A 65,831-nucleotide genomic window follows, 5' to 3' on the forward strand; every position below is an offset into this window, starting at 1 on the left:
TGTGTGTGAGTGTGTGCAAGTGTGTACGAGTGTGTGTGCGAGTGTGTGCCAGTGTGTGCATACGAGTGTGTGCAAGTGAGTGCGAGTGTGTACGAGTGTGTGTGCGTGTGTGTGCAAGTGTGTGCGAGTGCGTGCGGGTGTGTGTGTGAGTGTGTGCGAGTGTGTGCGAGTGTGTGTGTGCGCGATTGTGTATGAGTGAGTGTGTGCGAGTGTGTGTCAAAGTGTGTACGAGTGTGTGCGAGTGTGTGCGAGTGTGTGTGCGAGAGTGTGTGAGTGTGTGCGAGTGTGTGCAAATGTGCGCGAGTGTGCACGAGTGAGTGGGTGTGTGTGTGTGTGAGTGTGTGTGCGAGTGTGTGCATTTGAGTGTGTGCGAGTGTGTGCGAGTGTGTGTGCGAGTTTGTTTGAGTGTGTGCAAGTGTGTGCGAGTGTGTGTGCGAGTGCGTATGAGTGTGTGCGAGTGTGTGTGCGTGTGTGTGCGAGTGTGTGTGATTGTGTGCGAGTGTGAGTGAGCTTGTAGGACTGTATGTGCGAGTGTTTGCGAGTGTGTGCGAGTATGTTCGAGTGTGTGTGAGTGTGTGCGAGTGTGTGTGCGAGTGTGTGCGAGTGTGTGTGCGAGAGTGTGCGAGTGTGTGCGAGTGTGTGCAAATGTGCGTGAGTGTGCACGAGTGAGTGGGTGTGAGTGTGTGCGAGTGTGTGTGCGAGTGTGTGCGTGTGAGTGTGTGCGAGCGTGTGTGAGTGTGTGTGCGAGTGTGTGTGCGTGTGAATGTGTGCGAGTGTGTGCAAGTGTGTGTGAGTGTGTGCGAGTGTGTGTGTGCGAGTGTGTGTGAGTGTGTGCGAGCGTGTGTACGAGTGTGTGTGTGCGATTGTGTATAAGTGTGTGCGAGTGTGTGTGTGAGTGTGTGTGCGAGTGTGTGTGAATGTGTGCGATTGTGTGTAGGGCTGTATGTGCGAGTGTGTGCGAGGGTGTATGAGTGTGTGTGCGAGTGTGTGTGCGAGTGTGTGTGCGAGTGTGTTTGAGTGTGTGCAAGTGTGTGCGAGTGTGTGCGTGTGAGTTTGTGCGAGTGTGTGCAAGTGTGTGTGAGTGTGTGCGAGTGTGTGTGCGCGAGTGTGTGTGAGTGTGTGTGCGAGTGTGTGTGCGAGTGTGTTTGAGTGTGTGCAAGTGAGTGCGAGTGTGTGCGTGTGAGTTTGTGCGAGTGTGTGCAAGTGTGTGTGAGTGTGTGCGAGTGTGTGTGCGCGAGTGTGTGTGAGTGTGTGCGAGTGTGTGCGAGTGTGTGTACGAGTGTGTGTGTGCGATTGTGTATAAGTGTGTGCGAGTGTGTGTGCGAGTGTGTGTGCGAGTGTGTTTGAGTGTGTGCAAGTGTGTGCGAGTATGTGTGTGAGTGCGTACGAGTGTGTGCGAGTGTGTGTGTGTGTGTGTGCGAGTGTTTGTGATTGTGTGCGAGTGTGAGTGAGCTTGTAGGACTGTATGTGCGATTGTTTGTGAGTGTGTGCGAGTGTGTTCGAGTGTGTGAGTGTGTGTGAGTGTGTGCGAGTGTGTGTGCGAGTGTGTGCGATTGTGTGTGCGAGAGTGTGCGAGTGTGTGCAAATGTGCGCGAGTGTGCACGAGTGAGTGGGTGTGTGTGTGTGCGAGTGTGTGTGCGAGTGTGTGCGTTTGAGTGTGTGCGAGCGTGTGCGAGTGTGTGCAAATGTGCGCGAGTGTGCACGAGTGAGTGGGTGTGTGTGTGTGCGAGTGTGTGTGCGAGTGTGTGCGTTTGAGTGTGTGCGAGCGTGTGCGAGTGTGTGTGAGTGTATGTGCGAGTGTGTGTGCGTGTGAATGTGTGCGAGTGTGTGCGAGTGTGTGCGAGTGTGTGTGTGCGAGTGTGTGTGAGTGTGTGCGAGTGTGTGTACGAGTGTGTGTGTGCGATTGTGTATAAGTGTGTGCGAGTGTGTGTGTGAGTGTGTGTGCGAGTGTGTGTGAATGTGTGCGATTGTGTGTAGGGCTGTATGTGCGAGTGTGTGCAAGGGTGTATGAGTGTGTGTGCGAGTGTGTGTGCGAGTGTGTGTGCGAGTGTGTTTGAGTGTGTGCGAGTGTGTGTGCGTGTGTGTGCGAGTGTGTGTGATTGTGTGCGAGTGTGAGTGAGCTTGTAGGACTGTATGTGCGAGTGTTTGCGAGTGTGTGCGAGTAAGTTCGAGTGTGTGTGAGTGTGTGCGAGTGTGTGTGCGAGTGTGTGCGAGTGTGTGTGCGAGAGTGTGCGAGTGTGTGCAAATGTGCGCGAGTGTGCACGAGTGAGTGGGTGTGAGTGTGTGCGAGTGTGTGTGCGAGTGTGTGCGTGTGAGTGTGTGCGAGCGTGTGTGAGTGTGTGTGCGAGTGTGTGTGCGTGTGTGTGCGAGTGTGTGTGCGAGAGTGTGCGAGTGTGTGCGAGTGTGTGCAAATGTGCGCGAGTGTGCACGAGTGAGTGGGTGTGAGTGTGTGTGAGTGTGTGTGCGAGTGTGTGCGTGTGAGTGTGTGCGAGCATGTGCGAGTGTGTGCGAGTGTGTGCGAGTGTGTTTGCGAGTGTGTTTGAGTGTGTGCAAGTGTGTGCGAGTGTGTGTGCGAGTGCGTATGAGTGTGTGCGAGTGTGTGTGCGTGTGTGTGCGAGTGTGTGTGATTGTGTGTGAGTGTGAGTGAGCTTGTAGGACTGTATGTGCGAGTGTATGCGAGTGTGTGCGAGTATGTTCGAGTGTGTGAGTGTGTGTGAGTGTGTGCGAGTGTGTGTGCGAGTGTGTGCGAGTGTGTGTGTGAGAGTGTGCGAGTGTGTGCGAGTGTGTGCAAATGTGCGCGAGTGTGCACGAGTGAGTGGGTGTGAGTGTGTGCGAGTGTGTGTGCGAGAATGTGCGAGTGTGTGCGAGTGTGTGCAAGTGTGTGCGAGTGTGTGTGCGAGTGAGTGGGTGTGAGTGTGTGTGAGTGTGTGTGCGAGTGTGTGCGTGTGAGTGTGTGCGAGCATGTGCGAGTGTGTGTGAGTGTGTGCGAGTGTGTGTGCGAGTGTGTGCGAGTGTGTGTGCGAGTGTGTTTGAGTGTGTGCAAGTGTGTGCGAGTGTGTGTGCGAGTGCGTATGAGTGTGTGCGAGTGTGTGTGCGTGTGTGTGCGAGTGTGTGTGATTGTGTGTGAGTGTGAGTGAGCTTGTAGGACTGTATGTGCGAGTGTATGCGAGTGTGTGCGAGTATGTTCGAGTGTGTGAGTGTGTGTGAGTGTGTGCGAGTGTGTGCGAGTGTGTGTGCGAGAGTGTGCGAGTGTGTGCGAGTGTGTGCAAATGTGCGTGAGTGTGCACGAGTGAGTGGGTGTGAGTGTGTGCGAGTGTGTGTGCGAGAGTGTGCGAGTGTGTGCGAGTGTGTGCAAGTGTGAGCGAGTGTGTTTGCGAGTGTGTGTGCGAGTGTGTTTGAGTGTGTGCACTTGTGTGCGAGTGTGTGTGCGAGTGCATACCAGTGTGTGCGAGTGTGTGTGCGAGTGTGTGTGATTGTGTGCGAGTGTGAGTGAGCTTGTAGGACTGTATGTGCGAGTGTTTGCGAGTGTGTGTGAGTGTGTTTGAGTGTGTGAGTGTGTGTGAGTGTGTGCGAGTGTGTGTGTGAGTGTGTGCAAGTGTGTGTGCGAGAGTGTGCGAGTGTGTGCAAATGTGCCTGAGTGTGCGTGAGTGTGCACGAGTGAGTGGGTGTGAGTGTGTGCGAGTGTGTGTGCGAGTGTGTGCGTGTGAGTGTGTGCGAGCGTGTGCGGGTGTGTGTGAGTGTGTGCGAGTGTGTGTGCGAGTGTGTGCGAGTGTGTGCGCAAGTGTGTGTGCAAGTGTGTTTGAGTGTGTGCAAGTGTGTGCGAGTGTGTGTGCGAGTACGTATGAGTGTGTGCGAGTGTGTGTGCATTTGTGTGCGAGTGTGTGTGATTGTGTGCGAGTGTGAGTGAGCTTGTAGGACTGTATGTGCGAGTGTTTGTGAGTGTGTGCGAGTGTGTGCAAGTGTGTGTGAGTGTGTGCGAGTGTGTGTGCGCGAGTGTGTGTGCGAGTGTGTGCGAGTGTGTGCGAGTGTGTGCGAGTGTGTGTACGAGTGTGTGTGTGCGATCATGTATAAGTGTGTGCGAGTGTGTGTGTGAGTATGTGTGTGAGTGTGTGTGTGCGAGTTTGCTCGATTGTGTGTGAGTGTGTGTGAGTGAGTGTGTACGAGTGTGTGTGAATGCGTGCAATTGTGTGTAGGGCTGTATGTGCGAGTGTGTATGAGTGTGTGTGCAAGTGTGTGCAAGTGTTTGTGCTAGTGTGTGCCAGTGTGTGCGTACGAGTTTGTGCAAGTGAGTGCGAGTGTGTGCGTGTGAGTGTGTGCGTGCGAGTGTGTGTGCGCGAGTGTGTGTGAGTGTGTGCGAGTGTGTGCGAGTGTGTGTACGAGTGTGTGTGTGCGATTGTGTATAAGTGTGTGCGAGTGTGTGTGCGAGTGTGTGTGCGAGTGTGTGTGCGAGTGTGTTTGAGTGTGTGCAAGTGTGTGCGAGTATGTGTGTGAGTGCGTACGAGTGTGTGCGAGTGTGTGTGCGTGTGTGTGTGAGTGTGTGTGATTGTGTGCGAGTGTGAGTGAGCTTGTAGGACTGTATGTGCGATTGTTTGTGAGTGTGTGCGAGTGTGTTCGAGTGTGTGAGTGTGTGTGAGTGTGTGCGAGTGTGTGTGCGAGAGTGTGCGAGTGTGTGCAAATGTGCGCGAGTGTGCACGAGTGAGTGGGTGTGTGTGCGAGTGTGTGTGCGAGTGTGTGCGTTTGAGTGTGTGCGAGCATGTGCGAGTGTGTGCGAGTGCGTGCAAATGTGCGCGAGTGTGCACGAGTGAGTGGGTGTGTGTGTGTGCGAGTGTGTGTGCGAGTGTGTGCATTTGAGTGTGTGCGAGCGTGTGCGAGTGTGTGTGAGTGTATGTGCGAGTGTGTGTGCGTGTGAATGTGTGCGAGTGTGTGCGAGTGTGTGCGACTGTGTGTGTGCGAGTGTGTGTGAGTGTGTGCGAGTGTGTGCGAGTGTGTGCGAGTGTGTGTACGAGTGTGTGTGTGTGATTGTGTATAAGTGTGTGCGATTGTGTGTGTGAGTGTGTTTGAGTGTGTGCAAGTGTGTGCGAGTATGTGTGTGAGTGCGTACGAGTGTGTGCGAGTGTGTGTGCGTGTGTGTGCGAGTGTGTGTGATTGTGTGCGAGTGTGAGTGAGCTTGTAGGACTGTATGTGCGATTGTTTGTGAGTGTGTGCGAGTGTGTTCTAGTGTGTGAGTGTGTGTGAGTGAGTGCGAGTGTGTGTGCGAGTGTGTGCGAGTGTGTGTGCGAGAGTGTGTGAGTGTGTGCGAGTGTGTGCAAATGTGTGCGAGTGTGCACGAGTGAGTGGGTGTGTGTGAGTGAGTGCGAGTGTGTGTGTGAGTGTATGTGCGAGTGTGTGTGCATGTGAATGTGTGCGAGTGTGTGCGAGTGTGTGCGAGTGTGTGTGTGCGAGTGTGTGTGAGTGTGTGCGAGTGTGTGCGAGTGTGTGCGAGTGTGTGCGAGTGTGTGTACGAGTATGTGTGTGCGATTGTGTATAAGTGTGTGCGAGTGTGTGTGTGAGTGTGTGTGTGAGTGTGTGTGTGCGAGTTTGCTCGATTGTGTGTGAGTGTGTGTGAGTGAGTGTGTACGAGTGTGTGCGAGTGTGTGCGAGTGTGTGTGTGAATGTGTGCGATTGTGTGTAGGGCTGTATGTGCGAGTGTGTGCGAGTGTGTATGAGTGTGTGTGCGAGTGTGTGCGAGTGTGTGCGAGTGTGTGCGAGTGTGTGTGCGTGCGAGTGTGTGCGTGCGAGTGTGTGCGACTGTGTGTGTGAGTGTGTGCAAGTGTGTACGAGTGTGTGTGCGAGTGTGTGCCAGTGTGTGCATACGAGTGTGTGCAAGTGAGTGCGAGTGTGTACGAGTGTGTGTGCGTGTGTGTGCAAGTGTGTGCGAGTGCGTGCGGGTGTGTGTGTGAGTGTGTGCGAGTGTGTGCGAGTGTGTGTGTGCGCGATTGTGTATGAGTGAGTGTGTGCGAGTGTGTGTCAAAGTGTGTACGAGTGTGTGCGAGTGTGTGCGAGTGTGTGTGCGAGAGTGTGTGAGTGTGTGCGAGTGTGTGCAAATGTGCGCGAGTGTGCACGAGTGAGTGGGTGTGTGTGTGTGTGAGTGTGTGTGCGAGTGTGTGCATTTGAGTGTGTGCGAGTGTGTGCGAGTGTGTGTGCGAGTTTGTTTGAGTGTGTGCAAGTGTGTGCGAGTGTGTGTGCGAGTGCGTATGAGTGTGTGCGAGTGTGTGTGCGTGTGTGTGCGAGTGTGTGTGATTGTGTGCGAGTGTGAGTGAGCTTGTAGGACTGTATGTGCGAGTGTTTGCGAGTGTGTGCGAGTATGTTCGAGTGTGTGTGAGTGTGTGCGAGTGTGTGTGCGAGTGTGTGCGAGTGTGTGTGCGAGAGTGTGCGAGTGTGTGCGAGTGTGTGCAAATGTGCGTGAGTGTGCACGAGTGAGTGGGTGTGAGTGTGTGCGAGTGTGTGTGCGAGTGTGTGCGTGTGAGTGTGTGCGAGCGTGTGTGAGTGTGTGTGCGAGTGTGTGTGCGTGTGAATGTGTGCGAGTGTGTGCAAGTGTGTGTGAGTGTGTGCGAGTGTGTGTGTGCGAGTGTGTGTGAGTGTGTGCGAGCGTGTGTACGAGTGTGTGTGTGCGATTGTGTATAAGTGTGTGCGAGTGTGTGTGTGAGTGTGTGTGCGAGTGTGTGTGAATGTGTGCGATTGTGTGTAGGGCTGTATGTGCGAGTGTGTGCGAGGGTGTATGAGTGTGTGTGCGAGTGTGTGTGCGAGTGTGTGTGCGAGTGTGTTTGAGTGTGTGCAAGTGTGTGCGAGTGTGTGCGTGTGAGTTTGTGCGAGTGTGTGCAAGTGTGTGTGAGTGTGTGCGAGTGTGTGTGCGCGAGTGTGTGTGAGTGTGTGTGCGAGTGTGTGTGCGAGTGTGTTTGAGTGTGTGCAAGTGAGTGCGAGTGTGTGCGTGTGAGTTTGTGCGAGTGTGTGCAAGTGTGTGTGAGTGTGTGCGAGTGTGTGTGCGCGAGTGTGTGTGAGTGTGTGCGAGTGTGTGCGAGTGTGTGTACGAGTGTGTGTGTGCGATTGTGTATAAGTGTGTGCGAGTGTGTGTGCGAGTGTGTGTGCGAGTGTGTTTGAGTGTGTGCAAGTGTGTGCGAGTATGTGTGTGAGTGCGTACGAGTGTGTGCGAGTGTGTGTGTGTGTGTGCGAGTGTTTGTGATTGTGTGCGAGTGTGAGTGAGCTTGTAGGACTGTATGTGCGATTGTTTGTGAGTGTGTGCGAGTGTGTTCGAGTGTGTGAGTGTGTGTGAGTGTGTGCGAGTGTGTGTGCGAGTGTGTGCGATTGTGTGTGCGAGAGTGTGCGAGTGTGTGCAAATGTGCGCGAGTGTGCACGAGTGAGTGGGTGTGTGTGTGTGCGAGTGTGTGTGCGAGTGTGTGCGTTTGAGTGTGTGCGAGCGTGTGCGAGTGTGTGCAAATGTGCGCGAGTGTGCACGAGTGAGTGGGTGTGTGTGTGTGCGAGTGTGTGTGCGAGTGTGTGCGTTTGAGTGTGTGCGAGCGTGTGCGAGTGTGTGTGAGTGTATGTGCGAGTGTGTGTGCGTGTGAATGTGTGCGAGTGTGTGCGAGTGTGTGCGAGTGTGTGTGTGCGAGTGTGTGTGAGTGTGTGCGAGTGTGTGTACGAGTGTGTGTGTGCGATTGTGTATAAGTGTGTGCGAGTGTGTGTGTGAGTGTGTGTGCGAGTGTGTGTGAATGTGTGCGATTGTGTGTAGGGCTGTATGTGCGAGTGTGTGCAAGGGTGTATGAGTGTGTGTGCGAGTGTGTGTGCGAGTGTGTGTGCGAGTGTGTTTGAGTGTGTGCGAGTGTGTGTGCGTGTGTGTGCGAGTGTGTGTGATTGTGTGCGAGTGTGAGTGAGCTTGTAGGACTGTATGTGCGAGTGTTTGCGAGTGTGTGCGAGTAAGTTCGAGTGTGTGTGAGTGTGTGCGAGTGTGTGTGCGAGTGTGTGCGAGTGTGTGTGCGAGAGTGTGCGAGTGTGTGCAAATGTGCGCGAGTGTGCACGAGTGAGTGGGTGTGAGTGTGTGCGAGTGTGTGTGCGAGTGTGTGCGTGTGAGTGTGTGCGAGCGTGTGTGAGTGTGTGTGCGAGTGTGTGTGCGTGTGAATGTGTGCGAGTGTGTGCAAGTGTGTGTGAGTGTGTGCGAGTGTGTGTGAGTGTGTGCGAGTGTGTGTACGAGTGTGTGTGTGCGATTGTGTGCGAGTGTGTGTGCGAGAGTGTGCGAGTGTGTGCGAGTGTGTGCAAATGTGCGCGAGTGTGCATGAGTGAGTGGGTGTGAGTGTGTGCGAGTGTGTGCGTGCGTGTTTGTGCGAGTGTGTGTGCGAGTGTGTACGAGTGTGTATGAGTGTGTATGCGTGTGTGTGCAAGTGTGTGTGAGTGCGTGCGAGTGAGTGTGAGTGTGTGCAAATGTGTGCGAGCGTGTGCGAGTGTGTGCGAGTGTGTGTGAGTGTGCACGAGTGTGAGTGAGTGTGTGTGAGTCTGTGTGAGTGTGTGCTTGCGAGTGTGTGCTAGTGTGCGTGAGTGTGTGAGTGTGTGTGAGTGTGCGCGAGTGTGTGCGTGTGAGTAAGTGAGTGTGTGTGTGAGTGTGTGCGAGTGTGTGTGAGTGTGTACGACTCTGTGTGCGAGTGTGTGCGTGTGTGTGCGAGTGTATATGAGTGTATGTGCGAGTGTGTGTGCGAGTGTGTGTGCGAGTGTGTTTGAGTGTGTGTGAGTGTGTACGACTCTGTGTGCGAGTGTGTGCGTGTGTGTGCGAGTGTGTGTGCGTGTGTGTGCGAGTGTGTGTGCGAGAGTGTGCGAGTGTGTGCGAGTGTGTGCAAATGTGCGCGAGTGTGCACGAGTGAGTGGGTGTGAGTGTGTGTGAGTGTGTGTGCGAGTGTGTGCGTGTGAGTGTGTGCGAGCATGTGCGAGTGTGTGTGAGTGTGTGCGAGTGTGTGTGCGAGTGTGTGCGAGTGTGTGTGCGAGTGTGTTTGAGTGTGTGCAAGTGTGTGCGAGTGTGTGTGCGAGTGCGTATGAGTGTGTGCGAGTGTGTGTGCGTGTGTGTGCGAGTGTGTGTGATTGTGTGTGAGTGTGAGTGAGCTTGTAGGACTGTATGTGCGAGTGTATGCGAGTGTGTGCGAGTATGTTCGAGTGTGTGAGTGTGTGTGAGTGTGTGCGAGTGTGTGTGCGAGTGTGTGCGAGTGTGTGTGCGAGAGTGTGCGAGTGTGTGCGAGTGTGTGCAAATGTGCGCGAGTGTGCACGAGTGAGTGGGTGTGAGTGTGTGCGAGTGTGTGTGCGAGAGTGTGCGAGTGTGTGCGAGTGTGTGCAAGTGTGTGCGAGTGTGTTTGCGAGTGTGTGTGCGAGTGTGTTTGAGTGTGTGCACTTGTGTGCGAGTGTGTGTGCGAGTGCATACCAGTGTGTGCGAGTGTGTGTGCGAGTGTGTGTGATTGTGTGCGAGTGTGAGTGAGCTTGTAGGACTGTATGTGCGAGTGTTTGCGAGTGTGTGTGAGTGTGTTTGAGTGTGTGAGTGTGTGTGAGTGTGTGCGAGTGTGTGTGTGAGTGTGTGCAAGTGTGTGTGCGAGAGTGTGCGAGTGTGTGCAAATGTGCGTGAGTGTGCACGAGTGAGTGGGTGTGAGTGTGTGCGAGTGTGTGTGCGAGTGTGTGCGTGTGAGTGTGTGTGAGCGTGTGCGGGTGTGTGTGAGTGTGTGCGAGTGTGTGTGCGAGTGTGTGCGAGTGTGTGCGCAAGTGTGTGTGCAAGTGTGTTTGAGTGTGTGCAAGTGTGTGCGAGTGTGTGTGCGAGTACGTATGAGTGTGTGCGAGTGTGTGTGCATTTGTGTGCGAGTGTGTGTGATTGTGTGCGAGTGTGAGTGAGCTTGTAGGACTGTATGTGCGAGTGTTTGTGAGTGTGTGCGAGTGTGTGCAAGTGTGTGTGAGTGTGTGCGAGTGTGTGTGCGCGAGTGTGTGTGCGAGTGTGTGCGAGTGTGTGCGAGTGTGTGCGAGTGTGTGTACGAGTGTGTGTGTGCGATCATGTATAAGTGTGTGCGAGTGTGTGTGTGAGTATGTGTGTGAGTGTGTGTGTGCGAGTTTGCTCGATTGTGTGTGAGTGTGTGTGAGTGAGTGTGTACGAGTGTGTGTGAATGCGTGCAATTGTGTGTAGGGCTGTATGTGCGAGTGTGTATGAGTGTGTGTGCAAGTGTGTGCAAGTGTTTGTGCTAGTGTGTGCCAGTGTGTGCGTACGAGTTTGTGCAAGTGAGTGCGAGTGTGTGCGTGTGAGTGTGTGCGTGCGAGTGTGTGTGCGCGAGTGTGTGTGAGTGTGTGCGAGTGTGTGCGAGTGTGTGTACGAGTGTGTGTGTGCGATTGTGTATAAGTGTGTGCGAGTGTGTGTGCGAGTGTGTGTGCGAGTGTGTGTGCGAGTGTGTTTGAGTGTGTGCAAGTGTGTGCGAGTATGTGTGTGAGTGCGTACGAGTGTGTGCGAGTGTGTGTGCGAGTGTGTGTGATTGTGTGCGAGTGTGAGTGAGCTTGTAGGACTGTATGTGCGATTGTTTGTGAGTGTGTGCGAGTGTGTTCGAGTGTGTGAGTGTGTGTGAGTGTGTGCGAGTGTGTGTGCGAGTGTGTGCGAGTGTGTGTGCGAGAGTGTGCGAGTGTGTGCAAATGTGCGCGAGTGTGCACGAGTGAGTGGGTGTGTGTGCGAGTGTGTGTGCGAGTGTGTGCGTTTGAGTGTGTGCGAGCATGTGCGAGTGTGTGCGAGTGCGTGCAAATGTGCGCGAGTGTGCACGAGTGAGTGGGTGTGTGTGTGTGCGAGTGTGTGTGCGAGTGTGTGCGTTTGAGTGTGTGCGAGCGTGTGCGAGTGTGTGTGAGTGTATGTGCGAGTGTGTGTGCGTGTGAATGTGTGCGAGTGTGTGCGAGTGTGTGCGACTGTGTGTGTGCGAGTGTGTGTGAGTGTGTGCGAGTGTGTGCGAGTGTGTGCGAGTGTGTGTACGAGTGTGTGTGTGCAATTGTGTATAAGTGTGTGCGATTGTGTGTGTGAGTGTGTTTGAGTGTGTGCAAGTGTGTGCGAGTATGTGTGTGAGTGCGTACGAGTGTGTGCGAGTGTGTGTGCGTGTGTGTGCGAGTGTGTGTGATTGTGTGCGAGTGTGAGTGAGCTTGTAGGACTGTATGTGCGATTGTTTGTGAGTGTGTGCGAGTGTGTTCGAGTGTGTGAGTGTGTGTGAGTGAGTGCGAGTGTGTGTGCGAGTGTGTGCGAGTGTGTGTGCGAGAGTGTGTGAGTGTGTGCGAGTGTGTGCAAATGTGTGCGAGTGTGCACGAGTGAGTGGGTGTGTGTGAGTGAGTGCGAGTGTGTGTGTGAGTGTATGTGCGAGTGTGTGTGCATGTGAATGTGTGCGAGTGTGTGCGAGTGTGTGCGAGTGTGTGTGTGCGAGTGTGTGTGAGTGTGTGCGAGTGTGTGCGTGTGTGTGCGAGTGTGTGCGAGTGTGTGTACGAGTATGTGTGTGCGATTGTGTATAAGTGTGTGCGAGTGTGTGTGTGAGTGTGTGTGTGAGTGTGTGTGTGCGAGTTTGCTCGATTGTGTGTGAGTGTGTGTGAGTGAGTGTGTACGAGTGTGTGCGAGTGTGTGCGAGTGTGTGTGTGAATGTGTGCGATTGTGTGTAGGGCTGTATGTGCGAGTGTGTGCGAGTGTGTATGAGTGTGTGTGCGAGTGTGTGCAAGTGTGTGCGAGTGTGTGCGAGTGTGTGTGCATGCGAGTGTGTGCGTGCGAGTGTGTGCGACTGTGTGTGTGAGTGTGTGCAAGTGTGTACGAGTGTGTGTGCGAGTGTGTGCCAGTGTGTGCATACGAGTGTGTGCAAGTGAGTGCGAGTGTGTACGAGTGTGTGTGCGTGTGTGTGCAAGTGTGTGCGAGTGCGTGCGGGTGTGTGTGCGAGTGTGTGCGAGTGTGTGCGAGTGTGTGTGTGCGATTGTGTATGAGTGAGTGTGTGCGAGTGTGTGTCAAAGTGTGTACGAGTGTGTGCGAGTGTGTGTGAGTGTGTGTGCGAGAGTGTGTGAGTGTGTGCGAGTGTGTGCAAATGTGCGCGAGTGTGCACGAGTGAGTGTGTGTGTGTGTGTGAGTGTGTGTGCGAGTGTGTGCATTTGAGTGTGTGCGAGTGTGTGCGAGTGTGTGTTTGAGTGTGTGCAAGTGTGTGCGAGTGTGTGTGCGAGTGCGTATGAGTGTGTGCGAGTGTGTGTGCGTGTGTGTGCGAGTGTGTGTGATTGTGTGCGAGTGTGAGTGAGCTTGTAGGACTGTATGTGCGAGTGTTTGCGAGTGTGTGCGAGTATGTTTGAGTGTGTGTGAGTGTGTGCGAGTGTGTGTGCGAGTGTGTGCGAGTGTGTGTGCGAGAGTGTGCGAGTGTGTGCGAGTGTGTGCAAATGTGCGTGAGTGTGCACGAGTGAGTGGGTGTGAGTGTGTGCGAGTGTGTGTGCGAGTGTGTGCGTGTGAGTGTGTGCGAGCGTGTGTGAGTGTGTGTGCGAGTGTGTGTGCGTGTGAATGTGTGCGAGTGTGTGCAAGTGTGTGTGAGTGTGTGCGAGTGTGTGTGTGCGAGTGTGTGTGAGTGTGTGCGAGCGTGTGTACGAGTGTGTGTGTGCGATTGTGTATAAGTGTGTGCGAGTGTGTGTGTGAGTGTGTGTGCGAGTGTGTGTGAATGTGTGCGATTGTGTGTAGGGCTGTATGTGCGGGTGTGTGCGAGGGTGTATGAGTGTGTGTGCGAGTGTGTGTGCGAGTGTGTGTGCGAGTGTGTTTGAGTGTGTGCAAGTGTGTGCGAGTGTGTGTGCGAGTGCGTATGAGTGTGTGCGAGTGTGTGTGCGTGTGTGTGCGAGTGTGTGTGATTGTGTGCGAGTGTGAGTGAGCTTGTAGGACTGTATGTGCGAGTGTTTGCGAGTGTGTGCGAGTATGTTCGAGTGTGTGAGTGTGTGTAAGTGTGTGCGAGTGTGTGTGCGAGTGTGTGCGAGTGTGTGTGCGAGAGTGTGCGAGTGTGTGCGAGTGTGTGCAAATGTGCACGAGTGTGCACGAGTGAGTGGGTGTGAGTGTGTGCGAGTGTGTGTGCGAGAGTGTGCGAGTGTGTGCGAGTGTGTGCAAGTGTGTGCGAGTGTGTTTGCGAGTGTGTGTGCGAGTGTGTTTGAGTGTGTGCAAGTGTGTGCGAGTGTGTGTGCGAGTGCATACCAGTGTGTGCGAGTGTGTGTGCGTGTGTGTGCGAGTGTGTGTGATTGTGTGCGAGTGTGAGTGAGCTTGTAGGACTGTATGTGCGAGTGTTTGCTAGTGTGTGAGTGTGTTTGAGTGTGTGAGTGTGTGTGAGTATGTGCGAGTGTGTGTGCGAGTGTGTGCGAGTGTGTGTGCGAGAGTGTGCGAGTGTGTGCAAATGTGCCCGAGTGTGCGTGAGTGTGCACGAGTGAGTGGGTGTGAGTGTGTGCGAGTGTGTGTGCGAGTGTGTGCGTGTGAGTGTGTGCGAGCGTGTGCGGGTGTGTGTGAGTGTGTGCGAGTGTGTGTACGAGTGTGTGCGAGTGTGTGCGCAAGTGTGTGTGCAAGTGTGTTTGAGTGTGTGCAAGTGTGTGCGAGTGTGTGTGTGAGTGCGTATGAGTGTGTGCGAGTGTGTGTGCATGTGTGTGCGAGTGTGTGTGATTGTGTGCGAGTGTGAGTGAGCTTGTAGGACTGTATGTGCGAGTGTTTGTGAGTGTGTGCGAGTGTGTGAAAGTGTGTGTGAGTGTGTGCGAGTGTGTGTGCGCGAGTGTGTGTGAGTGTGTGCGAGTGTGTGCGAGTTTGTGCGAGTTTGTGTACGAGTGTGTGTGTGCGATTGTGTATAAGTGTGTGCGAGTGTGTGTGTGAGTATGTGTGTGAGTGTGTGTGTGCGAGTTTCCTCGATTGTGTGTGAGTGTGTGTGAGTGAATGTGTACGAGTGTGTGTGAATGCGTGCAATTGTGTGTATGGCTGTATGTGCGAGTGTGTATGAGTGTGTGTGCGAGTGTGTGCAAGTGTGTGCGAGTGTGTGTGCTAGTGTGTGCCAGTGTGTGCGTACGAGTGTGTGCAAGTGAGTGCGAGTGTGTGCGTGTGAGTTTGTGCGAGTGTGTGCAAGTGTGTGTGAGTGTGTGCGAGTGTGTGTGCGCGAGTGTGTGTGAGTGTGTGCGAGTGTGTGCGAGTGTGTGTACGAGTGTGTGTGTGCGATTGTGTATAAGTGTGTGCGAGTGTGTGTGCGAGTGTGTGTGCGAGTGTGTTTGAGTGTGTGCAAGTGTGTGCGAGTATGTGTGTGAGTGCGTACGAGTGTGTGCGAGTGTGTGTGTGTGCGAGTGTTTGTGATTGTGTGCGAGTGTGAGTGAGCTTGTAGGACTGTATGTGCGATTGTTTGTGAGTGTGTGCGAGTGTGTTCGAGTGTGTGAGTGTGTGTGAGTGTGTGCGAGTGTGTGTGCGAGTGTGTGCGAGTGTGTGTGCGAGAGTGTGCGAGTGTGTGCAAATGTGCGCGAGTGTGCACGAGTGAGTGGGTGTGTGTGTGCGAGTGTGTGTGCGAGTGTGTGCGTTTGAGTGTGTGCGAGCGTGTGCGAGTGTGTGCAAATGTGCGCGAGTGTGCACGAGTGAGTGGGTGTGTGTGTGTGCGAGTGTGTGTGCGAGTGTGTGCGTTTGAGTGTGTGCGAGCGTGTGCGAGTGTGTGTGAGTATATGTGCGAGTGTGTGTGCGTGTGAATGTGTGCGAGTGTGTGTGTGCGAGTGTGTGTGTGCGAGTGTGTGTGAGTGTGTGCGAGTGTGTGTACGAGTGTGTGTGTGCGAGTGTGTGTGATTGTGTGCGAGTGTGAGTGAGCTTGTAGGACTGTATGTGCGAGTGTTTGTGAGTGTGTGCGAGTGTGTGAAAGTGTGTGTGAGTGTGTGCGAGTGTGTGTGCGCGAGTGTGTGTGAGTGTGTGCGAGTGTGTGCGAGTTTGTGCGAGTTTGTGTACGAGTGTGTGTGTGCGATTGTGTATAAGTGTGTGCGAGTGTGTGTGTGAGTATGTGTGTGAGTGTGTGTGTGCGAGTTTCCTCGATTGTGTGTGAGTGTGTGTGAGTGAATGTGTACGAGTGTGTGTGAATGCGTGCAATTGTGTGTATGGCTGTATGTGCGAGTGTGTATGAGTGTGTGTGCGAGTGTGTGCAAGTGTGTGCGAGTGTGTGTGCTAGTGTGTGCCAGTGTGTGCGTACGAGTGTGTGCAAGTGAGTGCGAGTGTGTGCGTGTGAGTTTGTGCGAGTGTGTGCAAGTGTGTGTGAGTGTGTGTGCGTGTGTGTGCGAGTGTGTGCGAGTGTGTGTGCGAGAGTGTGCGAGTGTGTGCGAGTGTGTGAAAATGTGCGCGAGTGTGCACGAGTGAGTGGGTGTGAGTGTGTGCGAGTGTGTGTGCGAGTGTGTGCGTGTGAGTGTGTGCGAGCGTGTGTGAGTGTGTGTGCGAGTGTGTGTGCGTGTGAATGTGTGCGAGTGTGTGCAAGTGTGTGTGAGTGTGTGTGAGTGTGTGTGTGCGAGTGTGTGTGAGTGTGTGCGAGTGTGTGTACGAGTGTGTGTGTGCGATTGTGTATAAGTGTGTGCGAGTGTGTGTGTGAGTGTGTGTGCGAGTGTGTGTGAATGTGTGCGATTGTGTGTAGGGCTGTATGTGCGAGTGTGTGCGAGGGTGTATGAGTGTGTGTGCGAGTGTGTGTGCGAGTGTGTTTGAGTGTGTGCAAGTGTGTGCGAGTGTGTGTGCGAGTGCTTATGAGTGTGTGCGAGTGTGTGTGCGTGTGTGTGCGAGTGTGTGTGATTGTGTGCGAGTGAGCTTGTAGGACTGTATGTGCGAGTGTTTGCGAGTGTGTGCAAATGTGCGCGAGTGTGCACGAGTGAGTGGGTGTGAGTGTGTGCGAGTGTGTGTGCGAGTGTGTGCGTGTGAGTGTGTGCGAGCGTGTGTGAGTGTGTGTGCGAGTGTGTGTGCGTGTGAATGTGTGCGAGTGTGTGCAAGTGTGTGTGAGTGTGTGCGAGTGTGTGTGTGCGAGTGTGTGTGAGTGTGTGCGAGCGTGTGTACGAGTGTGTGTGTGCGATTGTGTATAAGTGTGTGCGAGTGTGTGTGTGAGTGTGTGTGCGAGTGTGTGTGAATGTGTGCGATTGTGTGTAGGGCTGTATGTGCGAGTGTGTGCGAGGGTGTATGAGTGTGTGTGCGAGTGTGTGTGCGAGTGTGTGTGCGAGTGTGTTTGAGTGTGTGCAAGTGTGTGCGAGTGTGTGTGCGAGTGCGTATGAGTGTGTGCGAGTGTGTGTGCGTGTGTGTGCGACTGTGTGTGATTGTGTGCGAGTGTGAGTGAGCTTGTAGGACTGTATGTGCGAGAGTGTGCGAGTGTGTGCGAGTGTGTGCAAATGTGCACGAGTGTGCACGAGTGAGTGGGTGTGAGTGTGTGCGAGTGTGTGTGCGAGAGTGTGCGAGTGTGTGCGAGTGTGTGCAAGTGTGTGCGAGTGTGTTTGCGAGTGTGTGTGCGAGTGTGTTTGAGTGTGTGCAAGTGTGTGCGAGTGTGTGTGCGAGTGCATACCAGTGTGTGCGAGTGTGTGTGCGTGTGTGTGCGAGTGTGTGTGATTGTGTGCGAGTGTGAGTGAGCTTGTAGGACTGTATGTGCGAGTGTTTGCGAGTGTGTGTGAGTGTGTTTGAGTGTGTGAGTGTGTGTGAGTATGTGCGAGTGTGTGTGCGAGTGTGTGCGAGTGTGTGTGCGAGAGTGTGCGAGTGTGTGCAAATGTGCCCGAGTGTGCGTGAGTGTGCACGAGTGAGTGGGTGTGAGTGTGTGCGAGTGTGTGTGCGAGTGTGTGCGTGTGAGTGTGTGCGAGCGTGTGCGGGTGTGTGTGAGTGTGTGCGAGTGTGTGTACGAGTGTGTGCGAGTGTGTGCGCAAGTGTGTGTGCAAGTGTGTTTGAGTGTGTGCAAGTGTGTGCGAGTGTGTGTGTGAGTGCGTATGAGTGTGTGCGAGTGTGTGTGCATGTGTGTGCGAGTGTGTGTGATTGTGTGCGAGTGTGAGTGAGCTTGTAGGACTGTATGTGCGAGTGTTTGTGAGTGTGTGCGAGTGTGTGAAAGTGTGTGTGAGTGTGTGCGAGTGTGTGTGCGCGAGTGTGTGTGAGTGTGTGCGAGTGTGTGCGAGTTTGTGCGAGTTTGTGTACGAGTGTGTGTGTGCGATTGTGTATAAGTGTGTGCGAGTGTGTGTGTGAGTATGTGTGTGAGTGTGTGTGTGCGAGTTTCCTCGATTGTGTGTGAGTGTGTGTGAGTGAATGTGTACGAGTGTGTGTGAATGTGTGCAATTGTGTGTATGGCTGTATGTGCGAGTGTGTATGAGTGTGTGTGCGAGTGTGTGCAAGTGTGTGCGAGTGTGTGTGCTAGTGTGTGCCAGTGTGTGCGTACGAGTGTGTGCAAGTGAGTGCGAGTGTGTGCGTGTGAGTTTGTGCGAGTGTGTGCAAGTGTGTGTGAGTGTGTGCGAGTGTGTGTGCGCGAGTGTGTGTGAGTGTGTGCGAGTGTGTGTACGAGTGTGTGTGTGCGATTGTGTATAAGTGTGTGCGAGTGTGTGTGCGAGTGTGTGTGCGAGTGTGTTTGAGTGTGTGCAAGTGTGTGCGAGTATGTGTGTGAGTGCGTACGAGTGTGTGCGAGTGTGTGTGTGTGTGTGTGCGAGTGTTTGTGATTGTGTGCGAGTGTGAGTGAGCTTGTAGGACTGTATGTGCGATTGTTTGTGAGTGTGTGCGAGTGTGTTCGAGTGTGTGAGTGTGTGTGAGTGTGTGCGAGTGTGTGTGCGAGTGTGTGCGAGTGTGTGTGCGAGAGTGTGCGAGTGTGTGCAAATGTGCGCGAGTGTGCACGAGTGAGTGGGTGTGTGTGTGTGCGAGTGTGTGTGCGAGTGTGTGCGTTTGAGTGTGTGCGAGCGTGTGCGAGTGTGTGCAAATGTGCGCGAGTGTGCACGAGTGAGTGGGTGTGTGTGTGTGCGAGTGTGTGTGCGAGTGTGTGCGTTTGAGTGTGTGCGAGCGTGTGCGAGTGTGTGTGAGTATATGTGCGAGTGTGTGTGCGTGTGAATGTGTGCGAGTGTGTGTGTGCGAGTGTGTGTGTGCGAGTGTGTGTGAGTGTGTGCGAGTGTGTGTACGAGTGTGTGTGTGCGATTGTGTATAAGTGTGTGCGAGTGTGTGTGTGAGTGTGTGTGCGAGTGTGTGTGAATGTGTGCGATTGTGTGTAGGGCTGTATGTGCGAGTGTGTGCGAGGGTGTATTAGTGTGTGTGCGAGTGTGTGTGCGAGTGTGTGTGCGAGTGTGTTTGAGTGTGTGCGAGTGTGTGTGCGTGTGTGTGCGAGTGTGTGTGATTGTGTGCGAGTGTGAGTGAGCTTGTAGGACTGTATGTGCGAGTGTTTGCGAGTGTGTGCGAGTAAGTTCGAGTGTGTGTGAGTGTGTGCGAGTGTGTGTGCGAGTGTGTGCGAGTGTGTGTGCGAGAGTGTGCGAGTGTGTGCAAATGTGCGCGAGTGTGCACGAGTGAGTGGGTGTGAGTGTGTGCGAGTGTGTGTGCGAGTGTGTGCGTGTGAGTGTGTGCGAGCGTGTGTGAGTGTGTGTGCGAGTGTGTGTGCGTGTGAATGTGTGCGAGTGTGTGCAAGTGTGTGTGAGTGTGTGCGAGTGTGTGTGAGTGTGTGCGAGTGTGTGTACGAGTGTGTGTGTGCGATTGTGTATAAGTGTGTGCGAGTGTGTGTGTGAGTGTGTGTGCGAGTGTGTGTGAATGTGTGCGATTGTGTGTAGGGCTTTATGTGCGAGTGTGTGCGAGGGTGTATGAATGTGTGTGCGAGTGTGTGTGCGAGTGTGTGTGCGAGTGTGTTTGAGTGTGTGCAAGTGTGTGCGAGTGTGTGCGAGTGCGTATGAGTGTGTGCGAGTGTGTGTGCGTGTGTGTGCGAGTGTGTGTGATTGTGTGCGAGTGTGAGTGAGCTTGTAGGACTGTATGTGCGAGTGTTTGCGAGTGTGTGCCAGTATGTTTGAGTGTGTGTGAGTGTGTGTGCGAGTGTGTGCGAGTGTGTGTGCGAGAGTGTGCGAGTGTGTGCGAGTGTGTGCAAATGTGCGCGAGTGTGCATGAGTGAGTGGGTGTGAGTGTGTGCGAGTGTGTGCGTGCGTGTTTGTGCGAGTGTGTGTGCGAGTGTGTACGAGTGTGTATGAGTGTGTATGCGTGTGTGTGCAAGTGTGTGCGAGTGCGTGCGAGTGAGTGTGAGTGTGTGCAAATGTGTGCGAGCGTGTGCGAGTGTGTGCGAGTGTGTGTGAGTGTGCACGAGTGTGAGTGAGTGTGTGAGTCTGTGTGAGTGTGTGCTTGCGAGTGTGTGCTAGTGTGCGTGAGTGTGTGAGTGTGTGTGAGTGTTCATGAGTGTGTGCGTGTGAGTAAGTGAGTGTGTGTGTGAGTTTGTGCGAGTGTGTGTGTGAGTGTGTACGACTCTGTGTGCGAGTGTGTGCGTGTGTGTGCGAGTGTATATGAGTGTATGTGCGAGTGTGTGTGCGAGTGTGTTTGAGTGTGTGCAAGTGTGTGCGAGTATGTGTGTGAGTGCGTACGAGTGTGTGCAAGTGTGTGTGCGTGTGTGTGCGAGTGTGTGTGCGAGAGTGTGCGAGTGTGTGCGAGTGTGTGCAAATGTGCGCGAGTGTGCACGAGTGAGTGGGTGTGAGTGTGTGTGAGTGTGTGTGCGAGTGTGTGCGTGTGAGTGTGTGCGAGCATGTGCGAGTGTGTGTGAGTGTGTGCGAGTGTGTGTGCGAGTGTGTGCGAGTGTGTGTGCGAGTGTGTTTGAGTGTGTGCAAGTGTGTGCGAGTGTGTGTGCGAGTGCGTATGAGTGTGTGCGAGTGTGTGTGCGTGTGTGTGCGAGTGTGTGTGATTGTGTGTGAGTGTGAGTGAGCTTGTAGGACTGTATGTGCGAGTGTATGCGAGTGTGTGCGAGTATGTTCGAGTGTGTGAGTGTGTGTGAGTGTGTGCGAGTGTGTGTGCGAGTGTGTGCGAGTGTGTGTGCGAGAGTGTGCGAGTGTGTGCGAGTGTGTGCAAATGTGCGCGAGTGTGCACGAGTGAGTGGGTGTGAGTGTGTGCGAGTGTGTGTGCGAGAGTGTGCGAGTGTGTGCGAGTGTGTGCAAGTGTGTGCGAGTGTGTTTGCGAGTGTGTGTGCGAGTGTGTTTGAGTGTGTGCACTTGTGTGCGAGTGTGTGTGCGAGTGCATACCAGTGTGTGCGAGTGTTTGTGCGAGTGTGTGTGATTGTGTGCGAGTGTGAGTGAGCTTGTAGGACTGTATGTGCGAGTGTTTGCGAGTGTGTGTGAGTGTGTTTGAGTGTGTGAGTGTGTGTGAGTGTGTGCTAGTGTGTGTGTGAGTGTGTGCAAGTGTGTGTGCGAGAGTGTGCGAGTGTGTGCAAATGTGCCTGAGTGTGCGTGAGTGTGCACGATTGAGTGGGTGTGAGTGTGTGCGAGTGTGTGTGCGAGTGTGTGCGTGTGAGTGTGTGCGAGCGTGTGCGGGTGTGTGTGAGTGTGTGCGAGTGTGTGTGCGAGTGTGTGCGAGTGTGTGCGCAAGTGTGTGTGCAAGTGTGTTTGAGTGTGTGCAAGTGTGTGCGAGTGTGTGTGCGAGTACGTATGAGTGTGTGCGAGTGTGTGTGCATTTGTGTGCGAGTGTCTGTGATTGTGTGCGAGTGTGAGTGAGCTTGTAGGACTGTATGTGCGAGTGTTTGTGAGTGTGTGCGAGTGTGTGCAAGTGTGTGTGAGTGTGTGCGAGTGTGTGTGCGCGAGTGTGTGTGCGAGTGTGTGCGAGTGTGTGCGAGTGTGTGTACGAGTGTGTGTGTGCGATCATGTATAAGTGTGTGCGAGTGTGTGTGTGAGTATGTGTGTGAGTGTGTGTGTGCGAGTTTGCTCGATTGTGTGTGAGTGTGTGTGAGTGAGTGTGTACGAGTGTGTGTGAATGCGTGCAATTGTGTGTAGGGCTGTATGTGCGAGTGTGTATGAGTGTGTGTGCAAGTGTGTGCAAGTGTTTGTGCTAGTGTGTGCCAGTGTGTGCGTACGAGTTTGTGCAAGTGAGTGCGAGTGTGTGCGTGTGAGTGTGTGCGTGCGAGTGTGTGTGCGCGAGTGTGTGTGAGTGTGTGCGAGTGTGTGCGAGTGTGTGTACGAGTGTGTGTGTGCGATTGTGTATAAGTGTGTGCGAGTGTGTGTGCGAGGGTGTGTGCGAGTGTGTGTGCGAGTGTGTTTGAGTGTGTGCAAGTGTGTGCGAGTATGTGTGTGAGTGCGTACGAGTGTGTGCGAGTGTGTGTGCGTGTGTGTGCGAGTGTGTGTGATTGTGTGCGAGTGTGAGTGAGCTTGTAGGACTGTATGTGCGATTGTTTGTGAGTGTGTGCGAGTGTGTTCGAGTGTGTGAGTGTGTGTGAGTGTGTGCGAGTGTGTGTGCGAGTGTGTGTGCAAGAGTGTGCGAGTGTGTGCAAATGTGCGCGAGTGTGCACGAGTGAGTGGGTGTGTGTGCGAGTGTGTGTGCGAGTGTGTGCGTTTGAGTGTGTGCGAGCATGTGCGAGTGTGTGCGAGTGCGTGCAAATGTGCGCGAGTGTGCACGAGTGAGTGGGTGTGTGTGTGTGCGAGTGTGTGTGCGAGTGTGTGCGTTTGAGTGTGTGCGAGCGTGTGCGAGTGTGTGTGAGTGTATGTGCGAGTGTGTGTGCGTGTGAATGTGTGCGAGTGTGTGCGAGTGTGTGCGACTGTGTGTGTGCGAGTGTGTGTGAGTGTGTGCGAGTGTGTGCGAGTGTGTGCGAGTGTGTGTACGAGTGTGTGTGTGCGATTGTGTATAAGTGTGTGCGATTGTGTGTGTGAGTGTGTTTGAGTGTGTGCAAGTGTGTGCGAGTATGTATGTGAGTGTGTACGAGTGTGTGCGAGTGTGTGTTCGTGTGTGTGCGAGTGTGTGTGATTGTGTGCGAGTGTGAGTGAGCTTGTAGGACTGTATGTGCGATTGTTTGTGAGTGTGTGCGAGTGTGTTCGAGTGTGTGAGTGTGTGTGAGTGAGTGCGAGTGTGTGTGCGAGTGTGTGCGAGTGTGTGTGCGAGAGTGTGTGAGTGTGTGCGAGTGTGTGCAAATGTGTGCGAGTGTGCACGAGTGAGTGGGTGTGTGTGAGTGAGTGCGAGTGTGTGTGTGAGTGTATGTGCGAGTGTGTGTGCATGTGAATGTGTGCGAGTGTGTGCGAGTGTGTGCGAGTGTGTGTGTGCGAGTGTGTGTGAGTGTGTGCGAGTGTGTGCGAGTGTGTGCGAGTGTGTGCGAGTGTGTGTACGAGTATGTGTGTGCGATTGTGTATAAGTGTGTGCGAGTGTGTGTGTGAGTGTGTGTGTGAGTGTGTGTGTGCGAGTTTGCTCGATTGTGTGTGAGTGTGTGTGAGTGAGTGTGTACGAGTGTGTGCGAGTGTGTGCGAGTGTGTGTGTGAATGTGTGCGATTGTGTGTAGGGCTGTATGTGCGAGTGTGTGCGAGTGTGTATGAGTGTGTGTGCGAGTGTGTGCAAGTGTGTGCGAGTGTGTGCGAGTGTGTGTGCGTGCGAGTGTGTGCGTGCGAGTGTGTGCGACTGTGTGTGTGAGTGTGTGCAAGTGTGTACGAGTGTGTGTGCGAGTGTGTGCCAGTGTGTGCATACGAGTGTGTGCAAGTGAGTGCGAGTGTGTACGAGTGTGTGTGCGTGTGTGTGCAAGTGTGTGCGAGTGCGTGCGGGTGTGTGTGCGAGTGTGTGCGAGTGTGTGCGAGTGTGTGTGTGCGATTGTGTATGAGTGAGTGTGTGCGAGTGTGTGTCAAAGTGTGTACGAGTGTGTGCGAGTGTGTGCGAGTGTGTGTGCGAGAGTGTGTGAGTGTGTGCGAGTGTGTGCAAATGTGCGCGAGTGTGCACGAGTGAGTGGGTGTGTGTGTGTGTGAGTGTGTGTGCGAGTGTGTGCATTTGAGTGTGTGCGAGTGTGTGCGAGTGTGTGTGCGAGTGTGTTTGAGTGTGTGCAAGTGTGTGCGAGTGTGTGTGCGAGTGCGTATGAGTGTGTGCGAGTGTGTGTGCGTGTGTGTGCGAGTGTGTGTGATTGTGTGCGAGTGTGAGTGAGCTTGTAGGACTGTATGTGCGAGTGTTTGCGAGTGTGTGCGAGTATGTTCGAGTGTGTGTGAGTGTGTGCGAGTGTGTGTGCGAGTGTGTGCGAGTGTGTGTGCGAGAGTGTGCGAGTGTGTGCGAGTGTGTGCAAATGTGCGCGAGTGTGCACGAGTGAGTGGGTGTGAGTGTGTGCGAGTGTGTGTGCGAGTGTGTGCGTGTGAGTGTGTGCGAGCGTGTGTGAGTGTGTGTGCGAGTGTGTGTGCGTGTGAATGAGTGCGAGTGTGTGCAAGTGTGTGTGAGTGTGTGCGAGTGTGTGTGTGCGAGTGTGTGTGAGTGTGTGCGAGTGTGTGTACGAGTGTGTGTGTGCGATTGTGCATAAGTGGGTGCGAGTGTGTGTGTGAGTGTGTGTGCGAGTGTGTGTGAATGTGTGCGATTGTGTGTAGGGCTGTATGTGCGAGTGTGTGCGAGGGTGTATGAGTGTGTGTGCGAGTGTGTGTGCGAGTGTGTTTGAGTGTGTGCAAGTGTGTGCGAGTGTGTGTGCGAGTGCGTATGAGTGTGTGCGAGTGTGTGTGCGTGTGTGTGCGAGTGTGTGTGATTGTGTGCGAGTGTGAGTGAGCTTGTAGGACTGTATGTGCGAGTGTTTGCGAGTGTGTGCGAGTATGTTTGAGTGTGTGTGAGTGTGTGCGAGTGTGTGTGCGAGAGTGTGCGAGTGTGTGTGAGTGTGTGCAAATGTGTGCGAGTGTGCACGAGTGAGTGGGTGTGAGTGTGTGCGAGCGTGTGCGAGTGTGTGTGAGTGTATGTGCGAGTGTGTGTGCGTGTGAATGTGTGCGAGTGTGTGCGAGTGTGTGCGAGTGTGTGTGTGCGAGTGTGTGTGAGTGTGTGCGAGTGTGTGCGAGTGTGCACGAGTGAGTGTGTGTGTGTGTGTGCGAGTGTGTGTGCGAGTGTGTGCGTTTGAGTGTGTGCGAGCGTGTGCGAGTGTGTGTGAGTGTATGTGCGAGTGTGTGTGCGTGTGAATGTGTGCGAGTGTGTGCGAGTGTGTGCGAGTGTGTGTGAGTGTGTGTGAGTGTGTGCGAGTGTGTGCGAGTGTGTGCGAGTGTGTTTATGAGTGTGTGTGTGCGATTGTGTATAAGTGTGTGCGAGTGTGTGTGTGAGTGTGTGTGCGAGTGTGTGTGTGCGAGTTTGCTCGATTGTGTGTGAGTGTGTGTGTACGAGTGTGTGCGAGTGTGTTTGTGAATGTGTGCGACTGTGTGTAGGGCTGTATGTGCGAGTGTGTGCGAGTGTGTATGAGTGTGTGTGCGAGTGTGTGCAAGTGTGTGCGAGTGTGTGCGAGTGTGTGTGCGTGCGAGTGTGTGCGTGCGAGTGTGTGCGACTGTGTGTGTGAGTGTGTGCAAGTGTGTACGAGTGTGTGTGCGAGTGTGTGCCAGTGTGTGCATACGAGTGTGTGCGAGTGTGTGCGAGTGTGTGTACGAGTGTGTGTGTGCGATTGTGTATAAGTGTGTTTGAGTGTGTGTGCGAGTGTGTTTGAGTGTGTGCAAGTGTGTGCGAGTATGTGTGTGAGTGCGTACGAGTGTGTGCGAGTGTGTGTGCGTGTGTGTGCGAGTGTGTGTGATTGTGTGCGAGTGTGAGTGAGCTTGTAGGACTGTATGTGCGATTGTTTGTGAGTGTGTGCGAGTGTGTTTGAGTGTGTGAGTGTGTGTGAGTGTGTGCGAGTGTGTGTGCGAGTGTGTGCGAGTGTGTGTGCGAGAGTGTGCGAATGTGTGCAAATGTGCGCGAGTGTGCACGAGTGAGTGGGTGTGTGTGTGCGAGTGTGTGTGCGAGTGTGTGCGTTTGAGAGTGTGCGAGCATGTGCGAGTGTGTGCGAGTGTGTGCAAATGTGCGCGAGTGTGCACGAGTGAGTGTGTGTGTGTGTGTGCGAGTGTGTGTGCGAGTGTGTGTGTTTGAGTGTGTGCGAGCGTGTGCGAGTGTGTGTGAGTGCATGTGCGAGTGTGTGTGCATGTGAATGTGTGCGAGTGTATGCGAGTGTGTGCGAGTGTGTGTGTGCGAGTGTGTGCGAGTGTGTGCGAGTGTGTGCGAGTGTGTGCGAGAGTGTGTGTGCGATTGTGTGTAAGTGTGTGCGATTGTGTGTGTGAGTGTGTTTGAGTGTGTGCAAGTGTGTGCGAGTATGTGTGTGAGTGCGTACGAGTGTGTGTGAGTGTGTGTGCGTGTGTGTGTGAGTGTGTGTGATTGTGTGCGAGTGTGAGTGAGCTTGTAGGACTGTATGTGCGATTGTTTGTGAGTGTGTGCGAGTGTGTTCGAGTGTGTGAGTGTGTGTGAGTGTGTGCGAGTGTGTGTGCGAGTGTGTGCGAGTGTGTGTGCGAGAGTGTGTGCGTGTGTGCGAGTTTGTGCAAATGTGCGCGAGTGTGCACGAGTGAGTGGGTGTGTGTGTGTGTGAGTGTGTGTGCGAGTGTGTGCGTTTGAGTGTGTGCGAGTGTGTGTGAGTGTATGTGCGAGTGTGTGTGCGTGTGAATGTGTGCGAGTGTGTGCGAGTGTGTGTGTGCGAGTGTGTGAGTGTGTGCGAGTGTGTGCGAGTGTGTGCGAGTGTGTGTACGAGTGTGTGTGTGCGATTGTGTATAAGTGTGTGCGAGTGTGTGTGTGAGTGTGTGTGTGAGTGTGTGTGTGCGAGTTTGCTCGATTGTGTGTGAGTGTGTGTGAGTGAGTGTGTACGAGTGTGTGCGAGTGTGTGCGAGTGTGTGTGTGAATGTGTGCGATTGTGTGTAGGGCTGTATGTGCGAGTGTGTGCGAGTGTGTATGAGTGTGTGTGCGAGTGTGTGCAAGTGTGTGCGAGTGTGTGCAAGTGTGTGTGCGTGCGAGTGTGTGCGTGCGAGTGTGTGCGACTGTGTGTGTGAGTGTGTGCAAGTGTGTACGAGTGTGTGTGCGAGTGTGTGCCAGTGTGTGCATACGAGTGTGTGCAAGTGAGTGCGAGTGTGTACGAGTGTGTGTGCGTGTGTGTGCAAGTGTGTGCGAGTGCATGCGGGTGTGTGTGCGAGTGTGTGCGAGTGTGTGCGAGTGTGTGTGTGCGATTGTGTATGAGTGAGTGTGTGCGAGTGTGTGTCAAAGTGTGTATGAGTGTGTGCGAGTGTGTGCGAGTGTGTGTGCGAGAGTGTGTGAGTGTGTGCGAGTGTGTGCAAATGTGCGCGAGTGTGCACGAGTGAGTGGGTGTGTGTGTGTGTGAGTGTGTGTGCGAGTGTGTGCGTTTGAGTGTGTGCGAATGTGTGTGAGTGTATGTGCGAGTGTGTGTGCGTGTGAATGTGTGCGAATGTGTGCGAGTGTGTGTGCGAGTGTGTTTGAGTGTGTGCAAGTGTGTGCGAGTGTGTGTGCGAGTGCGTATGAGTGTGTGCGAGTGTGTGTGCGTGTGTGTGCGAGTGTGTGCGAGTGTGTGTGCGAGAGTGTGCGAGTGTGTGCGAGTGTGTGAAAATGTGCGCGAGTGTGCACGAGTGAGTGGGTGTGAGTGTGTGCGAGTGTGTGTGCGAGTGTGTGCGTGTGAGTGTGTGCGAGCGTGTGTGAGTGTGTGTGCGAGTGTGTGTGCGTGTGAATGTGTGCGAGTGTGTGCAAGTGTGTGTGAGTGTGTGTGAGTGTGTGTGTGCGAGTGTGTGTGAGTGTGTGCGAGTGTGTGTACGAGTGTGTGTGTGCGATTGTGTATAAGTGTGTGCGAGTGTGTGTGTGTGAGTGTGTGTGCGAGTGTGTGTGAATGTGTGCGATTGTGTGTAGGGCTGTATGTGCGAGTGTGTGCGAGGGTGTATGAGTGTGTGTGCGAGTGTGTGTGCGAGTGTGTTTGAGTGTGTGCAAGTGTGTGCGAGTGTGTGTGCGAGTGCTTATGAGTGTGTGCGAGTGTGTGTGCGTGTGTGTGCGAGTGTGTGTGATTGTGTGCGAGTGAGCTTGTAGGACTGTATGTGCGAGTGTTTGCGAGTGTGTGCAAATGTGCGCGAGTGTGCACGAGTGAGTGGGTGTGAGTGTGTGCGAGTGTGTGTGCGAGTGTGTGCGTGTGAGTGTGTGCGAGCGTGTGTGAGTGTGTGTGCGAGTGTGTGTGCGTGTGAATGTGTGCGAGTGTGTGCAAGTGTGTGTGAGTGTGTGCGAGTGTGTGTGTGCGAGTGTGTGTGAGTGTGTGCGAGCGTGTGTACGAGTGTGTGTGTGCGATTGTGTATAAGTGTGTGCGAGTGTGTGTGTGAGTGTGTGTGCGAGTGTGTGTGAATGTGTGCGATTGTGTGTAGGGCTGTATGTGCGAGTGTGTGCGAGGGTGTATGAGTGTGTGTGCGAGTGTGTGTGCGAGTGTGTGTGCGAGTGTGTTTGAGTGTGTGCAAGTGTGTGCGAGTGTGTGTGCGAGTGCGTATGAGTGTGTGCGAGTGTGTGTGCGTGTGTGTGCGAGTGTGTGTGATTGTGTGCGAGTGTGAGTGAGCTTGTAGGACTGTATGTGCGAGTGTTTGCGAGTGTGTGCGAGTATGTTCGAGTGTGTGAGTGTGTGTAAGTGTGTGCGAGTGTGTGTGCGAGTGTGTGCGAGTGTGTGTGCGAGAGTGTGCGAGTGTGTGCGAGTGTGTGCAAATGTGCACGAGTGTGCACGAGTGAGTGGGTGTGAGTGTGTGCGAGTGTGTGTGCGAGAGTGTGCGAGTGTGTGCGAGTGTGTGCAAGTGTGTGCGAGTGTGTTTGCGAGTGTGTGTGCGAGTGTGTTTGAGTGTGTGCAAGTGTGTGCGAGTGTGTGTGCGAGTGTGTGCGAGTGTGTGTGCGAGAGTGTGCGAGTGTGTGCGAGTGTGTGCAAATGTGCACGAGTGTGCACGAGTGAGTGGGTGTGAGTGTGTGCGAGTGTGTGTGCGAGAGTGTGCGAGTGTGTGCGAGTGTGTGCAAGTGTGTGTGAGTGTGTGCGAGTGTGTGTGTGCGAGTGTGTGTGAGTGTGTGCGAGCGTGTGTACGAGTGTGTGTGTGCGATTGTGTATAAGTGTGTGCGAGTGTGTGTGTGAGTGTGTGTGCGAGTGTGTGTGAATGTGTGCGATTGTGTGTAGGGCTGTATGTGCGAGTGTGTGCGAGGGTGTATGAGTGTGTGCGAGTGTGTGTGCGAGTGTGTGTGCGAGTGTGTTTGAGTGTGTGCAAGTGTGTGCGAGTGTGTGTGCGAGTGCGTATGAGTGTGTGCGAGTGTGTGTGCGTGTGTGTGCGACTGTGTGTGATTGTGTGCGAGTGTGAGTGAGCTTGTAGGACTGTATGTGCGAGAGTGTGCGAGTGTGTGCGAGTGTGTGCAAATGTGCACGAGTGTGCACGAGTGAGTGGGTGTGAGTGTGTGCGAGTGTGTGTGCGAGAGTGTGCGAGTGTGTGCGAGTGTGTGCAAGTGTGTGCGAGTGTGTTTGCGAGTGTGTGTGCGAGTGTGTTTGAGTGTGTGCAAGTGTGTGCGAGTGTGTGTGCGAGTGCATACCAGTGTGTGCGAGTGTGTGTGCGTGTGTGTGCGAGTGTGTGTGATTGTGTGCGAGTGTGAGTGAGCTTGTAGGACTGTATGTGCGAGTGTTTGCGAGTGTGTGTGAGTGTGTTTGAGTGTGTGAGTGTGTGTGAGTATGTGCGAGTGTGTGTGCGAGTGTGTGCGAGTGTGTGTGCGAGAGTGTGCGAGTGTGTGCAAATGTGCCCGAGTGTGCGTGAGTGTGCACGAGTGAGTGGGTGTGAGTGTGTGCGAGTGTGTGTGCGAGTGTGTGCGTGTGAGTGTGTGCGAGCGTGTGCGGGTGTGTGTGAGTGTGTGCGAGTGTGTGTACGAGTGTGTGCGAGTGTGTGCGCAAGTGTGTGTGCAAGTGTGTTTGAGTGTGTGCAAGTGTGTGCGAGTGTGTGTGTGAGTGCGTATGAGTGTGTGCGAGTGTGTGTGCATGTGTGTGCGAGTGTGTGTGATTGTGTGCGAGTGTGAGTGAGCTTGTAGGACTGTATGTGCGAGTGTTTGTGAGTGTGTGCGAGTGTGTGAAAGTGTGTGTGAGTGTGTGCGAGTGTGTGTGCGCGAGTGTGTGTGAGTGTGTGCGAGTGTGTGCGAGTTTGTGCGAGTTTGTGTACGAGTGTGTGTGTGCGATTGTGTATAAGTGTGTGCGAGTGTGTGTGTGAGTATGTGTGTGAGTGTGTGTGTGCGAGTTTCCTCGATTGTGTGTGAGTGTGTGTGAGTGAATGTGTACGAGTGTGTGTGAATGCGTGCAATTGTGTGTATGGCTGTATGTGCGAGTGTGTATGAGTGTGTGTGCGAGTGTGTGCAAGTGTGTGCGAGTGTGTGTGCTAGTGTGTGCCAGTGTGTGCGTACGAGTGTGTGCAAGTGAGTGCGAGTGTGTGCGTGTGAGTTTGTGCGAGTGTGTGCAAGTGTGTGTGAGTGTGTGCGAGTGTGTGTGCGCGAGTGTGTGTGAGTGTGTGCGAGTGTGTGCGAGTGTGTGTACGAGTGTGTGTGTGCGATTGTGTATAAGTGTGTGCGAGTGTGTGTGCGAGTGTGTGTGCGAGTGTGTTTGAGTGTGTGCAAGTGTGTGCGAGTATGTGTGTGATTGCGTACGAGTGTGTGCGAGTGTGTGTGTGTGTGCGAGTGTTTGTGATTGTGTGCGAGTGTGAGTGAGCTTGTAGGACTGTATGTGCGATTGTTTGTGAGTGTGTGCGAGTGTGTTCGAGTGTGTGAGTGTGTGTGAGTGTGTGCGAGTGTGTGTGCGAGTGTGTGCGAGTGTGTGTGCGAGAGTGTGCGAGTGTGTGCAAATGTGCGCGAGTGTGCACGAGTGAGTGGGTGTGTGTGTGTGCGAGTGTGTGTGCGAGTGTGTGCGTTTGAGTGTGTGCGAGCGTGTGCGAGTGTGTGCAAATGTGCGCGAGTGTGCACGAGTGAGTGGGTGTGTGTGTGTGCGAGTGTGTGTGCGAGTGTGTGCGTTTGAGTGTGTGCGAGCGTGTGCGAGTGTGTGTGAGTATATGTGCGAGTGTGTGTGCGTGTGAATGTGTGCGAGTGTGTGTGTGCGAGTGTGTGTGTGCGAGTGTGTGTGAGTGTGTGCGAGTGTGTGTAAGAGTGTGTGTGTGCGATTGTGTATAAGTGTGTGCGAGTGTGTGTGTGAGTGTGTGTGCGAGTGTGTGTGAATGTGTGCGATTGTGTGTAGGGCTGTATGTGCGAGTGTGTGCGAGGGTGTATTAGTGTGTGTGCGAGTGTGTGTGCGAGTGTGTGTGCGAGTGTGTTTGAGTGTGTGCGAGTGTGTGTGCGTGTGTGTGCGAGTGTGTGTGATTGTGTGCGAGTGTGAGTGAGCTTGTAGGACTGTATGTGCGAGTGTTTGCGAGTGTGTGCGAGTAAGTTCGAGTGTGTGTGAGTGTGTGCGAGTGTGTGTGCGAGTGTGTGCGAGTGTGTGTGCGAGAGTGTGCGAGTGTGTGCAAATGTGCGCGAGTGTGCACGAGTGAGTGGGTGTGAGTGTGTGCGAGTGTGTGTGCGAGTGTGTGCGTGTGAGTGTGTGCGAGCGTGTGTGAGTGTGTGTGCGAGTGTGTGTGCGTGTGAATGTGTGCGAGTGTGTGCAAGTGTGTGTGAGTGTGTGCGAGTGTGTGTGAGTGTGTGCGAGTGTGTGTACGAGTGTGTGTGTGCGATTGTGTATAAGTGTGTGCGAGTGTGTGTGTGAGTGTGTGTGCGAGTGTGTGTGAATGTGTGCGATTGTGTGTAGGGCTTTATGTGCGAGTGTGTGCGAGGGTGTATGAATGTGTGTGCGAGTGTGTGTGCGAGTGTGTGTGCGAGTGTGTTTGAGTGTGTGCAAGTGTGTGCGAGTGTGTGCGAGTGCGTATGAGTGTGTGCGAGTGTGTGTGCGTGTGTGTGCGAGTGTGTGTGATTGTGTGCGAGTGTGAGTGAGCTTGTAGGACTGTATGTGCGAGTGTTTGCGAGTGTGTGCCAGTATGTTTGAGTGTGTGTGAGTGTGTGTGCGAGTGTGTGCGAGTGTGTGTGCGAGAGTGTGCGAGTGTGTGCGAGTGTGTGCAAATGTGCGCGAGTGTGCATGAGTGAGTGGGTGTGAGTGTGTGCGAGTGTGTGCGTGCGTGTTTGTGCGAGTGTGTGTGCGAGTGTGTACGAGTGTGTATGAGTGTGTATGCGTGTGTGTGCAAGTGTGTGCGAGTGCGTGCGAGTGAGTGTGAGTGTGTGCAAATGTGTGCGAGCGTGTGCGAGTGTGTGCGAGTGTGTGTGAGTGTGCACGAGTGTGAGTGAGTGTGTGAGTCTGTGTGAGTGTGTGCTTGCGAGTGTGTGCTAGTGTGCGTGAGTGTGTGAGTGTGTGTGAGTGTGCGTGAGTGTGTGCGTGTGAGTAAGTGAGTGTGTGTGTGAGTTTGTGCGAGTGTGTGTGTGAGTGTGTACGACTCTGTGTGCGAGTGTGTGCGTGTGTGTGCGAGTGTATATGAGTGTATGTGCGAGTGTGTGTGCGAGTGTGTTTGAGTGTGTGCAAGTGTGTGCGAGTATGTGTGTGAGTGCGTACGAGTGTGTGCAAGTGTGTGTGCGTGTGTGTGCGAGTGTGTGTGCGAGAGTGTGCGAGTGTGTGCGAGTGTGTGCAAATGTGCGCGAGTGTGCACGAGTGAGTGGGTGTGAGTGTGTGTGAGTGTGTGTGCGAGTGTGTGCGTGTGAGTGTGTGCGAGCATGTGCGAGTGTGTGTGAGTGTGTGCGAGTGTGTGTGCGAGTGTGTGCGAGTGTGTGTGCGAGTGTGTTTGAGTGTGTGCAAGTGTGTGCGAGTGTGTGTGCGAGTGCGTATGAGTGTGTGCGAGTGTGTGTGCGTGTGTGTGCGAGTGTGTGTGATTGTGTGTGAGTGTGAGTGAGCTTGTAGGACTGTATGTGCGAGTGTATGCGAGTGTGTGCGAGTATGTTCGAGTGTGTGAGTGTGTGTGAGTGTGTGCGAGTGTGTGTGCGAGTGTGTGCGAGTGTGTGTGCGAGAGTGTGCGAGTGTGTGCGAGTGTGTGCAAATGTGCGCGAGTGTGCACGAGTGAGTGGGTGTGAGTGTGTGCGAGTGTGTGTGCGAGAGTGTGCGAGTGTGTGCGAGTGTGTGCAAGTGTGTGCGAGTGTGTTTGCGAGTGTGTGTGCGAGTGTGTTTGAGTGTGTGCACTTGTGTGCGAGTGTGTGTGCGAGTGCATACCAGTGTGTGCGAGTGTTTGTGCGAGTGTGTGTGATTGTGTGCGAGTGTGAGTGAGCTTGTAGGACTGTATGTGCGAGTGTTTGCGAGTGTGTGTGAGTGTGTTTGAGTGTGTGAGTGTGTGTGAGTGTGTGCTAGTGTGTGTGTGAGTGTGTGCAAGTGTGTGTGCGAGAGTGTGCGAGTGTGTGCAAATGTGCCTGAGTGTGCGTGAGTGTGCACGATTGAGTGGGTGTGAGTGTGTGCGAGTGTGTGTGCGAGTGTGTGCGTGTGAGTGTGTGCGAGCGTGTGCGGGTGTGTGTGAGTGTGTGCGAGTGTGTGTGCGAGTGTGTGCGAGTGTGTGCGCAAGTGTGTGTGCAAGTGTGTTTGAGTGTGTGCAAGTGTGTGCGAGTGTGTGTGCGAGTACGTATGAGTGTGTGCGAGTGTGTGTGCATTTGTGTGCGAGTGTCTGTGATTGTGTGCGAGTGTGAGTGAGCTTGTAGGACTGTATGTGCGAGTGTTTGTGAGTGTGTGCGAGTGTGTGCAAGTGTGTGTGAGTGTGTGCGAGTGTGTGTGCGCGAGTGTGTGTGCGAGTGTGTGCGAGTGTGTGCGAGTGTGTGTACGAGTGTGTGTGTGCGATCATGTATAAGTGTGTGCGAGTGTGTGTGTGAGTATGTGTGTGAGTGTGTGTGTGCGAGTTTGCTCGATTGTGTGTGAGTGTGTGTGAGTGAGTGTGTACGAGTGTGTGTGAATGCGTGCAATTGTGTGTAGGGCTGTATGTGCGAGTGTGTATGAGTGTGTGTGCAAGTGTGTGCAAGTGTTTGTGCTAGTGTGTGCCAGTGTGTGCGTACGAGTTTGTGCAAGTGAGTGCGAGTGTGTGCGTGTGAGTGTGTGCGTGCGAGTGTGTGTGCGCGAGTGTGTGTGAGTGTGTGCGAGTGTGTGCGAGTGTGTGTACGAGTGTGTGTGTGCGATTGTGTATAAGTGTGTGCGAGTGTGTGTGCGAGGGTGTGTGCGAGTGTGTGTGCGAGTGTGTTTGAGTGTGTGCAAGTGTGTGCGAGTATGTGTGTGAGTGCGTACGAGTGTGTGCGAGTGTGTGTGCGTGTGTGTGCGAGTGTGTGTGATTGTGTGCGAGTGTGAGTGAGCTTGTAGGACTGTATGTGCGATTGTTTGTGAGTGTGTGCGAGTGTGTTCGAGTGTGTGAGTGTGTGTGAGTGTGTGCGAGTGTGTGTGCGAGTGTGTGCGAGTGTGTGTGCGAGAGTGTGCGAGTGTGTGCAAATGTGCGCGAGTGTGCACGAGTGAGTGGGTGTGTGTGCGAGTGTGTGTGCGAGTGTGTGCGTTTGAGTGTGTGCGAGCATGTGCGAGTGTGTGCGAGTGCGTGCAAATGTGCGCGAGTGTGCACGAGTGAGTGGGTGTGTGTGTGTGCGAGTGTGTGTGCGAGTGTGTGCGTTTGAGTGTGTGCGAGCGTGTGCGAGTGTGTGTGAGTGTATGTGCGAGTGTGTGTGCGTGTGAATGTGTGCGAGTGTGTGCGAGTGTGTGCGACTGTGTGTGTGCGAGTGTGTGTGAGTGTGTGCGAGTGTGTGCGAGTGTGTGCGAGTGTGTGTACGAGTGTGTGTGTGCGATTGTGTATAAGTGTGTGCGATTGTGTGTGTGAGTGTGTTTGAGTGTGTGCAAGTGTGTGCGAGTATGTATGTGAGTGTGTACGAGTGTGTGCGAGTGTGTGTTCGTGTGTGTGCGAGTGTGTGTGATTGTGTGCGAGTGTGAGTGAGCTTGTAGGACTGTATGTGCGATTGTTTGTGAGTGTGTGCGAGTGTGTTCGAGTGTGTGAGTGTGTGTGAGTGAGTGCGAGTGTGTGTGCGAGTGTGTGCGAGTGTGTGTGCGAGAGTGTGTGAGTGTGTGCGAGTGTGTGCAAATGTGTGCGAGTGTGCACGAGTGAGTGGGTGTGTGTGAGTGAGTGCGAGTGTGTGTGTGAGTGTATGTGCGAGTGTGTGTGCATGTGAATGTGTGCGAGTGTGTGCGAGTGTGTGCGAGTGTGTGTGTGCGAGTGTGTGTGAGTGTGTGCGAGTGTGTGCGAGTGTGTGCGAGTGTGTGCGAGTGTGTGTACGAGTATGTGTGTGCGATTGTGTATAAGTGTGTGCGAGTGTGTGTGTGAGTGTGTGTGTGAGTGTGTGTGTGCGAGTTTGCTCGATTGTGTGTGAGTGTGTGTGAGTGAGTGTGTACGAGTGTGTGCGAGTGTGTGCGAGTGTGTGTGTGAATGTGTGCGATTGTGTGTAGGGCTGTATGTGCGAGTGTGTGCGAGTGTGTATGAGTGTGTGTGCGAGTGTGTGCAAGTGTGTGCGAGTGTGTGCGAGTGTGTGTGCGTGCGAGTGTGTGCGTGCGAGTGTGTGCGACTGTGTGTGTGAGTGTGTGCAAGTGTGTACGAGTGTGTGTGCGAGTGTGTGCCAGTGTGTGCATACGAGTGTGTGCAAGTGAGTGCGAGTGTGTACGAGTGTGTGTGCGTGTGTGTGCAAGTGTGTGCGAGTGCGTGCGGGTGTGTGTGCGAGTGTGTGCGAGTGTGTGCGAGTGTGTGTGTGCGATTGTGTATGAGTGAGTGTGTGCGAGTGTGTGTCAAAGTGTGTACGAGTGTGTGCGAGTGTGTGCGAGTGTGTGTGCGAGAGTGTGTGAGTGTGTGCGAGTGTGTGCAAATGTGCGCGAGTGTGCACGAGTGAGTGGGTGTGTGTGTGTGTGAGTGTGTGTGCGAGTGTGTGCATTTGAGTGTGTGCGAGTGTGTGCGAGTGTGTGTGCGAGTGTGTTTGAGTGTGTGCAAGTGTGTGCGAGTGTGTGTGCGAGTGCGTATGAGTGTGTGCGAGTGTGTGTGCGTGTGTGTGCGAGTGTGTGTGATTGTGTGCGAGTGTGAGTGAGCTTGTAGGACTGTATGTGCGAGTGTTTGCGAGTGTGTGCGAGTATGTTCGAGTGTGTGTGAGTGTGTGCGAGTGTGTGTGCGAGTGTGTGCGAGTGTGTGTGCGAGAGTGTGCGAGTGTGTGCGAGTGTGTGCAAATGTGCGCGAGTGTGCACGAGTGAGTGGGTGTGAGTGTGTGCGAGTGTGTGTGCGAGTGTGTGCGTGTGAGTGTGTGCGAGCGTGTGTGAGTGTGTGTGCGAGTGTGTGTGCGTGTGAATGAGTGCGAGTGTGTGCAAGTGTGTGTGAGTGTGTGCGAGTGTGTGTGTGCGAGTGTGTGTGAGTGTGTGCGAGTGTGTGTACGAGTGTGTGTGTGCGATTGTGCATAAGTGGGTGCGAGTGTGTGTGTGAGTGTGTGTGCGAGTGTGTGTGAATGTGTGCGATTGTGTGTAGGGCTGTATGTGCGAGTGTGTGCGAGGGTGTATGAGTGTGTGTGCGAGTGTGTGTGCGAGTGTGTTTGAGTGTGTGCAAGTGTGTGCGAGTGTGTGTGCGAGTGCGTATGAGTGTGTGCGAGTGTGTGTGCGTGTGTGTGCGAGTGTGTGTGATTGTGTGCGAGTGTGAGTGAGCTTGTAGGACTGTATGTGCGAGTGTTTGCGAGTGTGTGCGAGTATGTTTGAGTGTGTGTGAGTGTGTGCGAGTGTGTGTGCGAGAGTGTGCGAGTGTGTGTGAGTGTGTGCAAATGTGTGCGAGTGTGCACGAGTGAGTGGGTGTGAGTGTGTGCGAGCGTGTGCGAGTGTGTGTGAGTGTATGTGCGAGTGTGTGTGCGTGTGAATGTGTGCGAGTGTGTGCGAGTGTGTGCGAGTGTGTGTGTGCGAGTGTGTGTGAGTGTGTGCGAGTGTGTGCGAGTGTGCACGAGTGAGTGTGTGTGTGTGTGTGCGAGTGTGTGTGCGAGTGTGTGCGTTTGAGTGTGTGCGAGCGTGTGCGAGTGTGTGTGAGTGTATGTGCGAGTGTGTGTGCGTGTGAATGTGTGCGAGTGTGTGCGAGTGTGTGCGAGTGTGTGTGAGTGTGTGTGAGTGTGTGCGAGTGTGTGCGAGTGTGTTTATGAGTGTGTGTGTGCGATTGTGTATAAGTGTGTGCGAGTGTGTGTGTGAGTGTGTGTGCGAGTGTGTGTGTGCGAGTTTGCTCGATTGTGTGTGAGTGTGTGTGTACGAGTGTGTGCGAGTGTGTTTGTGAATGTGTGCGACTGTGTGTAGGGCTGTATGTGCGAGTGTGTGCGAGTGTGTATGAGTGTGTGTGCGAGTGTGTGCAAGTGTGTGCGAGTGTGTGCGAGTGTGTGTGCGTGCGAGTGTGTGCGTGCGAGTGTGTGCGACTGTGTGTGTGAGTGTGTGCAAGTGTGTACGAGTGTGTGTGCGAGTGTGTGCCAGTGTGTGCATACGAGTGTGTGCGAGTGTGTGCGAGTGTGTGTACGAGTGTGTGTGTGCGATTGTGTATAAGTGTGTTTGAGTGTGTGTGCGAGTGTGTTTGAGTGTGTGCAAGTGTGTGCGAGTATGTGTGTGAGTGCGTACGAGTGTGTGCGAGTGTGTGTGCGTGTGTGTGCGAGTGTGTGTGATTGTGTGCGAGTGTGAGTGAGCTTGTAGGACTGTATGTGCGATTGTTTGTGAGTGTGTGCGAGTGTGTTTGAGTGTGTGAGTGTGTGTGAGTGTGTGCGAGTGTGTGTGCGAGTGTGTGCGAGTGTGTGTGCGAGAGTGTGCGAATGTGTGCAAATGTGCGCGAGTGTGCACGAGTGAGTGGGTGTGTGTGTGCGAGTGTGTGTGCGAGTGTGTGCGTTTGAGAGTGTGCGAGCATGTGCGAGTGTGTGCGAGTGTGTGCAAATGTGCGCGAGTGTGCACGAGTGAGTGTGTGTGTGTGTGTGCGAGTGTGTGTGCGAGTGTGTGTGTTTGAGTGTGTGCGAGCGTGTGCGAGTGTGTGTGAGTGTATGTGCGAGTGTGTGTGCATGTGAATGTGTGCGAGTGTATGCGAGTGTGTGCGAGTGTGTGTGTGCGAGTGTGTGCGAGTGTGTGCGAGTGTGTGCGAGTGTGTGCGAGAGTGTGTGTGCGATTGTGTGTAAGTGTGTGCGATTGTGTGTGTGAGTGTGTTTGAGTGTGTGCAAGTGTGTGCGAGTATGTGTGTGAGTGCGTACGAGTGTGTGTGAGTGTGTGTGCGTGTGTGTGTGAGTGTGTGTGATTGTGTGCGAGTGTGAGTGAGCTTGTAGGACTGTATGTGCGATTGTTTGTGAGTGTGTGCGAGTGTGTTCGAGTGTGTGAGTGTGTGTGAGTGTGTGCGAGTGTGTGTGCGAGTGTGTGCGAGTGTGTGTGCGAGAGTGTGTGCGTGTGTGCGAGTTTGTGCAAATGTGCGCGAGTGTGCACGAGTGAGTGGGTGTGTGTGTGTGTGAGTGTGTGTGCGAGTGTGTGCGTTTGAGTGTGTGCGAGTGTGTGTGAGTGTATGTGCGAGTGTGTGTGCGTGTGAATGTGTGCGAGTGTGTGCGAGTGTGTGTGTGCGAGTGTGTGTGAGTGTGTGCGAGTGTGTGCGAGTGTGTGCGAGTGTGTGTACGAGTGTGTGTGTGCGATTGTGTATAAGTGTGTGCGAGTGTGTGTGTGAGTGTGTGTGTGAGTGTGTGTGTGCGAGTTTGCTCGATTGTGTGTGAGTGTGTGTGAGTGAGTGTGTACGAGTGTGTGCGAGTGTGTGCGAGTGTGTGTGTGAATGTGTGCGATTGTGTGTAGGGCTGTATGTGCGAGTGTGTGCGAGTGTGTATGAGTGTGTGTGCGAGTGTGTGCAAGTGTGTGCGAGTGTGTGCAAGTGTGTGTGCGTGCGAGTGTGTGCGTGCGAGTGTGTGCGACTGTGTGTGTGAGTGTGTGCAAGTGTGTACGAGTGTGTGTGCGAGTGTGTGCCAGTGTGTGCATACGAGTGTGTGCAAGTGAGTGCGAGTGTGTACGAGTGTGTGTGCGTGTGTGTGCAAGTGTGTGCGAGTGCATGCGGGTGTGTGTGCGAGTGTGTGCGAGTGTGTGCGAGTGTGTGTGTGCGATTGTGTATGAGTGAGTGTGTGCGAGTGTGTGTCAAAGTGTGTATGAGTGTGTGCGAGTGTGTGCGAGTGTGTGTGCGAGAGTGTGTGAGTGTGTGCGAGTGTGTGCAAATGTGCGCGAGTGTGCACGAGTGAGTGGGTGTGTGTGTGTGTGAGTGTGTGTGCGAGTGTGTGCGTTTGAGTGTGTGCGAATGTGTGTGAGTGTATGTGCGAGTGTGTGTGCGTGTGAATGTGTGCGAATGTGTGCGAGTGTGTGTGCGAGTGTGTTTGAGTGTGTGCAAGTGTGTGCGAGTGTGTGTGCGAGTGCGTATGAGTGTGTGCGAGTGTGTGTGCGTGTGTGTGCGAGTGTGTGCGAGTGTGTGTGCGAGAGTGTGCGAGTGTGTGCGAGTGTGTGAAAATGTGCGCGAGTGTGCACGAGTGAGTGGGTGTGAGTGTGTGCGAGTGTGTGTGCGAGTGTGTGCGTGTGAGTGTGTGCGAGCGTGTGTGAGTGTGTGTGCGAGTGTGTGTGCGTGTGAATGTGTGCGAGTGTGTGCAAGTGTGTGTGAGTGTGTGTGAGTGTGTGTGTGCGAGTGTGTGTGAGTGTGTGCGAGTGTGTGTACGAGTGTGTGTGTGCGATTGTGTATAAGTGTGTGCGAGTGTGTGTGTGTGAGTGTGTGTGCGAGTGTGTGTGAATGTGTGCGATTGTGTGTAGGGCTGTATGTGCGAGTGTGTGCGAGGGTGTATGAGTGTGTGTGCGAGTGTGTGTGCGAGTGTGTTTGAGTGTGTGCAAGTGTGTGCGAGTGTGTGTGCGAGTGCTTATGAGTGTGTGCGAGTGTGTGTGCGTGTGTGTGCGAGTGTGTGTGATTGTGTGCGAGTGAGCTTGTAGGACTGTATGTGCGAGTGTTTGCGAGTGTGTGCAAATGTGCGCGAGTGTGCACGAGTGAGTGGGTGTGAGTGTGTGCGAGTGTGTGTGCGAGTGTGTGCGTGTGAGTGTGTGCGAGCGTGTGTGAGTGTGTGTGCGAGTGTGTGTGCGTGTGAATGTGTGCGAGTGTGTGCAAGTGTGTGTGAGTGTGTGCGAGTGTGTGTGTGCGAGTGTGTGTGAGTGTGTGCGAGCGTGTGTACGAGTGTGTGTGTGCGATTGTGTATAAGTGTGTGCGAGTGTGTGTGTGAGTGTGTGTGCGAGTGTGTGTGAATGTGTGCGATTGTGTGTAGGGCTGTATGTGCGAGTGTGTGCGAGGGTGTATGAGTGTGTGTGCGAGTGTGTGTGCGAGTGTGTGTGCGAGTGTGTTTGAGTGTGTGCAAGTGTGTGCGAGTGTGTGTGCGAGTGCGTATGAGTGTGTGCGAGTGTGTGTGCGTGTTTGTGCGAGTGTGTGTGATTGTGTGCGAGTGTGAGTGAGCTTGTAGGACTGTATGTGCGAGTGTTTGCGAGTGTGTGCGAGTATGTTCGAGTGTGTGAGTGTGTGTAAGTGTGTGCGAGTGTGTGTGCGAGTGTGTGCGAGTGTGTGTGCGAGAGTGTGCGAGTGTGTGCGAGTGTGTGCAAATGTGCACGAGTGTGCACGAGTGAGTGGGTGTGAGTGTGTGCGAGTGTGTGTGCGAGAGTGTGCGAGTGTGTGCGAGTGTGTGCAAGTGTGTGCGAGTGTGTTTGCGAGTGTGTGTGCGAGTGTGTTTGAGTGTGTGCAAGTGTGTGCGAGTGTGTGTGCGAGTGCATACCAGTGTGTGCGAGTGTGTGTGCATGTGTGTGCGAGTGTGTGTGATTGTGTGCGAGTGTGAGTGAGCTTGTAGGACTGTATGTGCGAGTGTTTTTCGAGTGTGTGCGAGTAAGTTCGAGTGTGTGTGAGTGTGTGCGAGTGTGTGTGCGAGTGTGTGCGAGTGTGTGTGCGAGAGTGTGCGAGTGTGTGCAAATGTGCGCGAGTGTGCACGAGTGAGTGGGTGTGAGTGTGTGCGAGTGTGTGTGCGAGTGTGTGCGTGTGAGTGTGTGCGAGCGTGTGTGAGTGTGTGTGCGAGTGTGTGTGCGTGTGAATGTGTGCGAGTGTGTGCAAGTGTGTGTGAGTGTGTGCGAGTGTGTGTGAGTGTGTGCGAGTGTGTGTACGAGTGTGTGTGTGCGATTGTGTATAAGTGTGTGCGAGTGTGTGTGTGAGTGTGTGTGCGAGTGTGTGTGAATGTGTGCGATTGTGTGTAGGGCTTTATGTGCGAGTGTGTGCGAGGGTGTATGAATGTGTGTGCGAGTGTGTGTGCGAGTGTGTGTGCGAGTGTGTTTGAGTGTGTGCAAGTGTGTGCGAGTGTGTGCGAGTGCGTATGAGTGTGTGCGAGTGTGTGTGCGTGTGTGTGCGAGTGTGTGTGATTGTGTGCGAGTGTGAGTGAGCTTGTAGGACTGTATGTGCGAGTGTTTGCGAGTGTGTGCCAGTATGTTTGAGTGTGTGTGAGTGTGTGTGCGAGTGTGTGCGAGTGTGTGTGCGAGAGTGTGCAAATGTGCGCGAGTGTGCATGAGTGAGTGGGTGTGAGTGTGTGCGAGTGTGTGCGTGCGTGTTTGTGCGAGTGTGTGCAAATGTGCGCGAGTGTGCATGAGTGAGTGGGTGTGAGTGTGTGCGAGTGTGTGCGTGCGTGTTTGTGCGAGTGTGTGTGCGAGTGTGTACGAGTGTGTATGAGTGTGTATGCGTGTGTGTGCAAGTGTGTGCGAGTGCGTGCGAGTGAGTGTGAGTGTGTGCAAATGTGTGCGAGCGTGTGCGAGTGTGTGCGAGTGTGTGTGAGTGTGCACGAGTGTGAGTGAGTGTGTGAGTCTGTGTGAGTGTGTGCTTGCGAGTGTGTGCTAGTGTGCGTGAGTGTGTGAGTGTGTGTGAGTGTGCGTGAGTGTGTGCGTGTGAGTAAGTGAGTGTGTGTGTGAGTTTGTGCGAGTGTGTGTGTGAGTGTGTACGACTCTGTGTGCGAGTGTGTGCGTGTGTGTGCGAGTGTATATGAGTGTATGTGCGAGTGTGTGTGCGAGTGTGTGTGCGAGTGTGTTTGAGTGTGTGCAAGTGTGTGCGAGTATGTGTGTGAGTGCGTACGAGTGTGTGCGAGTGTGTGTGCGTGTGTGTGCGAGTGTGTGTGCGAGAGTGTGCGAGTGTGTGCGAGTGTGTGCAAATGTGCGCGAGTGTGCACGAGTGAGTGGGTGTGAGTGTGTGTGAGTGTGTGTGCGAGTGTGTGCGTGTGAGTGTGTGCGAGCATGTGCGAGTGTGTGTGAGTGTGTGCGAGTGTGTGTGCGAGTGTGTGCGAGTGTGTGTGCGAGTGTGTTTGAGTGTGTGCAAGTGTGTGCGAGTGTGTGTGCGAGTGCGTATGAGTGTGTGCGAGTGTGTGTGCGTGTGTGTGCGAGTGTGTGTGATTGTGTGTGAGTGTGAGTGAGCTTGTAGGACTGTATGTGCGAGTGTATGCGAGTGTGTGCGAGTATGTTCGAGTGTGTGAGTGTGTGTGAGTGTGTGCGAGTGTGTGTGCTTGTGTGTGCGAGTGTGTGTGCGAGAGTGTGCGAGTGTGTGCGAGTGTGTGCAAATGTGCGCGAGTGTGCACGAGTGAGTGGGTGTGAGTGTGTGCGAGTGTGTGTGCGAGAGTGTGCGAGTGTGTGCGAGTGTGTGCAAGTGTGTGCGAGTGTGTTTGCGAGTGTGTGTGCGAGTGTGTTTGAGTGTGTGCACTTGTGTGCGAGTGTGTGTGCGAGTGCATACCAGTGTGTGCGAGTGTTTGTGCGAGTGTGTGTGATTGTGTGCGAGTGTGAGTGAGCTTGTAGGACTGTATGTGCGAGTGTTTGCGAGTGTGTGTGAGTGTGTTTGAGTGTGTGAGTGTGTGTGAGTGTGTGCTAGTGTGTGTGTGAGTGTGTGCAAGTGTGTGTGCGAGAGTGTGCGAGTGTGTGCAAATGTGCCTGAGTGTGCGTGAGTGTGCACAATTGAGTGGGTGTGAGTGTGTGCGAGTGTGTGTGCGAGTGTGTGCGTGTGAGTGTGTGCGAGCGTGTGCGGGTGTGTGTGAGTGTGTGCGAGTGTGTGTGCGAGTGTGTGCGAGTGTGTGCGCAAGTGTGTGTGCAAGTGTGTTTGAGTGTGTGCAAGTGTGTGCGAGTGTGTGTGCGAGTACGTATGAGTGTGTGCGAGTGTGTGTGCATTTGTGTGCGAGTGTCTGTGATTGTGTGCGAGTGTGAGTGAGCTTGTAGGACTGTATGTGCGAGTGTTTGTGAGTGTGTGCGAGTGTGTGCAAGTGTGTGTGAGTGTGTGCGAGTGTGTGTGCGCGAGTGTGTGTGCGAGTGTGTGCGAGTGTGTGCGAGTGTGTGCGAGTGTGTGTACGAGTGTGTGTGTGCGATCATGTATAAGTGTGTGCGAGTGTGTGTGTGAGTATGTGTGTGAGTGTGTGTGTGCGAGTTTGCTCGATTGTGTGTGAGTGTGTGTGAGTGAGTGTGTACGAGTGTGTGTGAATGCGTGCAATTGTGTGTAGGGCTGTATGTGCGAGTGTGTATGAGTGTGTGTGCAAGTGTGTGCAAGTGTTTGTGCTAGTGTGTGCCAGTGTGTGCGTACGAGTTTGTGCAAGTGAGTGCGAGTGTGTGCGTGTGAGTGTGTGCGTGCGAGTGTGTGTGCGCGAGTGTGTGTGAGTGTGTGCGAGTGTGTGCGAGTGTGTGTACGAGTGTGTGTGTGCGATTGTGTATAAGTGTGTGCGAGTGTGTGTGCGAGTGTGTGTGCGAGTGTGTGTGCGAGTGTGTTTGAGTGTGTGCAAGTGTGTGCGAGTATGTGTGTGAGTGCGTACGAGTGTGTGCGAGTGTGTGTGCGTGTGTGTGCGAGTGTGTGTGATTGTGTGCGAGTGTGAGTGAGCTTGTAGGACTGTATGTGCGATTGTTTGTGAGTGTGTGCGAGTGTGTTCGAGTGTGTGAGTGTGTGAGTGTGTGCGAGTGTGTGTGCGAGTGTGTGCGAGTGTGTGTGCGAGAGTGTGCGAGTGTGTGCAAATGTGCGCGAGTGTGCACGAGTGAGTGAGTGTGTGTGCGAGTGTGTGTGCGAGTGTGTGCGTTTGAGTGTGTGCGAGCATGTGCGAGTGTGTGCGAGTGCGTGCAAATGTGCGCGAGTGTGCACGAGTGAGTGGGTGTGTGTGTGTGCGAGTGTGTGTGCGAGTGTGTGCGTTTGAGTGTGTGCGAGCGTGTGCGAGTGTGTGTGAGTGTATGTGCGAGTGTGTGTGCGTGTGAATGTGTGCGAGTGTGTGCGAGTGTGTGCAACTGTGTGTGTGCGAGTGTGTGTGAGTGTGTGCGAGTGTGTGCGAGTGTGTGCGAGTGTGTGTACGAGTGTGTGTGTGCGATTGTGTATAAGTGTGTGCGATTGTGTGTGTGAGTGTGTTTGAGTGTGTGCAAGTGTGTGCGAGTATGTATGTGAGTGTGTACGAGTGTGTGCGAGTGTGTGTGCGTGTGTGTGCGAGTGTGTGTGATTGTGTGCGAGTGTGAGTGAGCTTGTAGGACTGTATGTGCGATTGTTTGTGAGTGTGTGCGAGTGTGTTCGAGTGTGTGAGTGTGTGTGAGTGAGTGCGAGTGTGTGTGCGAGTGTGTGCGAGTGTGTGTGCGAGAGTGTGTGAGTGTGTGCGAGTGTGTGCAAATGTGTGCGAGTGTGCACGAGTGAGTGGGTGTGTGTGAGTGAGTGCGAGTGTGTGTGTGAGTGTATGTGCGAGTGTGTGTGCATGTGAATGTGTGCGAGTGTGTGCGAGTGTGTGCGAGTGTGTGTGTACGAGTGTGTGTGAGTGTGTGCGAGTGTGTGCGAGTGTGTGCGAGTGTGTGCGAGTGTGTGTACGAGTATGTGTGTGCGATTGTGTATAAGTGTGTGCGAGTGTGTGTGTGAGTGTGTGTGTGAGTGTGTGTGTGCGAGTTTGCTCGATTGTGTGTGAGTGTGTGTGAGTGAGTGTGTACGACTGTGTGCGAGTGTGTGCGAGTGTGTGTGTGAATGTGTGCGATTGTGTGTAGGGCTGTATGTGCGAGTGTGTGCGAGTGTGTATGAGTGTGTGTGCGAGTGTGTGCAAGTGTGTGCGAGTGTGTGCGAGTGTGTGTGCGTGCGAGTGTGTGCGTGCGAGTGTGTGCGACTGTGTGTGTGAGTGTGTGCAAGTGTGTACGAGTGTGTGTGCGAGTGTGTGCCAGTGTGTGCATACGAGTGTGTGCAAGTGAGTGCGAGTGTGTACGAGTGTGTGTGCGTGTGTGTGCAAGTGTGTGCGAGTGCGTGCGGGTGTGTGTGCGAGTGTGTGCGAGTGTGTGCGAGTGTGTGTGTGCGATTGTGTATGAGTGAGTGTGTGCGAGTGTGTGTCAAAGTGTGTACGAGTGTGTGCGAGTGTGTGCGAGTGTGTGTGCGAGAGTGTGTGAGTGTGTGCGAGTGTGTGCAAATGTGCGCGAGTGTGCACGAGTGAGTGGGTGTGTGTGTGTGTGAGTGTGTGTGCGAGTGTGTGCATTTGAGTGTGTGCGAGTGTGTGCGAGTGTGTGTGCGAGTGTGTTTGAGTGTGTGCAAGTGTGTGCGAGTGTGTGTGCGAGTGCGTATGAGTGTGTGCGAGTGTGTGTGCGTGTGTGTGCGAGTGTGTGTGATTGTGTGCGAGTGTGAGTGAGCTTGTAGGACTGTATGTGCGAGTGTTTGCGAGTGTGTGCGAGTATGTTCGAGTGTGTGTGAGTGTGTGCGAGTGTGTGTGCGAGTGTGTGTGCGAGAGTGTGCGAGTGTGTGCGAGTGTGTGCAAATGTGCGCGAGTGTGCACGAGTGAGTGGGTGTGAGTGTGTGCGAGTGTGTGTGCGAGTGTGTGCGTGTGAGTGTGTGCGAGCGTGTTTGAGTGTGTGTGCGAGTGTGTGTGCGTGTGAATGAGTGCGAGTGTGTGCAAGTGTGTGTGAGTGTGTGCGAGTGTGTGTGTGCGAGTGTGTGTGAGTGTGTGCGAGTGTGTGTACGAGTGTGTGTGTGCGATTGTGCATAAGTGGGTGCGAGTGTGTGTGTGAGTGTGTGTGCGAGTGTGTGTGAATGTGTGCGATTGTGTGTAGGGCTGTATGTGCGAGTGTGTGCGAGGGTGTATGAGTGTGTGTGCGAGTGTGTGTGCGAGTGTGTTTGAGTGTGTGCAAGTGTGTGCGAGTGTGTGTGCGAGTGCGTATGAGTGTGTGCGAGTGTGTGTGCGTGTGTGTGCGAGTGTGTGTGATTGTGTGCGAGTGTGAGTGAGCTTGTAGGACTGTATGTGCGAGTGTTTGCGAGTGTGTGCGAGTATGTTCGAGTGTGTGAGTGTGTGTAAGTGTGTGCGAGTGTGTGTGCGAGTGTGTGCGAGTGTGTGTGCGAGAGTGTGCGAGTGTGTGCGAGTGTGTGCAAATGTGCACGAGTGTGCACGAGTGAGTGGGTGTGAGTGTGTGCGAGTGTGTGTGCATGAGTGTGCGAGTGTGTGCGAGTGTGTGCAAGTGTGTGCGAGTGTGTTTGCGAGTGTGTGTGCGAGTGTGTTTGAGTGTGTGCAAGTGTGTGCGAGTGTGTGTGCGAGTGCATACCAGTGTGTGCGAGTGTGTGTGCGTGTGTGTGCGAGTGTGTGTGATTGTGTGCGAGTTTGAGTGAGCTTGTAGGACTGTATGTGCGAGTGTTTGCGAGTGTGTGTGAGTGTGTTTGAGTGTGTGAGTGTGTGTGAGTATGTGCGAGTGTGTGTGCGAGTGTGTGCGAGTGTGTGTGCGAGAGTGTGCGAGTGTGTGCAAATGTGCCCGAGTGTGCGTGAGTGTGCACGAGAGAGTGGGTGTGAGTGTGTGCGAGTGTGTGTGCGAGTGTGTGCGTGTGAGTGTGTGCGAGCGTGTGCGGGTGTGTGTGAGTGTGTGCGAGTGTGTGTACGAGTGTGTGCGAGTGTGTGCGCAAGTGTGTGTGCAAGTGTGTTTGAGTGTGTGCAAGTGTGTGCGAGTGTGTGTGTGAGTGCGTATGAGTGTGTGCGAGTGTGTGTGCATGTGTGTGCGAGTGTGTGTGATTGTGTGCGAGTGTGAGTGAGCTTGTAGGACTGTATGTGCGAGTGTTTGTGAGTGTGTGCGAGTGTGTGAAAGTGTGTGTGAGTGTGTGCGAGTGTGTGTGCGCGAGTGTGTGTGAGTGTGTGCGAGTGTGTGCGAGTTTGTGCGAGTTTGTGTACGAGTGTGTGTGTGCGATTGTGTATAAGTGTGTGCGAGTGTGTGTGTGAGTATGTGTGTGAGTGTGTGTGTGCGAGTTTCCTCGATTGTGTGTGAGTGTGTGTGAGTGAATGTGTACGAGTGTGTGTGAATGCGTGCAATTGTGTGTATGGCTGTATGTGCGAGTGTGTATGAGTGTGTGTGCGAGTGTGTGCAAGTGTGTGCGAGTGTGTGTGCTAGTGTGTGCCAGTGTGTGCGTACGAGTGTGTGCAAGTGAGTGCGAGTGTGTGCGTGTGAGTTTGTGCGAGTGTGTGCAAGTGTGTGTGAGTGTGTGCGAGTGTGTGTGCGCGAGTGTGTGTGAATGTGTGCGAGTGTGTGCGAGTGTGTGTACGAGTGTGTGTGTGCGATTGTGTATAAGTGTGTGCGAGTGTGTGTGCGAGTGTGTGTGCGAGTGTGTTTGAGTGTGTGCAAGTGTGTGCGAGTATGTGTGTGAGTGCGTACGAGTGTGTGCGAGTGTGTGTGTGTGTGTGTGCGAGTGTTTGTGATTGTGTGCGAGTGTGAGTGAGCTTGTAGGACTGTATGTGCGATTGTTTGTGAGTGTGTGCGAGTGTGTTCGAGTGTGTGAGTGTGTGTGAGTGTGTGCGAGTGTGTGTGCGAGTGTGTGCGAGTGTGTGTGCGAGAGTGTGCGAGTGTGTGCAAATGTGCGCGAGTGTGCACGAGTGAGTGGGTGTGTGTGTGTGCGAGTGTGTGTGCGAGTGTGTGCGTTTGAGTGTGTGCGAGCGTGTGCGAGTGTGTGCAAATGTGCGCGAGTGTGCACGAGTGAGTGGGTGTGTGTGTGTGCGAGTGTGTGTGCGAGTGTGTGCGTTTGAGTGTGTGCGAGCGTGTGCGAGTGTGTGTGAGTATATGTGCGAGTGTGTGTGCGTGTGAATGTGTGCGAGTGTGTGTGTGCGAGTGTGTGTGTGCGAGTGTGTGTGAGTGTGTGCGAGTGTGTGTACGAGTGTGTGTGCGATTGTGTATAAGTGTGTGCGATTGTGTGTGTGAGTGTGTTTGAGTGTGTGCAAGTGTGTGCGAGTATGTGTGTGAGTGCGTACGAGTGTGTGCGAGTGTGTGTGCATGTGTGCGAGTGTGTGTGAATGTGTGCGAGTGTGAGTGAGCTTGTAGGACTGTATGTGCGAGTGTTTGCGAGTGTGTGCGAGTAAGTTCGAGTGTGTGTGAGTGTGTGCGAGTGTGTGTGCGAGTGTGTGCGAGTGTGTGTGCGAGAGTGTGCGAGTGTGTGCAAATGTGCGCGAGTGTGCACGAGTGAGTGGGTGTGTGTGTGTGTGAGTGTGTGTGCGAGTGTGTGTGAGTGTGTGCGAGTGTGTGTGAGTGTGTGCGAGTGTGTGTACGAGTGTGTGTGTGCGATTGTGTATAAGTGTGTGCGAGTGTGTGTGTGAGTGTGTGTGCGAGTGTGTGTGAATGTGTGCGATTGTGTGTAGGGCTTTATGTGCGAGTGTGTGCGAGGGTGTATGAATGTGTGTGCGAGTGTGTGTGCGAGTGTGTGTGCGAGTGTGTTTGAGTGTGTGCAAGTGTGTGCGAGTGTGTGCGAGTGCGTATGAGTGTGTGCGAGTGTGTGTGCGTGTGTGTGCGAGTGTGTGTGATTGTGTGCGAGTGTGAGTGAGCTTGTAGGACTGTATGTGCGAGTGTTTGCGAGTGTGTGCCAGTATGTTTGAGTGTGTGTGAGTGTGTGTGCGAGTGTGTGCGAGTGTGTGTGCGAGAGTGTGCGAGTGTGTGCGAGTGTGTGCAAATGTGCGCGAGTGTGCATGAGTGAGTGGGTGTGAGTGTGTGCGAGTGTGTGCGTGCGTGTTTGTGCGAGTGTGTGCGAGTGCGTGCGAGTGAGTGTGAGTGTGTGCAAATGTGTGCGAGCGTGTGCGAGTGTGTGCGAGTGTGTGTGAGTGTGCACGAGTGTGAGTGAGTGTGTGAGTCTGTGTGAGTGTGTGCTTGCGAGTGTGTGCTAGTGTGCGTGAGTGTGTGAGTGTGTGTGAGTGTGCGTGAGTGTGTGCGTGTGAGTAAGTGAGTGTGTGTGTGAGTTTGTGCGAGTGTGTGTGTGAGTGTGTACGACTCTGTGTGCGAGTGTATATGAGTGTATGTGCGAGTGTGTGTGCGAGTGTGTGTGTGAGTGTGTTTGAGTGTGTGCAAGTGTGTGCGAGTATGTGTGTGAGTGCGTACGAGTGTGTGCGAGTGTGTGTGCGTGTGTGTGCGAGTGTGTGTGCGAGAGTGTGCGAGTGTGTGCGAGTGTGTGCAAATGTGCGCGAGTGTGCACGAGTGAGTGGGTGTGAGTGTGTGTGAGTGTGTGTGCGAGTGTGTGCGTGTGAGTGTGTGCGAGCATGTGCGAGTGTGTGTGAGTGTGTGCGAGTGTGTGTGCGAGTGTGTGCGAGTGTGTGTGCGAGTGTGTTTGAGTGTGTGCAAGTGTGTGCGAGTGTGTGTGCGAGTGCGTATGAGTGTGTGCGAGTGTGTGTGCGTGTGTGTGCGAGTGTGTGTGATTGTGTGTGAGTGTGAGTGAGCTTGTAGGACTGTATGTGCGAGTGTATGCGAGTGTGTGCGAGTATGTTCGAGTGTGTGAGTGTGTGTGAGTGTGTGCGAGTGTGTGTGCGAGTGTGTGCGAGTGTGTGTGCGAGAGTGTGCGAGTGTGTGCGAGTGTGTGCAAATGTGCGCGAGTGTGCACGAGTGAGTGGGTGTGAGTGTGTGCGAGTGTGTGTGCGAGAGTGTGCGAGTGTGTGCGAGTGTGTGCAAGTGTGTGCGAGTGTGTTTGCGAGTGTGTGTGCGAGTGTGTTTGAGTGTGTGCACTTGTGTGCGAGTGTGTGTGCGAGTGCATACCAGTGTGTGCGAGTGTTTGTGCGAGTGTGTGTGATTGTGTGCGAGTGTGAGTGAGCTTGTAGGACTGTATGTGCGAGTGTTTGCGAGTGTGTGTGAGTGTGTTTGAGTGTGTGAGTGTGTGTGAGTGTGTGCTAGTGTGTGTGTGAGTGTGTGCAAGTGTGTGTGCGAGAGTGTGCGAGTGTGTGCAAATGTGCCTGAGTGTGCGTGAGTGTGCACGATTGAGTGGGTGTGAGTGTGTGCGAGTGTGTGTGCGAGTGTGTGCGAGTGTGTGCGCAAGTGTGTGTGCAAGTGTGTTTGAGTGTGTGCAAGTGTGTGCGAGTGTGTGTGCGAGTACGTATGAGTGTGTGCGAGTGTGTGTGCATTTGTGTGCGAGTGTCTGTGATTGTGTGCGAGTGTGAGTGAGCTTGTAGGACTGTATGTGCGAGTGTTTGTGAGTGTGTGCGAGTGTGTGCAAGTGTGTGTGAGTGTGTGCGAGTGTGTGTGCGCGAGTGTGTGTGCGAGTGTGTGCGAGTGTGTGCGAGTGTGTGCGAGTGTGTGTACGAGTGTGTGTGTGCGATCATGTATAAGTGTGTGCGAGTGTGTGTGTGAGTATGTGTGTGAGTGTGTGTGTGCGAGTTTGCTCGATTGTGTGTGAGTGTGTGTGAGTGAGTGTGTACGAGTGTGTGTGAATGCGTGCAATTGTGTGTAGGGCTGTATGTGCGAGTGTGTATGAGTGTGTGTGCAAGTGTGTGCAAGTGTTTGTGCTAGTGTGTGCCAGTGTGTGCGTACGAGTTTGTGCAAGTGAGTGCGAGTGTGTGCGTGTGAGTGTGTGCGTGCGAGTGTGTGTGCGCGAGTGTGTGTGAGTGTGTGCGAGTGTGTGCGAGTGTGTGTACGAGTGTGTGTGTGCGATTGTGTATAAGTGTGTGCGAGTGTGTGTGCGAGTGTGTGTGCGAGTGTGTGTGCGAGTGTGTTTGAGTGTGTGCAAGTGTGTGCGAGTATGTGTGTGAGTGCGTACGAGTGTGTGCGAGTGTGTGTGCGTGTGTGTGCGAGTGTGTGTACGACTGTGTGTGCATGTGTGTGAGTGTGTATGAGTGTATGTGCGAGTGTGTGTGCGAGTGCGTACGAGTGTGTGCGAGTGTGTGTGCGAGTGTGTGTGCGAGTGTGTGTGATTGTGTGCGAGTGTGAGTGAGCTTGTAGGACTGTATGTGCGAGTGTTTGCGAGTGTGTGCGAGTGTGTTTGAGTGTGTGAGTGTGTGTGAGTGTGTGTGCGAGTGTGTGCGAGTGTGTGTGCGAGATTGTTCGAGTGTGTGCAAATGTGCCTGAGTGTGCGCGAGTGTGCACGAGTGAGTGTGTGTGAGTGTGTGCGAGTGTGTGTGTGAGTGTGTGCGTGTGAGTGTGTGCGAGCGTGTGCGAGTGTGTGTGAGTGTGTGCGAGTGTGTGTGCGAGTGTGTGCGAGTGTGTGTGCGAGTGTGTGTGCGAGTGTGTTTGAGTGTGTGCAAGTGTGTGCGAGTGTGTGTGCGAGTGCGTATGAGTGTGTGCGAGTGTGTGTGCGTGTGTGTGCGAGTGTGTGTGATTGTGTGCGAGTGTGAGTGAGCTTGTAGGACTGTATGTGCGAGTGTTTGCGAGTGTGTGCGAGTATGTTCGAGTGTGTGTGAGTGTGTGCGAGTGTGTGTGTGAGTGTGTGCGAGTGTGTGTGCGAGAGTGTGCGAGTGTGTGCGAGTGTGTGCAAATGTGCGTGAGTGTGCACGAGTGAGTGGGTGTGAGTGTGTGCGAGTGTGTGTGCGAGTGTGTGCGTGTGAGTGTGTGCGAGCGTGTGTGAGTGTGTGTGCGAGTGTGTTTGCGTGTGAATGTGTGCGAGTGTGTGCAAGTGTGTGTGAGTGTGTGCGAGTGTGTGTGTGCGAGTGTGTGTGAGTGTGTGCGAGTGTGTGCGAGTGTGTGTACGAGTGTGTGTGTGCGACTGTGTATAAGTGTGTGCGAGTGTGTGTGTGAGTGTGTGTGCGAGTGTGTGTGAATGTGTGCGATTGTGTGTAGGGCTGTATGTGCGAGTGTGTGCGAGGGTGTATGAGTGTGTGTGTGACTGTGTGTGCGAGTGTGTGTGCGAGTGTGTTTGAGTGTGTGCAAGTGTGTGCAAGTGTGTGTGCGAGTGCGTATGAGTGTGTGCGAGTGTGTGTGCGTGTGTGTGCGAGTGTGTGTGATTGTGTGCGAGTGTGAGTGAGCTTGTAGGACTGTATGTGCGAGTGTTTGCGAGTGTGTGCGAGTATGTTTGAGTGTGTGTGAGTGTGTGCGAGTGTGTGTGCGAGTGTGTGCAAGTGTGTGTGCGAGAGTGTGCGAGTGTGTGCGAGTGTGTGCAAATGTGCGCGAGTGTGCACGAGTGAGTGGGTGTGAGTGTGTGCGAATGTGTGCGTGCGTGTTTGTGCGAGTGTGTGTGCAAGTGTGTGTGCGAGTGTGTATGAGTGTGTATGAGTGTGTGTGCGTGTGTGTGCAAGTGTGTGCGAGTGCGTGCGAGTGAGTGTGAGTGTGTGCAAATGTGTGCGAGCGTGTGCGAGTGTGTGCGAGTGTGTGTGAGTGTGCACGAGTGTGAGTGAGTGTGTGTGAGTCTGTGTGAGTGTGTGCTTGCGATTGTGTGCTAGTGTGCGTGAGTGTGTGAGTGTGTGTGAGTGTGCACGAGTGTGTGCGTGTGAGTAAGTGAGTGTGTGTGTGAGTGTGTGCGAGTGTGTGTGTGAGTGTGTACTACTCTGTGTGCGAGTATGTGCGTGTGTGTGCGAGTGTATATGAGTGTATGTGCGAGTGTGTGTGCGATTGTGTGTGCGAGTGTGTTTGAGTGTGTGCAAGTGTGTGCGAGTATGTGTGTGAGTGCGTACGAGTGTGTGTGCGTGTGTGTGCGAGTGTGTGTGCGAGAGTGTGCGAGTGTGTGCGAGTGTGTGCAAATGTGCGCGAGTGTGCACGAGTGAGTGGGAGTGTGTGTGTGCGAGTGTGTGTGCGAGTGTGTGCGTTTGAGTGTGTGCGAGCATGTGCGAGTGTGTGTGAGTGTGTGCGAGTGTGTGTGCGAGTGTGTGCGAGTGTGTTTGAGTGTGTGCAAGTGTGTGCGAGTGTGTGTGCGAGTGCGTATGAGTGTGTGCAAGTGTGTGTGCGTGTGTGTGCGAGTGTGTGTGATTGTGTGTGAGTGTGAGTGAGCTTGTAGGACTGTATGTGCGAGTGTATGCGAGTGTGTGCGAGTATGTTCGAGTGTGTGAGTGTGTGTGAGTGTGTGCGAGTGTGTGTCCGAGTGTGTGCGAGTGTGTGTGCGAGAGTGTGCGAGTGTGTGCGAGTGTGTGCAAATGTGCGCGAGTGTGCACGAGTGAGTGGGTGTGAGTGTGTGCGAGTGTGTGTGCGAGAGTGTGCGAGTGTGTGCGAGTGTGTGCAAGTGTGTGCGAGTGTGTTTGCGAGTGTGTGTGCGAGTGTGTTTGAGTGTGTGCAGGTGTGTGCGAGTGTGTGTGCGAGTGCATACCAGTGTGTGCGAGTGTGTGTGCGTGTGTGTGCGAGTGTGTGTGATTGTGTGCGAATGTGAGTGAGCTTGTAGGACTGTATGTGCGAGTGTTTGCGAGTGTGTGTGAGTGTGTTTGAGTGTGTGAGTGTGTGTGAGTATGTGCGAGTGTGTGTGCGAGTGTGTGCGAGTGTGTGTGCGAGAGTGTGCGAGTGTGTGCAAATGTGCCCAAGTGTGCGTGAGTGTGCACGAGTGAGTGGGTGTGAGTGTGTGCGAGTGTGTGCGTGTGAGTGTGTGCGAGCGTGTGCGGGTGTGTGCGAGTTTGTGCGAGGGTGTATGAGTGTGTGTGCGAGTGTGTGCGCAAGTGTGTGTGCAAGTGTGTTTGAGTGTTTGCAAGTGTGTGCGAGTGTGTGTGCGAGTGCATATGAGTGTGTGCGAGTGTGTGTGCATGTGTGTGCGAGTGTGTGTGATTGTGTGCGAGTGTGAGTGAGCTTGTAGGACTGTATGTGCGAGTTTTTGTGAGTGTGTGCGAGTGTGTGCAAGTGTGTGTGAGTGTGTGCGAGTGTGTGTGCGCGAGTGTGTGTGAGTGTGTGCGAGTGTGTGCGAGTGTGTGCGAGTGTGTGTACAAGTGTGTGTGTGCGATTGTGTATAAGTGTGTGCGAGTGTGTGTGTGAGTATGTGTGTGAGTGTGTGTGTGCGAGTTTGCTCGATTGTGTGTGAGTGTGTGTGAGTTAGTGTGTACGAGTGTGTGTGAATGCGTGCAATTGTGTGTAGGGCTGTATGTGCGAGTGTGTATGAGTGTGTGTGTGAGTGTGTGCAAGTGTGTGCAAGTGTGTGTGCTAGTGTGTGCCAGTGTGTACATACGAGTGTGTGCAAGTGAGTGCGAGTGTGTGCGTGTGAGTGTGTGCGAGTGTGTGCAAGTGTGTGTGAGTGTGTGCGAGTGTGTGTGCGCGAGTGTGTGTGAGTGTGTGCGAGTGTGTGCGAGTGTGTGTACGAGTGTGTGTGTGCGATTGTGTATAAGTGTGTGCGAGTGTGTGTGCGAGTGTGTGTGCGAGTGTGTGTGCGAGTGTGTTTGAGTGTGTGCAAGTGTGTGCGAGTATGTGTGTGAGTGCGTGTACGAGTGTGTGTGTGCGATCATGTATAAGTGTGTGCGAGTGTGTGTGTGAGTATGTGTGTGAGTGTGTGTGTGCGAGTTTGCTCGATTGTGTGTGAGTGTGTGTGAGTGAGTGTGTACGAGTGTGTGTGAATGCGTGCAATTGTGTGTAGGGCTGTATGTGCGAGTGTGTATGCTAGTGTGTGCCAGTGTGTGCGTACGAGTGTGTGCAAGTGAGTGCGAGTGTGTGCGTGTGAGTGTGTGCGAGTGTGTGCAAGTTTGTGTGAGTGTGTGCGAGTGTGTGTGCGCGAGTGTGTGTGAGTGTGTGCGAGTGTGTGTACGAGTGTGTGTGTGCGATTGTGTATAAGTGTGTGCGAGTGTGTGTGCGAGTGTGTGTGCGAGTGTGTGTGCGAGTGTGATTGAGTGTGTGCAAGTGTGTGCGAGTATGTGTGTGAGTGCGTACGAGTGTGTGCGAGTGTGTGTGCGCGAGTGTGTGTGCGAGTGTGTGCGAGTGTGTGCGAGTGTGTGCGAGTGTGTGTACGAGTGTGTGTGTGCGATCATGTATAAGTGTGTGCGAGTGTGTGTGTGAGTATGTGTGTGAGTGTGTGTGTGCGAGTTTGCTCGATTGTGTGTGAGTGTGTGTGAGTGAGTGTGTACGAGTGTGTGTGAATGCGTGCAATTGTGTGTAGGGCTGTATGTGCGAGTGTGTATGCTAGTGTGTGCCAGTGTGTGCATACGAGTGTGTGCAAGTGAGTGCGAGTGTGTGCGTGTGAGTGTGTGCGAGTGTGTGCAAGTTTGTGTGAGTGTGTGCGAGTGTGTGTGCGCGAGTGTGTGTGAGTGTGTGCGAGTGTGTGTACGAGTGTGTGCGATTGTGTATAAGTGTGTGCGAGTGTGTGTGCGAGTGTGTGTGCGAGTGTGTGTGCGAGTGTGATTGAGTGTGTGCAAGTGTGTGCGAGTATGTGTGTGAGTGCGTACGAGTGTGTGCGAGTGTGTGTGCGTGTGTGTGCGAGTGTGTGTGATTGTGTGCGAGTGTGAGTGAGCTTGTAGGACTGTATGTGCGATTGTTTGTGAGTGTGTGCGAGTGTGTTCGAGTGTGTGAGTGTGTGTGTGTGCGAGTGTGTGTGAGTGTGTGCGAGTGTGTGCGAATGTGTGTGAGTGTATGTGCGAGTGTGTGTGCGTGTGAATGTGTGTGAGTGTGTGCGAGTGTGTGTGTGCGAGTGTGTGTGAGTGTGTGCGAGTGTGTGCGAGTGTGTGCGAGTGTGTGTACGAGTGTGTGTGTGCGATTGTGTATAAGTGTGTGCGATTGTGTATAAGTGAGTGTGTGCGAGTGTGTGTCAAAGTGTGTACGAGTGTGTGCGAGTGTGTGCGAGTGTGTGTGCGATTGTGTATGAGTGAGTGTGTGTGAGTGTGTGTGAAAGTGTGTGCGAGTGTGTGTGTGAGTGTGCACGGGTGTGTGCGTGCGAGTGCGTGCAAGTGAGTGCGAGTGTGTGCAAATGTGTGCGAGCGTGTGCGAGTGTGTGCGAGTGTGTGTGAGTGTGCACGAGTGTGTGTGTGTAAGTGAGTGTGTGTGAGTCTGTGTGAGTGTGTGCTTGCGAGTGTGTGCGAGTGTGTGTGTGTGAGTGTGTACGACTGTGTGTGCATGTGTGTGAGTGTGTATGAGTGTATGTGCGAGTGTGTGTGCGAGTGCGTACGAGTGTGTGCGAGTGTGTGTGCGAGTGTGTGTGCGAGTGTGTGTGATTGTGTGCGAGTGTGAGTGAGCTTGTAGGACTGTATGTGCGAGTGTTTGCGAGTGTGTGCGAGTGTGTTTGAGTGTGTGAGTGTGTGTGAGTGTGTGTGCGAGTGTGTGCGAGTGTGTGTGCGAGATTGTTCGAGTGTGTGCAAATGTGCCTGAGTGTGCGCGAGTGTGCACGAGTGAGTGTGTGTGAGTGTGTGCGAGTGTGTGTGTGAGTGTGTGCGTGTGAGTGTGTGCGAGCGTGTGCGAGTGTGTGTGAGTGTGTGCGAGTGTGTGTGCGAGTGTGTGTGCGAGTGTGTGTGCGAGTGTGTTTGAGTGTGTGCAAGTGTGTGCGAGTGTGTGTGCGAGTGCGTATGAGTGTGTGCGAGTGTGTGTGCGTGTGTGTGCGAGTGTGTGTGATTGTGTGCGAGTGTGAGTGAGCTTGTAGGACTGTATGTGCGAGTGTTTGCGAGTGTGTGCGAGTATGTTCGAGTGTGTGTGAGTGTGTGCGAGTGTGTGTGCGAGTGTGTGCGAGTGTGTGTGCGAGAGTGTGCGAGTGTGGGCGAGTGTGTGCAAATGTGCGTGAGTGTGCACGAGTGAGTGGGTGTGAGTGTGTGCGAGTGTGTGTGCGAGTGTGTGCGTGTGAGTGTGTGCGAGCGTGTGTGAGTGTGTGTGCGAGTGTGTTTGCGTGTGAATGTGTGCGAGTGTGTGCAAGTGTGTGTGAGTGTGTGCGAGTGTGTGTGTGCGAGTGTGTGTGAGTGTGTGCGAGTGTGTGCGAGTGTGTGTACGAGTGTGTGTGTGCGACTGTGTATAAGTGTGTGCGAGTGTGTGTGTGAGTGTGTGTGCGAGTGTGTGTGAATGTGTGCGATTGTGTGTAGGGCTGTATGTGCGAGTGTGTGCGAGGGTGTATGAGTGTGTGTGCGACTGTGTGTGCGAGTGTGTGTGCGAGTGTGTTTGAGTGTGTGCAAGTGTGTGCAAGTGTGTGTGCGAGTGCGTATGAGTGTGTGCGAGTGTGTGTGCGTGTGTGTGCGAGTGTGTGTGATTGTGTGCGAGTGTGAGTGAGCTTGTAGGACTGTATGTGCGAGTGTTTGCGAGTGTGTGCGAGTATGTTTGAGTGTGTGTGAGTGTGTGCGAGTGTGTGTGCGAGTGTGTGCAAGTGTGTGTGCGAGAGTGTGCGAGTGTGTGCGAGTGTGTGCAAATGTGCGCGAGTGTGCACGAGTGAGTGGGTGTGAGTGTGTGCGAATGTGTGCGTGCGTGTTTGTGCGAGTGTGTGTGCGAGTGTGTGTGCGAGTGTGTATGAGTGTGTATGAGTGTGTGTGCGTGTGTGTGCAAGTGTGTGCGAGTGCGTGCGAGTGAGTGTGAGTGTGTGCAAATGTGTGCGAGCGTGTGCGAGTGTGTGCGAGTGTGTGTGAGTGTGCACGAGTGTGAGTGAGTGTGTGTGAGTCTGTGTGAGTGTGTGCTTGCGATTGTGTGCTAGTGTGCGTGAGTGTGTGAGTGTGTGTGAGTGTGCACGAGTGTGTGCGTGTGAGTAAGTGAGTGTGTGTGTGAGTGTGTGCGAGTGTGTGTGTGAGTGTGTACTACTCTGTGTGCGAGTATGTGCGTGTGTGTTCGAGTGTATATGAGTGTATGTGCGAGTGTGTGTGCGATTGTGTGTGCGAGTGTGTTTGAGTGTGTGCAAGTGTGTGCGAGTATGTGTGTGAGTGCGTACGAGTGTGTGTGCGTGTGTGTGCGAGTGTGTGTGCGAGAGTGTGCGAGTGTGTGCGAGTGTGTGCAAATGTGCGCGAGTGTGCACGAGTGAGTGGGAGTGTGTGTGTGCGAGTGTGTGTGCGAGTGTGTGCGTTTGAGTGTGTGCGAGCATGTGCGAGTGTGTGTGAGTGTGTGCGAGTGTGTGTGCGAGTGTGTGCGAGTGTGTGTGCGAGTGTGTTTGAGTGTGTGCAAGTGTGTGCGAGTGTGTGTGCGAGTGCGTATGAGTGTGTGCAAGTGTGTGTGCGTGTGTGTGCGAGTGTGTGTGATTGTGTGTGAGTGTGAGTGAGCTTGTAGGACTGTATGTGCGAGTGTATGCGAGTGTGTGCGAGTATGTTCGAGTGTGTGAGTGTGTGTGAGTGTGTGCGAGTGTGTGTCCGAGTGTGTGCGAGTGTGTGTGCGAGAGTGTGCGAGTGTGTGCGAGTGTGTGCAAATGTGCGCGAGTGTGCACGAGTGAGTGGGTGTGAGTGTGTGCGAGTGTGTGTGCGAGAGTGTGCGAGTGTGTGCGAGTGTGTGCAAGTGTGTGCGAGTGTGTTTGCGAGTGTGTGTGCGAGTGTGTTTGAGTGTGTGCAGGTGTGTGCGAGTGTGTGTGCGAGTGCATACCAGTGTGTGCGAGTGTGTGTGCGTGTGTGTGCGAGTGTGTGTGATTGTGTGCGAGTGTGAGTGAGCTTGTAGGACTGTATGTGCGAGTGTTTGCGAGTGTGTGTGAGTGTGTTTGAGTGTGTGAGTGTGTGTGAGTATGTGCGAGTGTGTGTGCGAGTGTGTGCGAGTGTGTGTGCGAGAGTGTGCGAGTGTGTGCAAATGTGCCCAAGTGTGCGTGAGTGTGCACGAGTGAGTGGGTGTGAGTGTGTGCGAGTGTGTGCGTGTGAGTGTGTGCGAGCGTGTGCGGGTGTGTGCGAGTTTGTGCGAGGGTGTATGAGTGTGTGTGCGAGTGTGTGCGCAAGTGTGTGTGCAAGTGTGTTTGAGTGTGTGCAAGTGTGTGCGAGTGTGTGTGCGAGTGCGTATGAGTGTGTGCGAGTGTGTGTGCATGTGTGTGCGAGTGTGTGTGATTGTGTGCGAGTGTGAGTGAGCTTGTAGGACTGTATGTGCGAGTTTTTGTGAGTGTGTGCGAGTGTGTGCAAGTGTGTGTGAGTGTGTGCGAGTGTGTGTGCGCGAGTGTGTGTGAGTGTGTGCGAGTGTGTGCGAGTGTGTGCGAGTGTGTGTACGAGTGTGTGTGTGCGATTGTGTATAAGTTTGTGCGAGTGTGTGCGAGTGTGTGCGAGTGTGTGTACGAGTGTGTGTGTGCGACTGTGTATAAGTGTGTGCGAGTGTGTGTGTGAGTGTGTGTGCGAGTGTGTGTGAATGTGTGCGATTGTGTGTAGGGCTGTATGTGCGAGTGTGTGCGAGGGTGTATGAGTGTGTGTGCGACTGTGTGTGCGAGTGTGTGTGCGAGTGTGTTTGAGTGTGTGCAAGTGTGTGCAAGTGTGTGTGCGAGTGCGTATGAGTGTGTGCGAGTGTGTGTGCGTGTGTGTGCGAGTGTGTGTGATAGTGTGCGAGTGTGAGTGAGCTTGTAGGACTGTATGTGCGAGTGTTTGCGAGTGTGTGCGAGTATGTTTGAGTGTGTGTGAGTGTGTGCGAGTGTGTGTGCGAGTGTGTGCAAGTCTGTGTGCGAGAGTGTGCGAGTGTGTGCGAGTGTGTGCAAATGTGCGCGAGTGTGCACGAGTGAGTGGGTGTGAGTGTGTGCGAATGTGTGCGTGCGTGTTTGTGCGAGTGTGTGTGCGAGTGTGTGTGCGAGTGTGTATGAGTGTGTATGAGTGTGTGTGCGTGTGTGTGCAAGTGTGTGCGAGTGCGTGCGAGTGAGTGTGAGTGTGTGCAAATGTGTGCGAGCGTGTGCGAGTGTGTGCGAGTGTGTGTGAGTGTGCACGAGTGTGAGTGAGTGTGTGTGAGTCTGTGTGAGTGTGTGCTTGCGAGTGTGTGCTAGTGTGCGTGAGTGTGTGAGTGTGTGTGAGTGTGCACGAGTGTGTGCGTGTGAGTAAGTGAGTGTGTGTGTGAGTGTGTGCGAGTGTGTGTGTGAGTGTGTACTACTCTGTGTGCGAGTATGTGTGTGTGTGTGCGAGTGTATATGAGTGTATGTGCGAGTGTGTGTGCGATTGTGTGTGCGAGTGTGTTTGAGTGTGTGCAAGTGTGTGCGAGTATGTGTGTGAGTGCGTACGAGTGTGTGTGCGTGTGTGTGCGAGTGTGTGTGAGAGAGTGTGCGAGTGTGTGCGAGTGTGTGCAAATGTGCGCGAGTGTGCACGAGTGAGTGGGAGTGTGTGTGTGCGAGTGTGTGTGCGAGTGTGTGCGTTTGAGTGTGTGCGAGCATGTGCGAGTGTGTGTGAGTGTGTGCGAGTGTGTGTGCGAGTGTGTGCGAGTGTGTGTGCGAGTGTGTTTGAGTGTGTGCAAGTGTGTGCGAGTGTGTGTGCGAGTGCGTATGAGTGTGTGCAAGTGTGTGTGCGTGTGTGTGCGAGTGTGTGTGATTGTGTGTGAGTGTGAGTGAGCTTGTAGGACTGTATGTGCGAGTGTATGCGAGTGTGTGCGAGTATGTTCGAGTGTGTGAGTGTGTGTGAGTGTGTGCGAGTGTGTGTCCGAGTGTGTGCGAGTGTGTGTGCGAGAGTGTGCGAGTGTGTGCGAGTGTGTGCAAATGTGCGCGAGTGTGCACGAGTGAGTGGGTGTGAGTGTGTGCGAGTGTGTGTGCGAGAGTGTGCGAGTGTGTGCGAGTGTGTGCAAGTGTGTGCGAGTGTGTTTGCGAGTGTGTGTGTGAGTGTGTTTGAGTGTGTGCAGGTGTGTGCGAGTGTGTGTGCGAGTGCATGCCAGTGTGTGCGAGTGTGTGTGCGTGTGTGTGCGAGTGTGTGTGATTGTGTGCGAGTGTGAGTGAGCTTGTAGGACTGTATGTGCGAGTGTTTGCGAGTGTGTGTGAGTGTGTTTGAGTGTGTGAGTGTGTGTGAGTATGTGCGAGTGTGTGTGCGAGTGTGTGCGAGTGTGTGTGCGAGAGTGTGCGAGTGTGTGCAAATGTGCCCAAGTGTGCGTGAGTGTGCACGAGTGAGTGGGTGTGAGTGTGTGCGAGTGTGTGCGTGTGAGTGTGTGCGAGCGTGTGCGGGTGTGTGCGAGTTTGTGCGAGGGTGTATGAGTGTGTGTGCGAGTGTGTGCGCAAGTGTGTGTGCAAGTGTGTTTGAGTGTTTGCAAGTGTGTGCGAGTGTGTGCGCGAGTGCGTATGAGTGTGTGCGAGTGTGTGTGCATGTGTGTGCGAGTGTGTGTGATTGTGTGCGAGTGTGAGTGAGCTTGTAGGACTGTATGTGCGAGTTTTTGTGAGTGTGTGCGAGTGTGTGCAAGTGTGTGTGAGTGTGTGCGAGTGTGTGTGCGAGAGTGTGTGTGAGTGTGTGCGAGTGTGTGCGAGTGTGTGCGAGTGTGTGTACGAGTGTGTGTGTGCGATTGTGTATAAGTGTGTGCGAGTGTGTGTGTGAGTATGTGTGTGAGTGTGTGTGTGCGAGTTTGCTCGATTGTGTGTGAGTGTGTGTGAGTTAGTGTGTACGAGTGTGTGTGAATGCGTGCAATTGTGTGTAGGGCTGTATGTGCGAGTGTGTATGAGTGTGTGTGTGAGTGTGTGCAAGTGTGTGCAAGTGTGTGTGCTAGTGTGTGCCAGTGTGTGCATACGAGTGTGTGCAAGTGAGTGTGAGTGTGTGCGTGTGAGTGTGTGCGAGTGTGTGCAAGTGTGTGTGAGTGTGTGCGAGTGTGTGTGCGCGAGTGTGTGTGAGTGTGTGCGAGTGTGTGCGAGTGTGTGTACGAGTGTGTGTGTGCGATTGTGTATAAGTGTGTGCGAGTGTGTGTGCGAGTGTGTGTGCGAGTGTGTGTGCGAGTGTGTTTGAGTGTGTGCAAGTGTGTGCGAGTATGTGTGTGAGTGCGTACGAGTGTGTGCGAGTGTGTGTGCGTGTGTGTGCGAGTGTGTGTGATTGTGTGCGAGTGTGAGTGAGCTTGTAGGACTGTATGTGCGATTGTTTGTGAGTGTGTGCGAGTGTGTTCGAGTGTGTTAGTGTGTGTGAGTGTGTGCGAGTGTGTGTGCGAGTGTGTGCGAGTGTGTGTGCGAGAGTGTGCGAGTGTGTGCAAATGTGCGTGAGTGTGCACGAGTGAGTGGGTGTGTATGTGTGCGAGTGTGTGTGCGAGTGTGTGCGTTTGAGTGTGTGCGAGCATGTGCGAGAGTGTGCGAGTGTGTGCAAATGTGCGCGAGTGTGCACGAGTGAGTGGGTGTGTGTGTGTACGAGTGTGTGTGCGAGTGTGTGCGTTTGAGTGTGTGCGAGCGTGTGCGAGTGTGTGTGAGTGTATGTGCGAGTGTGTGTGCGTGTGAATGTGTGCGAGTGTGTGCGAGTGTGTGCGAGTGTGTGTGTGCGAGTGTGTATGAGTGTGTGCGAGTGTGTGCGAGTGTGTGCGAGTGTGTGTACGAGTGTGTGTGTGCGATTGTGTATAAGTGTGTGCGAGTGTGTGTGTGAGTGTGTGTGTGAGTGTGTGTGTGTGAGTTTGCTCGATTGTGTGTGAGTGTGTGTGAGTGAGTGTGTACGAGTGTGTGCGAGTGTGTGCGAGTGTGTGTGTGAATGTGTGCGATTGTGTGTAGGGCTGTATGTGCGAGTGTGTGCGAATGTGTGTGCGTGCGAGTGTGTGCGTGCGTGTTTGTGCGAGTGTTTGTGCGAGTGTGTACGAGTGTGTATGAGTGTGTGTGCGTGTGTGTGCAAGTGTGTGCGAGTGCGTGCGAGTGAGTGTGAGTGTGTGCAAATGTGTGCGAGCGTGTGCGAGTGTGTGTGAGTGTGTGTGAGTGTGCACGAGTGTGAGTGAGTGTGTGTGAGTCTGTGTGAGTGTGTGCTTGCGAGTGTGTGCTAGTGTGCGTGAGTGTGTGAGTGTGTGTGAGTGTGCGCGAGTGTGTGCGTGTGTGTAAGTGAGTGTGTGTGAGTGTGTGCGAGTGTGTGTGTGAGTGTGTACGACTCTGTGTGCGAGTGTGTGCGTGTGTGTGCGAGTGTATATGAGTGTATGTGCGAGTGTGTGTGCGAGTGTGTTTGAGTGTGTGCAAGTGTGTGCGAGTATGTGTGTGAGTGCGTACGAGTGTGTGCGAGTGTGTGTGCGTGTGTGTGCGAGTGTGTGCGAGTGTGTGTGCGAGAGTGTGCGAGTGTGTGCGAGTGTGTGCAAATGTGGGCAAGTGTGTGTGCGAGTGCGTATGAGTGTGTGCGAGTGTGTGTGCGTGTGTGTGCGAGTGTGTTTGATTGTGTGCGAGTGTGAGTGAGCTTGTAGGACTGTATGTGCGAGTGTTTGCGAGTGTGTGCGAGTATGTTCGAGTGTGTGTGAGTGTGTGCGAGTGTGTGTGCGAGTGTGTGCGAGTGTGTGTGCGAGAGTGTGCGAGTGTGTGCGAGTGTGTGCAAATGTGCGCGAGTGTGCACGAGTGAGTGGGTGTGAGTGTGTGCGAGTGTGTGTGCGAGTGTGTGCGTGTGAGTGTGTGCGAGCATGTGCGAGTGTGTGTGCGAGTGTGTTTGAGTGTGTGCAAGTGTGTGCGAGTGTGTGTGCGAGTGCGTATGAGTGTGTGCGAGTGTGTGTGCGTGTGTGTGCGAGTGTGTGTGATTGTGTGTGAGTGTGAGTGAGCTTGTAGGACTGTATGTGCGAGTGTATGCGAGTGTGTGCGAGTATGTTCGAGTGTGTGAGTGTGTGTGAGTGTGTGCAAGTGTGTGTGCGAGTGTGTGCGAGTGTGTGTGCGAGAGTGTGCGAGTGTGTGCGAGTGTGTGCAAATGTGCGCGAGTGTGCACGAGTGAGTGGGTGTGAGTGTGTGCGAGTGTGTGTGTGAGAATGTGCGAGTGTGTGCAAGTGTGTGCAAGTGTGTGCGAGTGTGTTTGCGAGTGTGTGTGCGAGTGTGTTTGAGTGTGTGCAAGTGTGTGCGAGTGTGTGTGCGAGTGCATACCAGTGTGTGCGAGTGTGTGTGCGTGTGTGTGCGAGTGTGTGTGATTGTGTGCGAGTGTGAGTGAGCTTGTAGGACTGTATGTGCGAGTGTTTGCGAGTGTGTGTGAGTGTGTTTGAGTGTGTGAGTGTGTGTGAGTGTGTGCGAGTGTGTGTGCGAGTGTGTGCGAGTGTGTGTGCGAGAGTGTGCGAGTGTGTGCAAATGTGCCTGAGTGTGCGTGAGTGTGCACGAGTGATTGGGTGTGAGTGTGTGCGAGTGTGTGTGCGAGTGTGTGCGTGTGAGTGTGTGCGAGCGTGTGCGGGTGTGTGTGAGTGTGTGCGAGTGTGTGTGCGAGTGTGTGCGCAAGTGTGTGTGCAAGTGTGTTTGAGTGTGTGCAAGTGTGTGCGAGTGTGTGTGCGAGTGCGTATGAGTGTGTGCGAGTGTGTGTGCATGTGTGTGCGAGTGTGCGTGATTGTGTGCGAGTGTGAGTGAGCTTGTAGGACTGTATGTGCGAGTTTTTGTGAGTGTGTGCGAGTGTGTGCAAGTGTGTGTGAGTGTGTGCGAGTGTGTGTGCGCGAGTGTGTGTGAGTGTGTGCGAGTGTGTGCGAGTGTGTGTACGAGTGTGTGTGTGTGCGATTGTGTATAAGTGTGTGCGAGTGTGTGTGTGAGTATGTGTGTGAGTGTGTGTGTGAGTTTGCTCGATTGTGTGAGTGTGTGTGAGTTAGTGTGTACGAGTGTGTGTGAATGCGTGCAATTGTGTGTAGGGCTGTATGTGCGAGTGTGTATGAGTGTGTGTGTGAGTGTGTGCAAGTGTGTGCAAGTGTGTGTGCTAGTGTGTGCCAGTGTGTGCGTACGAGTGTGTGCAAGTGAGTGTGAGTGTGTGCGTGTGAGTGTGTGCGAGTGTGTGCAAGTGTGTGTGAGTGTGTGCGAGTGTGTGTGCGCGAGTGTGTGTGAGTGTGTGCGAGTGTGTGCGAGTGTGTGTACGAGTGTGTGTGTGCGATTGTGTATAAGTGTGTGCGAGTGTGTGTGCGAGTGTGTGTGCGAGTGTGTTTGAGTGTGTGCAAGTGTGTGCGAGTATGTGTGTGAGTGTGTACGAGTGTGTGCGAGTGTGTGTGCGTGTGTGTGCGAGTGTGTGTGATTGTGTGCGAGTGTGAGTGAGCTTGTAGGACTGTATGTGCGATTGTTTGTGCGTGTGTGCGAGTGTGTTCGAGTGTGTGAGTGTGTGTGAGTGTGTGCGAGTGTGTGTGCGAGTGTGTGCGAGTGTGTGTGCGAGAGTGTGTGAGTGTGTGCAAATGTGCGCGAGTGTGCACGAGTGAGTGGGTGTGTGTGTGTGCGAGTGTGTGTGCGAGTGTTTGCGTTTGAGTGTGTGCGAGCATGTGCGAGTGTGTGCGAGTGTGTGCAAATGTGCGCGAGTGTGCACGAGTGAGTGGGTGTGTGTGTGTGCGAGTGTGTGTGCGAGTGTGTGCGTTTGAGTGTGTGCGAGCGTGTGCGAGTGTGTGTGAGTGTATGTGCGAGTGTGTGTGCATGTGAATGTGTGCGAGTGTGTACGAGTGTGTATGAGTGTGTGTGCGTGTGTGTGCAAGTGTGTGCGAGTGCGTGCGAGTGAGTGTGAGTGTGTGCAAATGTGTGCGAGCGTGTGCGAGTGTGTGTGAGTGTTTGTGAGTGTGCACGAGTGTGAGTGAGTGTGTGTGAGTCTGTGTGAGTGTGTGCTTGCGAGTGTGTGCTAGTGTGCGTGAGTGTGTGAGTGTGTGTGAGTGTGCGCGAGTGTGTGCGTGTGTGTAAGTGAGTGTGTGTGTGAGTGTGTGCGAGTGTGTTTGTGAGTGTGTACGACTCTGTGTGCGAGTGTGTGCGTGTGTGTGCGAGTATGTGTGTGAGTGCGTACGAGTGTGTGCGAGTGTGTGTGCGTGTGTGTGCGAGTGTGTGCGAGTGTGTGTGCGAGAGTGTGCGAGTGTGTGCGAGTGTGTGCAAATGTGCGCGACTGTGCACGAGTGAGTGGGTGTGAGTGTGTGTGAGTGTGTGTGCGAGTGTGTGCGTGTGAGTGTGTGCGAGCATGTGCGAGTGTGTGTGCGAGTGTGTGCGAGTGTGTGCGAGTGTGTGCGAGTGTGTTTGAGTGTGTGCAAGTGTGTGCGAGTGTGTGTGCGAGTGCGTATGAGTGTGTGCGAGTGTGTGTGCGTGTGTGTGCGAGTGTGTGTGATTGTGTGTGAGTGTGAGTGAGCTTGTAGGACTGTATGTGCGAGTGTATGCGAGTGTGTGCGAGTATGTTCGAGTGTGTGAGTGTGTGTGAGTGTGTGCGAGTGTGTGTGCGAGTGTGTGCGAGTGTGTGTGCGAGAGTGTGCGAGTGTGTGCGAGTGTGTGCAAATGTGCGCGAGTGTGCACGAGTGAGTGGGTGTGAGTGTGTGCGAGTGTGTGTGTGAGAATGTGCGAGTGTGTGCGAGTGTGTGCGAGTGTGTGCAAGTGTGTGCGAGTGTGTTTGCGAGTGTGTGTGCGAGTGTGTTTGAGTGTGTGCAAGTGTGTGCGAGTGTGTGTGCGAGTGCATACCAGTGTGTGCGAGTGTGTGTGCGTGTGTGTGCGAGTGTGTGTGATTGTGTGCGAGTGTGAGTGAGCTTGTAGGACTGTATGTGCGAGTGTTTGCGAGTGTGAGTGAGTGTGTTTGAGTGTGTGAGTGTGTGTGAGTGTGTGCGAGTGTGTGTGCGAGTGTGTGCGAGTGTGTGTGCGAGAGTGTGCGAGTGTGTGCAAATGTGCCTGAGTGTGCGTGAGTGTGCACGAGTGATTGGGTGTGAGTGTGTGCGAGTGTGTGTGCGAGTGTGTGCGTGTGAGTGTGTGCGAGCGTGTGCGGGTGTGTGTGAGTGTGTGCGAGTGTGTGTGCGAGTGTGTGCGCAAGTGTGTGTGCAAGTGTGTTTGAGTGTGTGCAAGTGTGTGCGAGTGTGTGTGCGAGTGCGTATGAGTGTGTGCGAGTGTGTGTGCATGTGTGTGCGAGTGTGTGTGATTGTGTG

This window comes from Phyllobates terribilis, unplaced genomic scaffold (assembly GCF_046119375.1).
Source record: "Phyllobates terribilis strain yellow unplaced genomic scaffold, ASM4611937v1 Scaffold_12__6_contigs__length_324123572, whole genome shotgun sequence".
Lineage (NCBI taxonomy): Eukaryota > Metazoa > Chordata > Amphibia > Anura > Dendrobatidae > Phyllobates > Phyllobates terribilis.